Below are 72,089 nucleotides of genomic sequence, written 5' to 3'. Positions count from 1 at the left end.
TTGTATGACCGTTAAGGACCCTACTCAAGATGTCATAGATATCCAGTTACATGCTACTCCCGAAGAAATCAAGAAATGGTCCGAACAAGGAGGGGTCCAGACAGATCAGGGATGGGTGACGAAGGGAAAAGCCACATGGTTTCTCCCCGACTCAATGGTTCAAGTCATTATCAATACCGCACATAGTCCAGCACACTTAGGAGAAAAAGCCATGTTAGACAGTATCCAGAACCTTTGGTTCAACAAGCATTTACGAGCTGCAGCCAAGCAGAAAGTCCGTACCTGTATGATATGTTGCCAGTTCAATCCAGGTAAAAGTGTCCCGGTGGAACAAGGTGGATTCCAGCCCCCTGACCACCCTTTTGAAGTCCTCCAGATGGATTATATTCAGATGGAGCGATGTCGAGGTTTCAAGTATGTCCTTGTAGTTGTATGCGCTTTGTCCAGGTGGACAGAAGCATATCCAGTCCCAGATTATACAGCCGCGACCACTGCCAAGCAGTTGGTTCGTGAGTTCTTCCCCCGCTATGGACTCCCTAGGGTCGTGTATTCTGATAACGGCCAGCCATTCTCATCTGAACTAATGAAGCACGTTTCCCTTTTGTTAGGGTACCAGTGGAAGTTCCATTGTGTACGCCATCCAGAAGCAGCCGGTCTCGTAGAGAGACATAACCAAACCTTGAAAATCCGTATTGCCAAAGTCTGTCAAGAAAAAGGTGTAGACTGGTTAGTAGCTCTGCCAGTCGCTCTGTTCTATATGCGCATGGTCGCACACTCCAGATCAGGTCTGACCCCTTATGAGGTCGTATTCGGCCGCCCCCCAAATATGTGGGGTACACCTAGACCCCGAAGTGTTACAGATGTTTCCAATAATATGCTGACAGATTACCTAGCTTCCTTGATGTCTGCCCTACACTCTTGTCGTTCACAGGTTGCCGCCGCATTTCCCGACAATACTGAAGTCAAGCCACACGAGATCCTTCCCGGCACCCTGGTCCTCGTCCGCAATTTTGATCGTTCAAGTCCGCTGGAGCCTCGTTGGAAGGAGCCGAAGTTAGTCCTCCTGACCACCCGTACTGCCGTCAAGTTGGAAGGCAGGAAGGGGTGGGTGCACCTGTCGCATGTCAAGAAATTTCACGGACTCCGACTAAAAACTGTTTCCAAGAACATTTCCAAGGATTGTCAAGATTTTAAAGACTGCCAAGATACTATTCTTAAGGACTGTCCCGCAAATGACATTGATACCAAGCCCTCCCTGTTAGAGAAAACTCCGCAGCAGGAGTATAAGTTGAAGCTACGGTCTAGTAAAATAAGTCAGCCAGTTTAATTGTCTAAGTCCTCCCCTAGGTGAAACGGTTAGACAGGTATCTGACATGTATGAAATAGACCCCCATAGTGAGAGAGTTAGTCAAAACTCAATCCGATGTATCGTTTTTCTAAGTTTTATATTGTTTTTAAGCTTGATGGTTACCTGCACGAGTTATGCATTTCATTTATGTTTTCCCATTTCTCATGTAAACAAGTTTTCTAATGCTACAGTAGAGCACACGTTTAGTGATCTGCCTCCTCACGAACTATCCTATCGTCTTGCTATGCGCAACAATACATTTATCCGTATGTTACATTATTCACACCAGACCAGCAATGCCACTAATTGTTGGGTGTGTGGTCGACTCCCCCCTTTCCAGACACCGAAGGGAGTTCTGCCACTCTTTCCTTACCCGTTTTCACATAATGGTTCGTGTGGAGCCTGGTCCATGTTAACGTCATCCTCAAATGATATGTCCCTTCTGAACAGTACATGTTTTCCAGACAAGCAAGGTCTTCCCCACAGAACAGGGTTAGATCTAGAAAATGAAGTTTATAATTTGGGTAATTATTCTTCGAATTTTATGGTCCTGAATGTTCAGTCTGATCCTACTCCAGACTTACCTGCTATTTTAGTACTACCAGTCAAAGGCGAATTATGTGTCAGAAATAATGGTTCCATACATGTAGGACATAGTGATTGTACTACTATTGTCGAGTATAGTGACAGTGGGAAATCTATTTTCAAAGCTTCACGTCATTCTTATTTTGTTTGTGGTCAGACCGCATATGTTCGTCTGCCCCTCGATTGGGAGGGAACCTGTTACATTGCCTTCCTACTGCCACCAGTTTTCCTAGCCCCATCTGATTATCATAGAAACACACATCTAGTACATATTAGACATAGAAGGGAGATCGAGTCCCCAATTGTCGATCAAACTGAAACTGCTCTAGAACAGTATACAGATTTCAATAAAGGATTCTTCTTCTTCATAGGACCTGTCCAGAATAGTAAGTTAATACGTAGGTTAACCAGAACCCTTGAAGCGGTAGTGAATGAGACTGCCTCTGCCCTAGGTAATTTAACCGAAGAGCAATCTGCTATGAGATTTGTCGTGCTCCAGAATCGTCTCGTTCTTGACGTCATACTGGCCGATAGAGGAGGAGCATGTAGAGTCATCGGATCTAGTTGCTGCATTTTCATTCCCAATAACGCGCCGTCTGTTTATTCAGCTATAACCAGACTTCATAAAATTGCCCATCAGTTACACCAGAATCCAGGCACCTGGACATGGTCCGGTTGGTTCTGGAGTATAATTTCTGCCTGGGGATGGAAAGTATTGTCATTTCTAGGTATTGCAGTAGCGATCATATTCAGTTGCTGCCTCTGTATACAATGTGGCCCTGCGATTTGCGGCATTTGTGCTACCTCTTGTATTCCTAGTCCCAAGTCCCGTCCTAGATCCCGTTCCAAGAAAATTCGAGACGAGCAAATGATACTGTATGAAATGATAGATGGTATCATGAATATTGATGTTTCCTGATGGAAACGTAGTGACAAGGAGGGAATGTGGAAAAGTAAATTTTGCCATGTTCTGTGTCCCTACGTGTTCCCCATGTTATGTTATTTGTGCATGATTAATATGCATATGTATTCCCCATGATCGATTAAAGACGCAATTACAGTTGTGTCCATCTCTAGTATGCCAGTTCCCAGTTTTCGTGAATACAACGAATATCAGGCCTATGTAAAGTTACGTTGCCACGTTTCACAGTATGCACGTTATTTCATTGTAAAGTCCCCGTTTCTAGGCCTCAAAAGGGCCCAGACTCAGATTTAGCTCCAGTCTTCTGAACCCTCTCCGAGGAGCGATACAGCCCCCACCTGTATCCCTGACCCTTCACTTACTTCCTGCCTCACAGTGCCCGGCTCGGCCTGGCTCTGCCTGCCAGTCTGCCAAGAGTATGTTATGATTCTAGTTATCAGTCCAGCTCTCCTTCCCTGCATTCCTAAGCTACTGAATCGCATAAATAGTTTCCGTCATGGTCTAGCCTTTACGTCTCCATGTAAGAGAAATACTGTATTAATGGTCATTTAATATTCCTCAACACGCACTACATGTAGAATAATGCATGCATCAGTCTTAGAGTCTGTTAGCCTCTACCCTGATAACTTTTGGATTCTATCAACATGTTCTCTAAACATCAGATACTAGATAGTGTTTAGGTACATGTCGCTCTGACTCTCCAGACTTCAGTCTCTTCTTCTAGCGCAGAAGTCATAGCCCCCAGCTTCTCCTAGTAACACGTCATTGTCAGTTTGCGCGCACCGCTAGGTTAGAGGTCCCGGCTCCTTAGGTAGCCCCCTCCATGTTTCCGCCCCGTTTATGACATATTCTGTTACGTTTACATCACATGTCTATGTATACGCCCTGTTCACGCCTCTTGTTACACCTACTTTCTGCCTTATCTTTCGCGACTGCTACAGGCCCTGCCCACTGCTACGCCTATTGTATTGAACATCATGTATTTTGTTTAAGTATATATATGCTTGTGCCCTGTTATTAAGGTGTGCTAGCTAGCCATCCCAGATCTTGCCCGTGCAGGTTGTCCTGTTCCTGTCCTTTATGCTGTATTAAACCTGCAAACTCCGACTACCTCGAATCTTGACTCTTATTTATTGAGCTATCTGTTATTGTATATCTAGTCAAAAATAGAGGTATTATTTATTTATTTACCACAGCTTGAAGAAGGTTGTGAAAAGATGTGCAGTTGGTCAGACCTTTATGGATCATTGCAACACATCTGCGTTCCACCGTGAAAGGTAACACACCATAAGGCCTGCAGCGCCACCGCCTGTAGAAACAAGGCATGCACCTAGACAGATGATTATTGATGCTTTGCATTCAGGCAACAAGCTCTACTGAATGTAAAAACAATGGGTTTGCAGAATCAAGTCAACATGGACTATTGAGCATAGAAAGCAAAGCCCAGGACGTTTTGGTGGCCATTTGGTGCTGTTTGGGCGATTACAGTTGGAAAATATTGCATGCACGCTTAGGGGCCTATTATGATTGCGGAATTTCCGCATCCTCCGGGCCGGCGGAAGCCACCGCCGGCCCGGAGGATGCGGAAAAACCGCAGCGGACCCACCAAAGACCCACCGCCACATTAGGATGGCTGGTGGGTCCTGGTTTCCGTCTGCCGCTTTTCCGCCGCGGTTGGCTTACAACCGCGGCGGAAAAGCTCTAATATGGTGGCGGTGTCTCTCAGACACCATCCGCCATATTAGGATTGCTGCCAAGATATGCTTTTCCGCGGCGGGTTTACCGCCGTTGAAAAGCATACGGATCTTCACTGCAGGGGCCCGTTGCGGGCCCCCTAGGTGAAGGGGGCGGGGGGTGCACATGGGGGGTACCTATGGTACCCCCCTGTATTTGTATGCAGAAAGCGGCAGGCACCGCACGGTGCCTGCCACTTTCTACATACAAATGCAATGCGTGCATTTTTAACATTGCTGCGGGTGCAGCTTGAAGCTGCACCCGCCGCAATGTTAAAAATAGAGGATGTGACCGCCAGGGTGGCGGTCACATCCTAATAGCACAGGAGGGAACGCCGCAGCCCATGCGGACGTTCCCTCATCCTCGGTGATCACGGACGGACTCAAGTCCGTCCGCGATCATAATCGGCCCCTTAATGTAGAAATTTGCATCGCATAATAAAACTGTATTACCCAACGGCCTGCACCTGTTTGGAGACGTTGTTGAGGCGTTCATGGTAATAAGCAACCTGCGGCAACCAGTTTCATCAACAGTGAAAACATTTAGCTGTAGAAAATTTCTGGGGAGCATTTGTGTGGTATTTATATACTCTTATGGGATTTTGGATATCATGAATTAAAGACTAAGTGGTGTAATGTCTTATGAGAAACACATGTATTAGATTTAAGTTCAGTTTAGACAAACACAGAATTTATTGGGTTTACCATTGTATAGGATATTTTTTAAAGGGTATTAATCTTTAGTGGGGTTCATAACTCAGGGGAAATGCAGATCATCACTCCTCCGCCTTTTTTTATTAGTAGCTCTGGGGAAGCTCCTGTGAGGTGGAACAAATGAAAGAAAATATACTCTGCAAGGTTTGTGGTACAAGTTTGAGTGCTGATTGGAAGTACTCTTTGTTGGTGCACTGTCTAGAAGCAAAGGGGAGTACATTTGGAAAATTTACCAGAGTTGAGTGCAGAAGACCAAAGAGAATTAAATGAGTATGAGACCTGTCTATTAAAAATGGATTATCATGGGGAGGCGCTAGAGGGCGCACTGCGGAATGGCTGGCTAGTGTGTCAGCTCCGCCGGACGGTCGTACGATTAGCGGCCTTTGACCCCTGTAATCCTCACCAAATGAAGTGACCAGCGGTGCATTGGGCATCGGAGCTCACGGCCGATATTGATCTGCCTGAAGAAGACGCCGACGAGGCTAACCAAGGCTGATCCAGCCCGGGAAACGGAGATCGCGAGGCGGCACATCAAAATGGCCGCTCATGATGATCGGCGACTCGGCGCTGGAGAGGCGACCAGGCGGCGCGAGGCAGGGTGCTGACCCGGCACACCTACAGATGCAGCAAAAGTTACTCCAAGTAAGGCAATGAGGCGGGACAACACAGCGCAGAACAGACATTAGCGGCAAATCGATGTGCGGTTCACGAGAGCGAAAATGGCGGCACTAATGGAACGCATAGGACCAGTGGCGGAGATCAACTAAGCTGAGCGCCAGTCATTGTGCAGACCCCCGTGATTATCTGGCGGGCTAGTGGAGCGCTGAGACTTGGTGACTGAGCGGGGCTCCCTGCCCTCGCTGCTGCGGAGCTGCACGTCTGTTCCACCACCCACACCCCGAGGGCTGAGACGGCGGCGAGGTAGGAGTGGCGACCCGCGCATAGCTCACACAATACGGCGCGAAGGACTGGCAAACTGTCCTCGCGCAGGACGCAATGATATGAGCTCTGTCAATTACCTTGAACCGCCGACATTGCTTTCAGGATAGTGATTGCGGCTGACACGGCTCCCCGGGAGATACATGCCATACCTTCTCTGCAATACTCATGAGGCGTTACTAAGCTGCAGAAAGATTCCTACCCACACCTGTTATGGCTGGCTAATACCTGCGCGCACGGCGAAATGGGGGGCGGCAGAGTCCGCGCATTGCGCTACATCAACGCCGAATTTACAACGGAACACTGCTGCGACGGCGCTCCAAGAGACACATAAATTGAATTACTAGATACGTTCACAAGGCGCTATTTGGCTGCGGACGGACCCATACCCACACCTATGTAAACTGGCTGCTGACTGCGCGCACGACGAGGTGGGGGGCTGCAGCGACCGCATATCGCGAATAACCGGCGCCACATTGGCAACAGAGCGCTGCGGCTGAGACACCCCAGGAGATCCATAACCTACGTTACCTGCGACATTTCCAAGGCACCACTCAACGGCGGACGGATTCCTACAATCACCTACATTGACCGGCAGATGACTGCACGCACGGCGAGGTGGGGGGCTGCAGCAACCACACATCGCGCCTACCACAAGAAAAGTGCGACGAGCGCTAGCAGCCCCAACTCAAGCGGACAAACTACGCCACAACAACTCCACGACATGGGGAAGCCAGACCGGCAACAAACAAAACTGCAGTTCGAAACGCGGAAACAGGGAAAAAGCACGATATCAGACCCTGAAGCGGAAGGGGGCCAAGACCCACCAGAAGGATCGGGCATGGAATCGGTGCTACGGGCGATCCAGCAGAGCCTACATGAGATGAACGGGAAACTGGACAATGTGGTACAGAGAGTGGACAACATGGCGGCAAAAATTGAACAACATGACGGGCGCATTCTAGAAGCCGAACAGCGCATTTCACAGGTGGAAGACGACCAAAAAACAACGTCCAAAGCCTGCGGGGGCCTAGAAAAGACAGTGGAAAACCTGCGAGCCAAGGTGGAGGACCAAGAAGCCAGGTCCAGGCGCAACAACGTCCGGATTTCGGGTTTGCCGGAATCCACAAACACAGGGAAAATGGAGACCTATATAGAAGGACTGGTGAAAGAGATCTTCGGCTCTGACAAACTGTCCTCAGTGTTTCTGGTGGAGAGAGCACATCGGTCGCTGGCTCCGGTCCCGAAGCCTGGCGCTGCCCCTCGCATGATCATCGCCCGCATGCTGAATTACAGGGACAGGGACACGATCTTGAGGCTGGCAAGAGAAATGGGCAAAATTACGCATCAAGGGAACACGCTGGAATTTTATCCAGATCACACAATGGCGGTGCAACTTGCTCGGAAGGAATTCGCTCCGGTAAAAAAGAAGTTGAGGGAACTTGGCCTGGAATATGCCATGTTATATCCGGCGAAACTCAAAATCATCACTGGTGGGAAACCGGTTATACTTCAGACGGTGCAGGCGGCACACGACTATGTTAAACACCAAGTAAAACGTCGAAAACAGCAAGAAAGGAATGAACCAACGAGCGATGTGGAATGACCGAGATTATCTATGCACAAGCTGATTTGAACTATGATACTCACGTGCAGGACGCAGCTAGCACCAACTGCGCCTGACAGCGGACGCACTTTTGTGGTATGGAGACGTCGATTGTCGCTACTGATAGACTGGCGAGGCACTTGCGAACTAACTGTGAGTACATGCCATGGGACTGTGATGCCGTGGGGAAGACATTTGGCGAACAAGTGACGGCAGTACTGTGTGCTAAGAAGGAAGCTGGGTAGACTAGCGGAGGGGAGAGGGTGGCTGCAAACTGACGGCAGGCACCCTGGCAGGTACTGTCGTCCTAATACTCACCGGCTAGAGTGAAAAGGGTCGGTGCCATGGCTCCACACGTCAGCTGCACCGCCGCATGTATATGCGGGAACTGTAGGGGACAGTTACTGCACTGTTTCATGTATGTGGATTAACTGGAGGGGATTGAGGGTTATTACACTCATGCATGATAACGAATACTATACGTACGACTGTCCACATCCACTATGTGGATGGAGATGTGTGAACCTGGCGACACCCCCATGCGGGTGTACCCCAAAACATGTTCGACACCAAAGTTACAGTTTGTTTGGGGATGGCTTTGGCGAAGTTTGGGAGCTAAAGTGGGAGGGGGGTGGGCGGGAAGTTTGAGATACACCCGAATGCAGCCTCTGTATCTAAGAAGCATGGCGACCTTCTTGGTAATAAATGAACATGTGGATGTTATTAAAGTACGGAATAACTCACTGTCACTTTCGGAAGCAGTAAGATGTCACACGACGCGCACATACTACTCAATGAGGGCTCCATGTCAACATTGCTTAATATTTATACACGAACATGCTAATGGCCAGTATTAGTACCCTCAAATTCCTCACATGGAATGTGCGAGGTCTAGGTAACCCGAAAAAAATCAGGAAACTGTTTGCTTACTTTGACAGATTGCATATTAACATTGTTTTTTTACAGGAAACACATTTGAGTCGAGAGGGCACTTCTACACTGGGTACTAAATGGGCTGAATCAGTGACCTACTCCAATTACTCGTCCTACTCCAGAGGGGTGGGAATACTGATTAAAAAGGGGACGGGCTTTGAGATAACACAGGTACACAAAGATGCAGATGGGAGAAGCGTGGCGATAGCTGGCACGGTCAGGCGACAAAAGCTACTATTAGTGAACACATATGGTCCTAATGTGGATGACCCGGGGTTTTTTAATACAATATGGCACCGCATAGCAGATATGCAGACGACTCATGTGATATGGGGTGGAGATTTCAATGTTACACTGCAGGACACGCTAGATAGAGCAGCGCATACGCTGGAACAACATGGGAATGCCAAAATAATGCTGCAGGACGCAATGGAGGACCTACATATGGTTGATATGTGGAGGGCACGTAACCCAGGGCTGCAAATGGCGACACACATACATGCTGCAAATAATAGTTGGTCTAGGCTAGATTACTGGCTGGGCACACATGAAGTACTGTCGTGGGTTGTAGATATCAAACACTTACCACGTACACTTTCTGATCACAATCCGGTACTGTTAGACATAGCCATCCCATATTACGATCCACCACCATTCACTTGGCGCTTCAACGCAACCGTATTACGGGACCCCACATACGTTGACACAATACAGAGGGCGATTGTAGATTACTTTGAAATTAACAGCCCATCAACAGAGGACCCAGGTTTGCTGTGGGAGGCCTTTAAGGCTACAATTCGGGGTATCTGTATCAGTACGACCTCGGGCATCCTCAGAGATATACGGCAGCAACTCCACGCGCGTGAAAAGGCCATCCAGACACTGGAACACACATATACCCAGACGGGAGACACTGCAGTATTGAGGGACATTCAAACGCTGTTAACGGAACACGATCAATTCGCAAATGACGAACTTAACTATGTGTCCAAGCGAGCCACAGCTAGAAGATATGGGGAAGGCGGTAGGCCCGGTAGGGAACTGGCCGCGAAGATCTGCGAAGGTAAAACACCACAAAATGTAGCGTCCATCAGTACTGACACCGGGGAGACGGTCACGGACATGAAGGGGATTCTGAGGGAATTTATGAACACATACGGCGCACTATATAGGGCACGCCCTTCACCCCCACAGGCAGAACTCTTGAAATACATGGAAGATATAGAAATGGCATGGCTAGCGGACGGCCATAGGAAATATTTAGAACGCCCCATAACGGTGGAGGAGGTTACAGACACCATTAAGCGGTTACCCAATAACAAAGCACCGGGGCCAGATGGCTTTGTAACGGAATTCTATAAAACATACGCAGACTTGCTAGCCCCGCACCTAGTGCGATTATACGGGGCGGCACATGAGGCCCAGACACTACCGGCCTCTCTGAGGGAAGCCCTACTTGTCACGTTGTTGAAACCTGGCAAGGAGGTGGATAAATGCGACTCGTACCGTCCTCTCTCCTTATTAAATGTAGACACTAAAATTATAGCTAGTCTACTGGCGGACAGGCTAAAACCTCTTATGCCATTAGTGATTAGGCCAGATCAGTCTGGATTTATCCCCGATAGGGCCACCTCACATAACACCCGCACACTATTTGCATTGGCACACTATTTGGCCCCGGAGACAAAGGCAGTGGCAGTGTTACTTGACGCTGCCAAGGCATTTGACACTATTAGCTGGCCCTTTCTCCAGGCAGTGCTGGTGCGTATGGGATTCCCTTTAATATTCCTGGGATGGATAGCGATGCTGTACAACAACCTAACGGCACGCATCCGCGTGAACAAGTACGTATCAGAACCCATTCAAATATGCAGAGGAACTCGGCAGGGGTGTCCACTATCGCCGATGCTCTTCGCCTTGGTGTTAGAGCCACTGGCCTGCAAAGTACTCTGCTTAATTCAGAGACTCTGTCCATCACCACCCCTTGTTGTAAATTATTTTGTCCACCCTAAGCGTGGAAGGGTATACTCAGATGTGAGTCCCTTGCTCATTGCACCATCAGGATTCAAGCAAGCCGGGCCGAAGACGCCTGAAATGGCAGAAACCGGTCCCCGGAAGCTTGTTTCCTTCCCAGTGTAAGAATTGGCTTTTGTAGTCTTGTCTGCCCTGTTCCCATGATGCACTGGGCCAGGGACAGACTAATTTGCATACAGCCAGTTTCTGAAACTGGGATGGTGCAATGAGCTAAAAAACGGTGTTGGATCTAGCCCTGATCTCTTGACTGGGTGAGAGTACTCTGCTTAATTCAGAGACTCTGTCCATCACCACCCCTTGTTGTAAATTATTTTGTCCACCCTAAGCGTGGAAGGGTATACTCAGATGTGAGTCCCTTGCTCATTGCACCATCAGGATTCAAGCAAGCCGGGCCGAAGACGCCTGAAATGGCAGAAACCGGTCCCCGGAAGCTTGTTTCCTTCCCAGTGTAAGAATTGGCTTTTGTAGTCTTGTCTGCCCTGTTCCCATGATGCACTGGGCCAGGGACAGACTAATTTGCATACAGCCAGTTTCTGAAACTGGGATGGTGCAATGAGCTAAAAAACGGTGTTGGATCTAGCCCTGATCTCTTGACTGGGTGAGAGTACTCTGCTTAATTCAGAGACTCTGTCCATCACCACCCCTTGTTGTAAATTATTTTGTCCACCCTAAGCGTGGAAGGGTATACTCAGATGTGAGTCCCTTGCTCATTGCACCATCAGGATTCAAGCAAGCCGGGCCGAAGACGCCTGAAATGGCAGAAACCGGTCCCCGGAAGCTTGTTTCCTTCCCAGTGTAAGAATTGGCTTTTGTAGTCTTGTCTGCCCTGTTCCCATGATGCACTGGGCCAGGGACAGACTAATTTGCATACAGCCAGTTTCTGAAACTGGGATGGTGCAATGAGCTAAAAAACGGTGTTGGATCTAGCCCTGATCTCTTGACTGGGTGAGAGTACTCTGCTTAATTCAGAGACTCTGTCCATCACCACCCCTTGTTGTAAATTATTTTGTCCACCCTAAGCGTGGAAGGGTATACTCAGATGTGAGTCCCTTGCTCATTGCACCATCAGGATTCAAGCAAGCCGGGCCGAAGACGCCTGAAATGGCAGAAACCGGTCCCCGGAAGCTTGTTTCCTTCCCAGTGTAAGAATTGGCTTTTGTAGTCTTGTCTGCCCTGTTCCCATGATGCACTGGGCCAGGGACAGACTAATTTGCATACAGCCAGTTTCTGAAACTGGGATGGTGCAATGAGCTAAAAAACGGTGTTGGATCTAGCCCTGATCTCTTGACTGGGTGAGAGTACTCTGCTTAATTCAGAGACTCTGTCCATCACCACCCCTTGTTGTAAATTATTTTGTCCACCCTAAGCGTGGAAGGGTATACTCAGATGTGAGTCCCTTGCTCATTGCACCATCAGGATTCAAGCAAGCCGGGCCGAAGACGCCTGAAATGGCAGAAACCGGTCCCCGGAAGCTTGTTTCCTTCCCAGTGTAAGAATTGGCTTTTGTAGTCTTGTCTGCCCTGTTCCCATGATGCACTGGGCCAGGGACAGACTAATTTGCATACAGCCAGTTTCTGAAACTGGGATGGTGCAATGAGCTAAAAAACGGTGTTGGATCTAGCCCTGATCTCTTGACTGGGTGAGAGTACTCTGCTTAATTCAGAGACTCTGTCCATCACCACCCCTTGTTGTAAATTATTTTGTCCACCCTAAGCGTGGAAGGGTATACTCAGATGTGAGTCCCTTGCTCATTGCACCATCAGGATTCAAGCAAGCCGGGCCGAAGACGCCTGAAATGGCAGAAACCGGTCCCCGGAAGCTTGTTTCCTTCCCAGTGTAAGAATTGGCTTTTGTAGTCTTGTCTGCCCTGTTCCCATGATGCACTGGGCCAGGGACAGACTAATTTGCATACAGCCAGTTTCTGAAACTGGGATGGTGCAATGAGCTAAAAAACGGTGTTGGATCTAGCCCTGATCTCTTGACTGGGTGAGAGTACTCTGCTTAATTCAGAGACTCTGTCCATCACCACCCCTTGTTGTAAATTATTTTGTCCACCCTAAGCGTGGAAGAGTATACTCAGATGTGAGTCCCTTGCTCATTGCACCATCAGGATTCAAGCAAGCCGGGCCGAAGGCGCCTGAAATGGCAGAAACCGGTCCCCGGAAGCTTGTTTCCTTCCCAGTGTAAGAATTGGCTTTTGTAGTCTTGTCTGCCCTGTTCCCATGATGCACTGGGCCAGGGACAGACTAATTTGCATACAGCCAGTTTCTGAAACTGGGATGGTGCAATGAGCTAAAAAACGGTGTTGGATCTAGCCCTGATCTCTTGACTGGGTGAGAGTACTCTGCTTAATTCAGAGACTCTGTCCATCACCACCCCTTGTTGTAAATTATTTTGTCCACCCTAAGCGTGGAAGGGTATACTCAGATGTGAGTCCCTTGCTCATTGCACCATCAGGATTCAAGCAAGCCGGGCCGAAGACGCCTGAAATGGCAGAAACCGGTCCCCGGAAGCTTGTTTCCTTCCCAGTGTAAGAATTGGCTTTTGTAGTCTTGTCTGCCCTGTTCCCATGATGCACTGGGCCAGGGACAGACAAATTTGCATACAGCCAGTTTCTGAAACTGGGATGGTGCAATGAGCTAAAAAACGGTGTTGGATCTAGCCCTGATCTCTTGACTGGGTGAGAGTACTCTGCTTAATTCAGAGACTCTGTCCATCACCACCCCTTGTTGTAAACTGCAAAATCCGGCAACACCACCACTACTCGGCGATTCAACTACCCTCCAGGCCAATCCATATCTCGCTATATGCGGATGACATGGTACTATATGTCAAACAGCCGGAACAACATCTCAACCCGCTGCTACGAGAGTACATAAAATTTGGCCTCCAATCCGGATTGCAGATAAACTGGAATAAATCCCTTGTCATATCCCTGACAGACGGCACAAGTCCGATAAAACTGGACTATCCGCTGGAATGGCAAGAGGACCCCACTAAATACTTAGGAATATGGTTCCACAGAGACCCGGAAGTTGTGATTAGAACGAATTACGGGCGGACCATTTCATCCCTGGAGGAAAAAATTAAAAGATGGAACAAGCTACCTTTATCATTGGCAGACAGGGCGGCCATTGTCAAAATGGTGCTACTGCCAAAATTCCTGTACCTATTTAACAATATTCCGATCAAACCTCCGGCTGCTGTATTCCGAAACATCAGAACGCTAGTACTTAATTTGCTTTGGGCGGGGAAGCAAGCAAGAATGGAACTACATACCATGACGCTGCCATATGCCAGGGGGGGCTTCAAAGTGCCAGACTTATATTTATATTACCTATGCGCACAAGCGCAATACGCACACTACTGGTACCACGAGGTGCCATTTCTGACACATGTGGCCGTGGAAGCCGGCGACGCAGACCCGATCCCACTGGCAAGCATACTGACACATAAGCGCGACAGGCTACACGACCATGACATCAACCCGGTGAACGCCACTTCGGAGGCATGGAGGCTGATGGGTAAGGTAGCACACAACCTGCCATTGTATGCACCAGCACTTCCACTAGCACACCACCCTGCCCTTTCGGTGACGCAGGAGCGGGTAGGCATGGACCTATTTAGAGGGGCGGGAATAGACACTCTGGGGGATCTGTACAAAGATGGAGCATTCCAGACATTAGATCAGTTACACTACATCAGGAACCCATCCCCTTTGTTTAGATTCAACCACTTTCGGCTGCAGAGAGCGCTCCGGGACCACTACCCGACACATCCGGAAGAGCCTCCTACCTTTGCACCCCTGCAACTACTCCTCACCACACCAACGGCGTCCCATCTAGTGTCCAAACTATATGCGGCAATGCAGGAGGCGGTGGGGGAACATACACACAAGGCCAGGGACAAATGGAGCGCTGTACTTGCAGAACCCCTAACAGAAGTAGACTGGGAATCCTCTTGCATGCTCACAGGTATGCTGACAGCGAACGGGAACCTAAAAATTATACATTATAAATATTTACATCAGGTGTACCACACACCTCAGAGACTGTATAAATATGGTTTGAGGGATGATTCTCAATGTTGCAGATGTAAACGGGAGGATGCAGACTTCATGCATCTAGCATGGCATTGCTGTAAAGTGGCCGGTTTTTGGGAACAAGTTGTGAAAATTTTGAATGATATGCTTGGGGTTTCCATGCTGTGTGATCCGAAAATCTGTTTACTGGGTATTGTTCCGCAACTGAGAGCCCTGAAACGCAAATTTTGTGCTATTGCACTACTGCTGGCTAAGAGAAGGGTGTCTCTCCACTGGAACAGCAGAAGGGCGCCAGAAGTGAAGCAATGGATAAGGGATATGGTTTATTGTAGAGACACGCTTGCCACATACGAGGAGGAGTTGCCGGGCGGCTCTAGGCCTAAGGACTATTGGGGGTACCTGCGTGCCTATTTGCTAATACATGATGAGGCAGAATCGGTAACAGGCGTGGAGTGAGGTACGCACCTGGAGGTGACAATAAGATGCACAATATTCTGTACTGCTGGCTTTGAGGAGGGAGGATGCTGTGATGCAGAGTGGCTGTAACAAGGGGAAATCTACATGTTGGGTGTTGCACTGTTATGTTTGTTTAAGTTAAACATATAAAGGTGAAAAAGTAAGATTATTGATGTATACCTAAACAACTACGGCACTGACAAACAAATGGGAGCTAAACAAATATCACGCCGCCGGTCCGCTGGATGTCGGCTGATGGGCCGTGTACAATTGTTGAAAAATTGATTTCGAAAGTGAACATACATAGCCGGCCCATAGCGGTTGTAGGCACTTACACTGTATATGATTTTTGATTTTTGTATATGCTGATCAGTGCATAGATCTTCTTACACCAATAAATAAATTTTAAAAAAAAAATGGATTATCATTTTTGTCCAAGGGTGACCACTATTAGTCTTTTTCTTCTCGGGATGGACACAAAAGTGTGAAATCTAAATCAAATGCATATTTAGATATGGAAGAGTATCATTTTGGGCTATGGAAACAAGGAAAAGAGGAGACTGTGTCAGAATGTATCACTTCTGAGAAAGTGGAGGAAGTAGTATGTGAATTCAAACAGAAACAACTAGTAAAAGCCACATTCATGTAATTCACTGGAGAATAGTTTATATGTGAAAGAAGTGGCCACAGAGCAAATGCTAATGATTGTCTGGCATTCAATGTATATTGCAATGGCTGTAGGAAAATGGGTAATGTTTTTTAAATGTTGCAGAAGTAGAACAAAGAAAGAGCAAAAGGAAGAGATCAGTGATCTTAGAGAACATGATAAGCATCCCAGTGAAATGAGGGAAGTAGATGGGGTAGAGATACGTATGAGGTTTGACTCAGGTTCACACCTTACTATCATTTTAAGAAGAGCTTATGAGAAATATTGTGAAAAACCCATAAGGTGCATACAATGGATGTGGTTAAAGGAGGGTATGGAGGACAGCCCATCAATATGTTGGGGTATTTTGAAACATGCCTTGAGTTGGGTGAGGGATACATACTCTGTAAGAACTATGTTTCCTCGAGCGGGGATGGACTATTAAGTTGGCCACACCAGAGATTGTTAGGTGTAGTTCTGAGCCCCAATGCCAAACCACAGGTACAAATTTAAGTTATTGAACCAAACGTTTGTGATCTTGTGTCTGTATTTCCTGGTTTATTTAATAAAAATTAAGCTGTTTGAAAGGTTATAAACATCACATCAGGCTAATGAAGGGTTACTTCTAAGGTAAGGCATATTCCTTTAGGGCTACAGAAACTGGTAGATAGTCAATTGAGAAGATTGGAAGAGTCAGGCATCATTGAATCTGTGGAAGTCACTGAGTGGTTAGCTCCCATAGTGGTGGCTAAGAAGCCCAGTGGTGATTTGGATTTGAGATTATGTGTGGATCTTAGAGCACTAAATTAATAGATAGTGATGGATTAGTATCCTCTTACAAACATAGAAGAAAATAGTTTAACTTTGGAAGGGTCAAACTTTTGACAATGCTTGATTTCACTTCAGCGTATCACCAAGCTAAATTAGATAGCATGTCACAAGAATTTACAGATAATATAACAACTATGGGAGCTTTTAAGTTTAAAAGAATGCATTTTGGTTTAGTGTCAGCTGCCTCAGTTTACAAACAGATAATGACCAGGGTTTTGAAAGACATAAGTGGAGTAAAGTGCTACCAGGATAATGTTTTAGTTTTTGGTATCACCTTGGAGGAACAGGATACCATATTGCATTTAGTATTGAAAAGATTAATGGAAGCTGAAGAAGGACACACGTTGATTCAGTGTGCAATAGGTCAGTTATGTAGGGCATTTACCATCAGGATGTAGCGGTTAAAGATAAACAAGAACTGATAGACACGATAATAAAACTGAAAGAACCAGAGTCTAAAGAAGAAATCAGTTAATTTCTCGGGATGTTGCAATATCATGAAGATGTGTAAATAATCTAGCAGAAAATACCATAAACTGAAAACCTTTGTTAAAGAAAGGCAAAGAATATGAATGCAACTCCTTATGTCAGTTGGAGTTTGACTTGTTGAAGGTTGAGTTGAGACATGCCACCTATTTACAGGCTTATATCCGAGGCGAGCAGACTGACTTGCATTGTGACAGATGCTAGCTCTAAAGGTTTGGGTGCAGTTTTAACTCAAAGATCTGAGGGCAAAAAAGAAAGATTAATTGCTTGTGATGCCAGGTCTTTCAGTAAGAGGAATTGTTCTGCAATAGAAAGGAAGCTCTTGCTCTTTTTTGGATCTTAAGAAAGTTCTGTATTTTGAGTGGGGCACTGTATTTGGGGTCAACACTGACCATAAGCCTTTAGGGGAGGTTTTCAAGGAGAAAGGAATAGATTTTATATCTGCGAGGATCGAGTGATGGATTATAGCTCTTCAGGAATTTGTTTTCAAGGTCGAGTATGTTCCAGGAGTTGAAAAACAAATTGCTGCAGATTGTCATTCTTGTTTGTTTGATGTCAAGCATAAAGACTGCAATATGGAAGATTTGGTAGAGGAAGAAGAAGAGAATGTATGTGAGATAATGTTGGGTGTAGTAATGGAAGAGGAATGGAGAAAAGCATTGTTCAATGATTCAACTTCAATAGAAGTGATGAAGGCAGTGCAGAGTGGTAATTGGCCTCTATTTAAAGATGAGTTGTCCATAAACAGAAAAATAGGGTTGAGAGGGACTAGAGCAATTCCCCCTACTAGTCTGATGTGTAAACCCATAACGCAGACACATGTAGGACAGTTTTGGAACAGTGAAAAATAAGGAGTGTTAGAGAGCTAATTTGTGGTGGCAAGGGATGGACTTGGAAATTGAGAGAGTTGACAAACAACATGTAGAATGTACATGTGATGACAAAACGTCATAGTCTCATCAAATGCTCATGGTATGTAGAACATTGCCAATCCATCCTTGGGAAGAGGTTGTGAGACCTTTGCTTGGGGAACACCAAACACCTTATTTAGTGGTGCAGATGAACTTGTATTCAAGGTGGGTGGGAGTCATGAATGTACATAACATGTTTTATGCTAGTATAATAAAATGTGTATATGAAATATATTCAAAGGGAGAGTTTTACTAAGTTTATTTTGTTTTACAATGGACTGGACCTCATTTTTGCTCTAAGGAAATAAGCGCTTAACTTTGGTCTTATTGGTACAAAAGGGGGTGGTGATGGACGGAGCATCTGAATCAATCAAACACTCACACCCAGTCAACAGATCTGGGTTTAATCCATCACCGTTCTTTAGCCCACTCTGCCACCTCAGTTCAGAAATGGCCATATGCAAATCAGTCTGACCCTGTGCCTCATGGGAACAGTCCAGCCCGAACTGCCAAGCCATGCCTTCCCTGGGCCGGAAACAAGCTTCAGAGGACCGGTTTCTGGTATTTCAGCCGTCTTCAGCCCGGCTTGCTTGAATCCAGTGGCAAAGTGAGCAAGGGACTCACGTCTGAGCATACCCTGCCAACTTATGGCGAACAAAGTGGTACAAAAGGGGGTGGTGATGGACGGAGCATCTGAACCAATCAAACACTCACACCTAGTCAACAGATCTGGGTTTAATCCATCACCGTTCTTTAGCCCACTCTGCCACCCCAGTTCAGACATGGCCATATGCAAATCAGTCTGACCCTGTGCATCATGGGAACAGTCCAGCCCGAACTGCCAAGCCATGCCGTACCTGGACCGGAAACAAGCTTCCGAGGACCGGTTTCTGGCATTTCAGCCGTCTTCAGCCCGGCTTGCTTGAATCCAGTGGCAAAGTGAGCAAGGGACTCACGTCTGAGCATACCCTGCCAACTTATGGCGAACAAAGTGGTACAAAAGGGGGTGGTGATGGACGGAGCATCTGAATCAATCAAACACTCACACCCAGTCAACAGATCTGGGTTTAATCCATCACCGTTCTTTAGCCCACTCTGCCACCCCAGTTCAGACATGGCCATATGCAAATCAGTCTGACCCTGTGCCTCATGGGAACAGTCCAGCCCGAACTGCCAAGCCATGCCTTCCCTGGACCGGAAACAAGCTTCAAAGGACCGGTTTCTGGCATTTCAGCTGTCTTCAGCCTGGCTTGCTTGAATCCAGTGGCAAAGTGAGCAAGGGACTCACGTCTGAGCATACCCTGCCAACTTATGGCGAACAAAGTGGTACAAAAGGGGGTGCTGATGGACGGAGCATCTGAACCAATCAAACACTCACACCCAGTCAACAGATATGGGTTTAATCCATCACCGTTCTTTAGCCCACTCTGCCACCCCAGTTCAGACATGGCCATATGCAAATCAGTCTGACCCTGTGCCTCATGGGAACAGTCCAGCCGGAACTGCCAAGCCATGCCTTCCCTGGACCGGAAACAAGCTTCCGAGGACCGGTTTCTGGCATTTCAGCCGTCTTCAGCCCAGCTTGCTTGAATCCAGTGGCAAAGTGAGCAAGGGACTCACGTCTGAGCATACCCTACCAACTTATGGCGAACAAAGTGGTACAAAAGGGGGTGGTGATGGACGGAGCATCTGAACCAATCAAACACTCACACCCAGTCAACAGATGGCATATGTCATTAAAGGAGTTCAGTATATCATCCCGAAACCAACGGAGTTATTGAGAGAGTTATTACAACTGTTAAAGAAAGCATTCAGTTGACCAGGACAAATTCTCTTGATTAGAGGTTAGACCTTTAACGAGCATTAACAGCATATCGCTTATCTCCTCACTCACACATTAGTTGAAGCCCTTCTGAACTATTTAAAGGTAGATCTCCAACACCATTTTATATACTGGATGGATTGGGCCAATGGTGTGAAGTTTAATGGAATTGGAAATTGGAGAGATCGGGCGATAAAGATTCAAAATCTACGAAAGAGAAATTTTGATGGGAGGAGAAATGTAAAGGATATTGAAGTTAAAATTGGTGGCTGGATTACAATTAGAGCCGCTGTTGGTTGTGCAAGTGGCCAAAGTTTACAAAAGCTCAAAATGTTGCCAAGATAATCCGTAATGCTGTAAAAACAGCAGATGAAGAATATAATATGAATAACAACTAAAGAAATGCCTAACAGCCAAATTGGACCCACAACGAAACATTGACTTCGAACGATATACATTTACCGTTGCGTGTCAACAAGTCGGCGAAACACTAGATGACTTCGCGACAAGGCTGAGAAAATTGGTGACACATTGTGAGTTCGACAAATTCGATAACGAGCAAGCAATAAGGCTAAGGATCATAGAAGGCTGTCGCGACACAGGATTCAGGGCGAAAATACTCAAGGAACCAACCTCATTGGAGAACATCCTGTCACTAGCGAGAGCAGAGGCGAGAGCAACGGAACATGCCAAGGAAATGGAAAGAGGGAAGAGCGTTGAAATCGAAAACGCACACTTTACGACAAACAGATATCGCACAGACCGATGGAAGAATGACTGGAGGGAACAAAAAGAGAGGAGACAACCTGAAGGAACATGCTACAAGTGCGGAATGGGATTTCCACACAGCGGCACATGCCCAGCGTTTGGCCAGACGTGCAGAAGATGTGGTGGAAGAAATCACTACGCCAGTATGTGCGAAGGTGCACAATTCAGAGACGACAGGGAAAGAACAGGAAGACAACAGGAGTCGACAACAAGATACGAAAGGAGAAGTTTGTCACGAGGGTCAGGCGAAGAAGAGGAAGAAGAGAAAGTAGAAAGACTATACCACATGTCGGAGGTGCACACAGAGCGGAGCGAGGAAGACGAAGCAGGAGAAACAACACAGCCAGCAGACAGAAGCACCCGAGGAAAGACGGACTATGCAAAGATAAGAGTAGGAGCGCATGAAGCAGACTTTGTACTGGACAGTGGTGCAACATGCAACGTCATGTGTGTATCAGAGTACGAGAGAATGGAAGTAAAGCCGACACTGAGAGCATCCAAGGTAAAGATTTTTACCTGGGGGGCAAAGAAACAGGTAACCAACTTGGGAAAGTTCACAGAGGAACTAAGGTACAAGGACAACATAAACAAGGAGGACATTCATGTTCTAAAAGGCGATGTCCCAGGACCATGCCTGATGAGCAACAGCACCGCTCAAACGATGGGCCTTATAACGATGACATATGAAAAAGACAAAAGACATACTGAGAGCAAGCAAAGAGAAGATGCAGGGACCAGAGAAAGAGGAAGAGAACAAAAAAGAATCATTGAGGGAACAAACATAACAAAGGGCGGCCGTAGAAAGAGAGGAGCAAGAAGCAAAATGGAGGACGGGGAACAACAATCAAGACGAAGAGAGGCTGGAAAAAAGGGAGCAGACGGAGGACAACTGAAGAACAGAAACAAGGCTAAGAGGAGAGAGCAACGACAAAGAGGAAGAGAGGCTGGCAAACGGAGAGCAGACGGAGGACAACTAAAAAGCAGAAGCAAAGATGATGGCAGAAAACGACGACCAAGGAAGGGATGCAAGGGGTCAAAGAGACTACGTAGAAAAACTTAGGAGGCAGAGACTGGGGAGAAGGGTCGACAAGACTGACAGTCTCTCTCTCTCTCTCTCTCTCTCTCTCTCTCTCTCTCTCTCTCTCTCTCTCTCTCTCCATCTCTCTTTTCTTTTCTCATCACAACAATAGGCAAATGAGGTCAAGAGTTGAAGGGGCGGAAATGATCAGGAAAACAGCATCATGAACATTTGTTTGCAACAAAAGGGGAGATGTAGTGACCTGACAAGTAGGGACCGAGGACACTAGGACCCTGTGGGTCATGAGGGAGGTGACCAGGTCACCGGACACCACATCCGGTCAGGGGACAGGAGATTGACCAGGACGAACACGGGGACGGACGTGTGTGTAACCAGCTGCACCGAAAACAAGAATAAAGAATTGTGAATGCACCCACCTGTGTCCTGCGTGTGATTGTACTGCAGGGTGCCCACTGCGTGGACACGACAGGGAACAAAAGTCAAGTTGCTCTGCTTGGAGGGCATGGCTTGTGCGCCGAGGATGGCGGCCAGCTAGTACTGCTCTGGGACGGTATTGAGGGGGCCAGTAAAAGCGGACCGATGGAAAGACTCTTCGGAGGTTTTCAATTACAGAATTGACTGTCGGAATCTCCACTGAGTTCAATGTAATATTTATTTTGCTGCAGTAAGCTCACATTCCTGCCTAAATCTGCCTCTGATATACGGCGCATTATGTGAGGCACTCACGACTGCCATCTTGTGCCCGTGGTATCGTCCTTACAGAGCGGTCTTCACTTCAAAGAAATGCAGCCTCACTCGGAATGCTTCAACTGCTGAAATGCGCATCTAAATGTGCTTTCCTCCTATTTTCTATTTTTGTTTCATAACACGCTCTGTGAATGGACTGTGACCTCTTTTCTTCAGTTTTCCTCACTGAATGTAGTGCTTTCATACTGCACTATGACAAAAGAAATGTTAACTACAAAGTATCGGTGCCTCCTATTTTATAAATCGATCTTTACAGCATTTTGACACTTGCTGTAAAATGCAGTGAGCTTCTGACTGATCTGTGATTGCCATCTTGTGGTTTCTTTTGATATTTACTGACTACTGCAATTACATTGCCATTTTCCATGGAAAGACTTTAAATTGGATATCTTAAAAGTGAGTGTTTGACATCTTGTGGTTCTTTATAACAATTACACACTGTTGCAATTTAATCTCACTCAAATGCTTTTTTTTAATGGACATACTTTACCTTTGACATCATAACAAATTTGCATGCCAGTCTTTTCAGTTCATGGTTTGTTTTTATTATCGCTCAATATCTCTGCTGTGGTCATTTTGAAACGTTACGCTTTTTCATTTGGAACTTTCTAAATTTTGCTCTGCAAATACCTATCTGATGGTTTTTTTTTTCTCATCTATGGGACGACCCAGAGGAGGTCGAGGCAGCATTTCATCCAATTTGTCTAGCTTTTGTTCAAAATCTGCCATGATGTCTACCTCTAACCCCCTTTCTGTCCTACAAGATGACGTGGAAGACCCTGCGCAAACAAGTATACCTCTTCTAACCGGAACTTCCCCTACCATATCCGCTTCGATACCTGTTTTGGGATCTTCTTCCAAACCAGTCAATATTAAAATTTATATTAAATTGTTCTCCGTTAAAAGAGTCAAAATGAACCACCCTACACATACTGTATCTCCTCCACCTACTTCCATAGAATTGCTTCTGCATGAAATATGTGCACTTAAACCGTATATGGAAAAAACAAACACTCGCCTAAAAAGCTTAGAGGATAATTGGTTCTCACTGCAGAATACGCTTACACTTGTGAAGACAAAATCGGGTCACTGCAGGTCTCTTCATGACAAATCCCTCCTATGAAAGCTGAAATCTTACAACTTCAGAAACAGGTTGAAAACCTTGAAATTCGAAGTAGATGTAATAACCTATATATTTATGGCTTATCCGAGAGTTTGGAAGGATCTAATCCTTTGGCCTTCTTTCAGTCCTTCATTCCACAAGTGTTGGACATACAACATACAAAGAGCACATAGATTGGGTCGTCCTCCCTCAGCTTCTTCATCTCAATTGAAACCAAGAGGTGTTATACTTTATTTCTTAGAATATACTGATTTACTGAAAGTTTTGCAGGCATCCAAAATTAAACGCCATATCTCCTGGCAAGGTTCACAACTACATATCACAAAAAAAGAGAGGGGGGGACCAAGGAGCTAATTCAGGTCCAGTGTCCATGCTCCTTACAACTACACATGAATCCCCAAGAGAACACAGTTCCTATTGCAGGGTGCAAAATTGTCACCCATGCATTCAAAGAAAAAAGAAAGGTGAAGAAAAAAGGGGTAATCCTAGGTATATGGGCCCCACACGGGAGAGGAAAAATCACTCTTTGTCCACTGTTGCCCTCACACACCATGATAGGTGTCATGCTTCATCATCGGGCAGTTGCTCCTCCTAGGGCCGGCGCTGCAATTCCCTACGGTCCCCCCCCCGAAGGGTCACTTTATCGGATATCTTTTCAAGGACTGCCGGATGGTGCATGTGGGTGTGTGGGGTGTGTGGGTCCTAAAAACAGGGGTAAAAAAAGGTCAGTTTAAAAAAAATGTGTATGATAATAAAGGGTCATCATGCAGCAAAAATATAGAAAGATGTACGCTTGGCAGATAAATACTGCAGAATAAAAAAATGTAACTCTAAAGGCACATAATGCCTAGGTTAAAACGGTCAAAAGGTCAACATGTTTCACGCCTCTGTCGCCATAAAGGTCGGTGGCACTTCATCAGGACCAAAGCAATATTGATGATAGTTCACGTGAAACCAAATGTGAATTAAAATACCCACTAAATCAGGGTGGAGCAGAAACCTGTGTAGCCTCAAACAGGTTACCACTAGATGGTGGAAAACACTCCTGATCCAAAACCTAGGAAAGGGAAACAGACAGGATAGAAAACATGTATGCGCATTAGTACCACTTAATGCATCATAGTGTGCCACCTCTGTGTGCACAACAATCACATAAAAAAGGAACAGCATACACAAGACATTTAAGGACTCATTTTGTACTAATTAAAGTGGTAACTCAGTAAGGCATAACATGAGGCCAGGGAGGCATGTAAATAACACTAACTGTGGTCCCACCCTATAAACCACTCTGTGTCCACAAAACGTCTCTAACGCCTGCAGAAAGTTAGTCAAAGTGAACCATAAGAAAAGGGGCAAATTATCTGCTCAAAAGGGCACATATATTAATTGCATATCAAAACCTTACAAACGAGTGTGAAGTCCCACGGATGGGGGAACAAGATTTTAACTGTACCTTGGAACATTAGGCTCACAATAGACACCATGCAGAAATAATAAAGCTGCTGATGTCTAAAAATAACGGTGGCAAGCTGGTTGGTTAAAACTGGCGGAATCCTTACCTCACAATGGTAAGGAAAGTACCTCCACTGACTTGAAGCACTGGAAACCCGCGTATTATGGGGCTAAAAAGGATAGTAGAAGAGGGTTGGCATTTGGCAACAACTATTCTTCTCACAGGATTACGCCAAAACCACTGCAGATAAGAGGAAAAGTTTTCTTGCGAAGCGACCAGCACTACTAGATTTAAATGATAGATTTGGATTGATACAGCCTTGCCTCTTCAAAGTAACTTATAAAAATAAAACAACCACATATGACGATCCAGCCTTACTTCAACGTTTTCTTGAAAATTGCAGAGTGGAGTCTATGGATTGTGCAGGAGCCTCTTCTTCCTGAGAACTTTATTTATTGATTTATTTCTTTATTGTCAAGTTCTTTCCATATCTTATGTCTTCCTTGTCTATGATAAACGAGTTAATGTTTTCCTTTTCCATATCTCTAATTTCTGATGCTATTTTCCTCTTTACAATCTAAAATTATTTCACTTTATTTTTCTTGAAAACATTTCTTCCATACTCAAGTTATGTTTGTAATTATGTATTTATCTTGTATTCCTTTTTCTATGAATAATGTGTCACATTTTTTTCTTCTTCTTTTCTCTCTTATCCTCCCTCTTAGGTGTTATCTCCCTCCGGTTGTTATCTCCAACTTTTTCATATTGTTTAGAATAGTCCCCTCCTCGTGGTCTCCCCCAAAGTTGTTAAGCTGATTCGGCCTCTTGTCCTGTTGCCTCAACACCCTCCACCCATGTTTGAGTGTTTGGTATGTTTTCATGTTCTTCTTTTATTTTTATTCCATAGTTTTTTTTTCTCTCTTCTATTTTTCCTCTTCTCTTTCCTCCTTTTTCCTTGCTTTCCTTTTCTTTTGTCTTTCTTGGTTCTGTCTCAACATTACTCTCCTCTCTTCTCTTATATTCCATCTCATTCTATATCTCCTCATCATTTTTTCCTCTTCCTTCATACTCCAATTCAATTATATAGTTCTTTCTTCAAATGTTTCTGTATTATGTTACACTTATATGCATCGTAGGTTATTTTCTATCATGATTACTCTTTTATCTGGTCTTATCTTGCTTGTTCTCTTAATGTTTTTTAGATGACATTAACTGTTGTTACTTGGAATGTCCGGGGTTTACATTCTCCAATTAAAAGGCTGTGTATACTATCACATTTGTCCAAATTGAACGCCCATATAGCCATGATTCAAGAAAGTCACCTCACTGAATCTGAATCCCTGAAGTTAAAGAGAGATTGGGTTGGTGAAGTTTTTATTTCTCCAGGTGATGGCAAACGTAATGGCCCTTGCCCATAAATCTCTCCAAGCTACACTTGTTTCTCAGGAAAATGATGACATTGGCCGTTGGTTATTTACGAACCTACTGAATGAGAAAACTTTCCTTACTTTTTTTAATATATATGCCCCAACTACTGGTGATTGCCTTTTTTGGTCCCATAATGGAGAAAAATGTATGCAAATCCCTCATGATAATTTGATTTTAGCTGGTGACTATAACCAAATTGTTGATCCCTTTATCGACCGTAACTCCATGTCCTCTTTTATTTCCTCCAAGCCTCACAAATCATTTTTACGTTCTTTTCAGCAAAGACATTTAATTGATGTCTGGAGATTATGCAATCTCTCGTTGAGGGAATACACTTTTTTCCCCAATGCATCATACACAGTCACGTAGTGATTATATTTTCATGTCTCATGTCCTTTCTCAATCTGTAAATTCTGCAGATATTGGCTCTATCCTATTCTCCGACCATGCCCCAGTTTCTGTTTCCTTAGACATTCGCCACAAATCTTCTGCACCTAGATGTTGGCGTTTCAATAACTCTCTCTTATTGGACTCTGTCTGTACTTCTTTCTTTTCTTCTTTTTTACGGAATATTTTTCTCTTAACGAATCAGATACCCTTTGTTTTTCTGTTGTTTGGGAAGCCTTCAATGCAGCTGCTCGAGATTTTATTATTAATGATGTTTCCAAGAAAAGTCATAAAGCTCGAAAATCAGCTACAGATCTTTTTGCTAAAATAAAATCTTTAGAGCATGCCTATTACATATCTTAATCAAAAGACTGCTTAGAAGCTCTAATATCTGCCAAACTTAAATTTAATAAAGAATGTACGGATGATGCTTCCTTGTATCGGCTTAAGTGTAGTGCCAAATTCTATGGCAGTAATAACAAATAACAAATCAGGCAAATTATTGGCAAATTACCTTAAAGTAAAAAAAAAACAAATTTAATATTGAATCAATTCTTGATGTTCATCAGAACCCCAAATTTAAAGATTCAGAAATGTTACAAGAATTTCATCCATTCTATAATTCTTTATATATGCCTGAAACTAACCCTACATACGAATCCATCATAGATTATCTTTCTTCCATTATTAAACCTCCTGATCTTAATTTAGATTTTCAATCCTTGGAGTTGGATGTTTCAGCAAAGGAATTACACAATGCTTAATGTACTCCTAAGAAGGATAAAGCCCCAGGCCCTGATGGTTTCACTGTCAAATTTTTCTTACATTTTTCACATCTTCTCCTCCCTAAGTTACACAAACTTGTGTCCTCTTTTATTGCAAATTGGCACCGCTTGTGGGTCCTTTTTAGAAGCTTTAATTAGCCTCACTCCTAAAGATAATAAAGACCCACGTTTCTGCAAAAATTATAGACCAATATTTTTGGTAGATATTGATTACAAAATGTTCTCAAAATCCTTGGCCCTAAGATTAGAATCCTTTCTTCCAGATCTTCTAGGTAAGGAGCAGTCAGGCTTTGTAAAAGGTCATTTTCTTGCTGATAATACACGTCTTTTCTTTGATATTCTTTCAAAGGCCTCTCACTTTTCTTACTCTTTAGCTGCCGTAGCATTAGATGCGAAAAAGCCTTCGACAGAGTTTATTGGCCTTTTATTTTTTCTTCTCTCACATGGTTTGGTTTTGGTCCTAAAATGAATTCTTAAATTTTCTTCTGTGTTCAAATCCTAAAGCTGATATATTTGTTAACGGTCTCACTTCTTCCTATTTTAACCTGGACAGAGGTGTCTGTCAAGGTTGTCCTTTTGTTTAATTTAGCTTTGGAACCCTTTGTATGTAAACTTCGTCAGGATTTTGATTTTCAGGGTTTCCAACATGGTAACATGCACATCAGATTGGCAGCTTATGCTATCCCACCTCTTCTCTGCCTGCATTTTTACTTGAAGTTCAGTCCTACTCTTTTGTTTCTGGCTACAAATTAAACAATGCCAAGTGCGAAATCCTACCCTTAACCAAGTTTACTTTTAAAGAAGATTTTAAAATCACTAACTTTACTTGGCATACCAACCACATAAAGTAATTTGGAATATATTTTTCTTCTTCTATTCAATCATCAGTTTCTATCATTTTGGATAAATGTTGTGCAAAGATTTCTTCCCTTATTGACAGGTGGCACCCTTTATACTTCTCTTGGTGGGGGAGGTTAGATACCATCAAGATGATGTTATCCCTGATTGTCTTATTCACTATTTCTAATATACCAACTACCATACCCCAGAAGTACTTACAAAAATTAACTCTTTGTTGTTTTCTTTTCTTTGGAATGAGAAAAAAGTGTGTATGTCATTAGCAAAACTTAGTCACCCTAAACGAGAAGTGGGGGGGTCAACTTTCCTGATTTCTCTGCTTACCATAAAGCTTTCAATCTACGTCAGTCGTCTCATTGGCTTAATACCCACTCCTCTGATTCTCCCCTTTGGGTATCACTTGAACAATTGTTTATAGCTTCTTTCTATTTTCTAGAGTACCTTTCTTTCACCCAGAAACCTCAGAAGTTATCTACCCCTATTGTTAAACTCACACATAAATTACTAGATTTACTTTTATTGGATGGATCTTCCAAGGACTCTCTTCTTCGATCATCAGTCTGGCATAATCACCGTATAATGGTTAATAACAAACCCATTTTTTGGAAATCATGGAGGCAAAAAGGCCTTATTTGGGGTCACCAGCTTTTTCAGAATGATAAAACAATACCCTTTTCTCAGGCACAACTTACATTTAATTTTCCCACTTCATTTTCTAATAAATCTCTTTTATTACAGCAAGCTTTAGATTTAGCAATTCAGAAATCCGTCACATCCTTAAGTCAAATGAGTGTCACTTCTACTACTTCTCAAATTGTTTTAAGTACTGGTCCTAAAGCCGCAGCCATTTATAATCACTTACGGAACCAAACTCTTGTTAAAGACAAAACTAAAGTAGAACTGGATTGGGAGGGTGACCTTCAGGTTGAATGGTCCGTTCAAGTATGGAATAATATTTGGCTTAAAATCAGGAAAACATCTAGGGCAGCTAACACCTCACAGACACTTTTTAGAATATATAACAGACTACTCCTTTCCCCTTCACGTCTGCATAAGATTCATGCTGACCTCTCTGATACTTGTTGGTCCTGTTCCTCCCCAAATGCTGATTTAAAACATTGACTTTTTTGTTTTGCCCTTTCGTATAAGACTTCTGGAAGAGGATTTGGAAACAAATTACTCACATTTTTCTTCATATAGTCCCCTTCTCATTTGTTAACATTTTTTTAGGCTCTCTTTCTGAAGATTGGTTGGGATCAATGTTCCCTCTAATTTTTTTCCTCTGTGTGCGGCAGTGGAGGGTCTCTGTGCGCTGCAACCATGGCTATGTGCGCTAGGAGCCAGACCGCGCGCGTGCAGCGCCAAATGTCACCCCAAACGTTTACTTAAAAAAGTGAAAAGATGGTGCATTTTTCACACATACAGCGCCACGTTAAGGGTTTTAAGGCCGGTTTGCAAATTGGAAATACATGCCATAACATGAACTGGTTACACAGGCAAGTACAATTAATGGTTAGAAAAGCACAAGACTCCAACAATGGTATCATCATAAGATTTTACTAAATATTCTTAACTGGAGCACTGTTCATTGGGTGGGGAAGCGTTGAGAGCCTATAAAATATCACATATACACAATAGGTTACAAAAATTACATAACATATTTACAATTTGAAGTGAAATCTACTGAGTAATGTTGGGCTATCCCGCCATATACTGAGTAATGTTGGGCTATCCCCCCACACATAGTTTGTAAAAGTCTGACATCCAGGCAAACATGGACTGTGGGAGAGGGCCGTTCAAACATGTCAAGTGGCATCACTAGATGGGTGACAGGGTTGCTTCTCACGGCGATCCTTACAATTTTTCCAGTGCTGATAAACACTATCAAGGTCAACTTTCCCATTCAGGAGGTAGGCCTTTGTCCTCATCAGCATATCCAAATGATTCTGCTCTAGTCTATTCCTCGCTTTGCTCTTGATAGTATTCATGAGGCTGAATCCTCTTTCACAATCAGCACTAGAAGCTTGAAATGTTGCGCAGACATCAACAAGCTGAGACACCACACTATACTGAGCAGCATTGCGTACAGTGAAATTCACCATGTCTTGAAAGGTAGTAAATAACCCACCCTTTACATGTTCTGCCACCACATATTTATAGTCTCTGTATTGTCGTACAACATCTTCTGGTGTCTCACAATCACCCAGGACCAAGACATTCTTATACTTTTTAACAAGTCTTTGTATATTTTCAGTCCCAAAATCAAAATGGGATTGTGTTGCTATTGCCTGGATTTTAAAACTTGCCCATTCTTTCAGTTCATCTTCAGGGAACCTTTTTTGTATGTGCTCACAAAGAAGGGAAACAAAAGACAAAATAGGCCCACTGTCAAACTCTTGCCTTTCCTTGTTCAACACCATCAGATCTTTTACATTGCTGCTCCAAAAGACAGTGTCCCCCAAATACTGTTCTTTAATTTGGCCAATCTTTGCTCTTGCATACTGTACAGCTTCTACAGTAGTCAAAGAACTTTTTTGGAACAGTTTGCACAAAGATGCAAATTCACTCAGAATATCATTAAGTACTGCAAGGGAAATATGGTAGTTTGAGTCAGATAGCTTTTTGTGACAATATTTAGCAACTGGATCATTCTCTTCAACTTTATCATGCTCAAAGTACTTAAGAACAACCTCGTAATTCCGAATTAGTGCACCAACTGCAAAATGCCGTGAAAGCCACCGGACTTCATTCAATGGTCGAAAAGAGACCACTTCACAATCAGTGACCGATGCCATTTCATCCAGCTTGGACTTCCGTGCAGGAGATCTGGAGAACACAGTGTAGACAGTCCTCAATAATGTCTCCATCTCTTTAATCATTGGAACCCTCTTCCAGGCATCATCAACTTCCAAATCTTCACGATGAGCGACACAATGCTGCTCAACTAGATGGGGAATGGATTGTTTAAGGCGAGTAGCAACACCATTATTTTTACCCAGCATCACAGACGCACCATCGGATGTGAACATGACCATTTTCATGAGGTCCAGTTCATTGGCAGTGTAGAATTCTTTCACAGCAATAGTGATAGCCTCAGCATTACAACTAGTCAGCTTCACTATGCCCCCAAACAGTGTTTTGTGCTCTGTTGAGGTTACAGGTCGGAACTTGAAGTACAGGATGAGCATTTTTGTAACAGAAATATCTGTGCTTTCATCAATTATCAGTGTGTGATATAAAGCGTTACGAAGTTCTGCCATACCTTCACAGTGTATCACACTATTGATGGCCTCAAGGAACTCAAAGGCATAGTTCTTGCTCCGCCAGCTGTCTGGTATCTTCACATACAAAGCTAGGTGGTCATGGATGTCTTGTACAGATAACATTGAAGTGTTCATCTTGACTGCCAGCAACACGTTGATGAGAATCTTTATTTCATCAGGCAGGGATCTTTGTCATTCAACTACTTCTATTCTATTTGCTTTGTCAGTGGCAGTTTCTGTCAGCATTGCCCGCACTCCAAAACCAAACCTGGCAGCAGCACTTCTGTTTCTCAATATCACAATGGCAGACTCATGAACTTTGCTAATTAGATGGCGTTTCAGGTAATCCAGTTTCCAGCCATCACTCCATTTCTTCCCTGTAGAAAAGTCCCCAACAATCTTGGCTTCGGCACATGTTTTACAAATCAATCCCACGTCTGGACTGTATTGAAAAAGTTCCCCAAGTTGGACGCGAACCTTGCTTCGTGATTTCTGTGTCTCAGCCTCCACAATTTCTTTCATCCACTCTTCCTTGAATACAAGGCAACATTTCTTCCTTTGTGGTGAAGCATCGCACTCTGCAGAAGGTACAGCTTTGCGCTTGAACATATTTGTGAGAACTGGGTTTAGCCTGCTATGCCACAAAGCCTGCAAAATAAAGGAACATGGCTAAAGTTGATGCCTATGCTCATGATTGCAATGTTTCACATAGTACTGAGGCTTTGCCGGCAAAACGTAGAGTGCAATTACCTGGATTTTTCTGTTCACTACCCTGCCCTGCCAAACTTAAATGTAGCACTGTCCGTAGAGCCTACAATAGAAGTAAAGATTATTTCAGTACATTGCGAATTTGTGATACAGTGATATGCCATGTGCACCATAAGGGAACTCTACCAAACAATTACCTGTTCTGCTTGTGCTCAAGTATGCCCATTCAAATGTGTGGGGTACTGTCTGCGAAACCAGCAACTGATGAAAACAAAGGTAAGGTATGTTGTTATACTACAATGTTCAAGACGCACCACAGTTTAACTCGACCAAACAATTACCTGTTGTGCTTGTACTCACGTATGCCCGTTCAAATGTGTGGGGTACAGTCTGCGGAACCTGCAACGGAAGAAAACATAGGTAAGGTATGTTGTTAAGCTACAATGTACAAGCTGCACCACAGTTTAACTCTACCAAACAATTACCTGTTGTGCTTGTACTCACGTATGCCCGTTCAAATATGTGGGGTACAGTCTGCGGAACCTGCAACGGAAGAAAACATAGGTAAGGTATGTTGTTAAGCTACAATGTACAAGCTGCACCATAGTTTAACTCTACCAAACAATTACCTGTTTGTTCTGCCTCTACTCACGTCTGCCTCTACAACTGTATTTGTAGCACGGTCTCACAAACCTGCAAAAGAAATGGGGTGCAGATTATGAATCTATTTACCCAGCACCCCCCAATACCAAATGTGGAACATAAACAGAATTACCTTGTCTTTGTGGGTACTCACGCCTGACCATTCAAATCCAAATACCTTGCAGACTGCAAACCTGCAATTTAAAACAAGATGGTTAGCAAAGGCTCTACGAGTTACAAACAATGAATGGGACTGGCCAAATACTCCAATAGGAAAAACGACCAAATAGTTACCTGGGATTCCAGTTTAGGCAAATAGGCATGTGCCCATGTGCTTCATTATTAGCATTCATTACGTTAAACTGGTCTACAAATCTGCATTATGTGTTACACCTTCTGTGATGTGTAAATCGAGCTCCAAGGAGTCACCCACAATTTTGATTGGGCTGGAGTTTGGTGCTCTGATGAGCTTTATATCCTGATTGAAAGGATCCTTGAATGTGGTTGTTCTTGTTTCTTGTTGTACTGATCAGGGGCAGCTCTTCCTCTATGGCAGTGGAGCATCCCCCACTGCTTTTAAGCAGTGTATAGAAAAGAAACATAATATGATAATAACTTTTAAGTTATTATCATTTTATGCTTCCTGACGTGTCCGGCTGCTTTGCGGCTGGTGGGTGGACTGGGCTGCTCTCCGATGAGGGGAGGAGTGGTTTGCCCACACCAAAGTGCCCAATGACTGTTTGGTCGGCCCTCTCGGGCTGTCTGTGTGTGTGTCTGTGTGTCTGTCTGTCTGTGGCTGTCTGTGTGTCTGTCTCTCTGTCTGTCTGTGTGTGTGTCTGTCTGTCTGTCTCTCTGTCTGTGTGTGTCTGTCTGTGTGTGTCTGTCTGTGTGTGTCTGTCTGTGTGTGTCTGTCTGTCTGTGTGTGTGTGTGTGTCTGTGTGTGTGTGTCTGTCTGTGTCTGTCTGTCTGTGTGTATTTCTGCCTGTGTGTGTGTATGTCTGTCTGTGTGTGTCTGTCTGTAACCATGCAGCACAACTCACATTTTGGTGGTACTCAATGTGCTCACTCTCCCCCCCCCCCTTTCACTTTGGGCATTGCTGCACCACAAAGACCACCTCACTGCTAATTTCTAGGTTACTTAAACTTCCAGGCAAGTTACAGATTAAGCAATAGGCAGTGGATGGCAGGTTTGGATTTGGGAAGTAATGTTATAAATCCAAAAGATATCTAGATGGGTTTCACCTTCCACTGTGAACACGTTTACAAACAGCACTGCCAAAAAATCAACCGTCTTTTAATCCCACTTAAAAAGCCTGTTTGGATCAGCCAAGTTGCAGCATTTTGCACCTCCTGTAATCTTGCTGTCATACTGTGAGGAACGCCCTGGTACAGAGAGAGTCTGTAGTCCAATGGGAGATTATGACGGCCTCCTGCAATATTTTCTGACAATGTGAAGTCATTGGATGATCGAACAATGTACACTGCTGTGTTTGCAGCGTAAAGCATGACTGCATTCATTTAGGGAGTTACAAAGGGAGAAAGATTGGTTGTGAGGATATGAAATGGCAAAGGCCTGGTAGTCACCATGTGAAAAACCATAAGGAACAGAAGCCTGGAAGCGACATGACTTGCCATCAATCCTTGTTCTTTTGAAGTTTTATATAGCGCGAACTTGACCCGAAATCGGGTATCAGAGTGCTTAAATGAGCACCAGTTGCGTTTCATGAGGACACATTCATTTTTGTGAGGCACGGGGAGATTAAGTGATTTGCCCAGAATCACAGGATGTTGAGCGTCATTGCAGAGACTTGAACCTTGTTCTCCAGATTTGAAGTTGCCCGCCCTAACCGTTTGGCTACATCCTCTCCCCAAATATACATCTCTCCCTTAAATATCTTTTGTTACCATGCTGCTGAACAATTGTCCTGTGGGAGACAATACAGTGCAAATTAGGACTGTACAGAAATAGGCAAAATAAGCAATTTCTTACAGCAGATGGGAGAAGGGAGAAGCTACATAATAAAAACTTAGTAAATAAATCCAGTTGCGTTATGAATGTTACACCGATTAAATCAATTACTGTTCACAGCAAATCACTTGATCATTTTTTGCTGTTTTCGGGATGTTTATTGGTCGTAAATTATGATTTAATGAAACTAGTTGTAAATGGATAGGTGAAAAACCAGTCAAACAAACTTGGGTCAAACTAATTCATATAAAAACCTTAAACTAACCCAGATTGCCTTTGAACCAGATGTGGACCTTTCCCAGTGTAACCTGACAAAAATATTAAATAAAAAAAATAAGATAATTTGGCTTTTTTGGTCTACCAGTGATGTACACATTGTATTTGAAGTAAATTCCAATTAGTTGCTTAATAAGAAAACATTCACCTGTTTGGAAAATATCAATATTTCTACTCCCTAAAAATGTCACTTTGTGCACTTTTTTCGATTTTGGACTCTGGACACTTACATAAGTGCATGAAGATTACTCTGGATTTTGTTTCGTAGTATATGCAAAATAACAAACTAAAGTTTGATAAAGTTTAACACAAACATCTTGGCATAAAAATGAACAAGTGGGCCGTCTGCTTTTACATAACAAATGTGCTTGTGTTCAAATCTTTCAAATAAAAAGTCCCCTTTACCACTTTTATAGAGCTGCTGTATTCCTTAATATAAATTCGGGATAAAAAGGTAAGCATGTTACCAATATGTAGTAAATGTAAAGCTGTCATACTGCTTCTTCATCTCTTTGTAGAGCACTATGCCATCAGGGTCCTCCAAACGGCAGTCTACATCATAGTGGCCTCCAGTGATCCCCTGAAACTCCAGAGTGCACTTGGTGTCCTGAGCGATATCTTAATAGAAACACTGCTTGGCGTTGTCAGGCAGCTCAAACGTAATCTCCGAGGCAACAGCGTAACCCAGAAAAAGAAGGAAAGAGCAAACGAATCTCCACATGGGCGCGATCCTCAACAGCATCATAGTTATCACGTTTAATGCCTTGATATGAAGAGCCCTTGCAGCGGTACCAGCATATGAGACGGAAAACGGAAGGCTTCCGGAAGCGCTCCCTCATGTATCCCTCCTCGTTGCCGTTGCTTTCTTTTCATTGAAATCTTTGTCATTTCTCACACTTTGGTTATATATATTATATTGGGTGTGCTTCTAAAGCGCTCGAATTCCAAAAAAGGCTTCTTGGCGCTAGCGGAGATAGCAGGAAGCAACGAGATCCCATATGTGGCAGTTTAGCAGGAAGAGAAAAAGCCATGCCTGATGGGGTAAGGAAAAGTACCCCCTCTGCCTCCCCCCAAAACCCCCCGCACCACCCGCCGCTGTCCCGTGTCCTCCTGCATGCCTGCCAGTAATGAGTGCTAAAAGCCCTCAGCCTGCTCGGCGCTATTTAACTCGTCACCATTCACGGCCGCTGGACTTTGATTTATATAAATTAAATGTTGTCATAAATGACAAGACCACTATATGTAATTAGCAAAATGCTATATAGACAACATATGTATTTTGCAACGTGGGCTACCAAATGCATGACACTGTGCAGCAGCTGGTTAGAGCAAGGAAATGAACAACGTAAACGGGGCTCGGCGGCGAAAGAAATTACAAGTGTACACTGAGCTCGGCTGCGGCGTCACCTCTTAGATGGAGATTGTAGTATATTTCATAAGAATAAAATGATGAAGTCAATGTAAGTTGGGAGTACAGTTTATTCGCCTCATCCACAACCAGCTTCAGGTCCCAACTGACCTGGAATATTCAGTACATTCTTATTCCTAGAACATTACCAGTGTTCCTATTCTAACCCAGTGACATAAGCCCCACATAAGAGAGATGTAAGCCAACATAACACATCTCCCTTCTTTACAATAAGCAATAACATAAATAATGAACCTAGAAGAGATATAAGAAAGTTAGTAACTTAGAAGAAGAATTGAACATTATTTACACATAATCCTTCATGTACATTGGAGCACTGCGTAACCTTTGACTCCTCACACGAGTGTTGAGAGAAGAGTCAACACTTGGGCGAGAAGGATTTCTTATACTAAAGAGATTAGATTTGATATCAGAGTCAGACTGAGTAATGTTTTTTGATTTAACAACTACCACACGACTCTTATTCCAAATCCTCCCGTCTTGTGTCTTGATGGCATTCCCAAAAACTTTAATGACAGGCCTAACATTGGTATATTTTGACCAAGGCCTTCTCCCTACAGGTGCCTTTATTCTTATAAGGTCACCTACCTTTATCTCCTGAAATTTAACACACTTAACTTTGTCAAAATATGTTTTCCTACAAGCCTGTTTTTCCAATTCTCTCTCTCTCCAAGCACCAACATGATTGTCCACAAACCCTTTCTTTAAGTTCATCCAACCCGGACACCACATCGTGTTTGGAACTCTACCTCTGAATAACTCAAAGGGAGATTTTCCAGTGGTTGAGTGAGGAGAGCAACGATACGCATCTATTCTTTCCCTTAATGTATCTTTCCAACTTAAACCACTAGCTCTTGCAAGTTGTATGCTTTCTTTCAATGTGCGATTGACCCTCTCAACAGCACCATTCGTTTCAGGGTGATATAAAGATGCTTTTTTGTGTACTATTCCACATTTTTTAAGATAATCCTCAAAGAAACTAGAACAGAATTGTGGACCGTTATCTGATAATAAGCTATTCGGGAAACTCTCCCTCACAAATATTTCAGATAAAAACTTGATGACAGAGGTTGAAGTAATCTCACTAACAGCACAAACCTCAATCCATCGTGAATATAAATCAATTAAAACTATCAGATAGGGAGTGTCAGCAACTCCAGGAAGAGGCCCTAAGATATCAATGGCTATTTCATCCCAAGGGTGATTGGGTAACTCTCTACACACCATCGGCATTTGCCTGACTTTTAGGATCTTGTCACTTGCACAGCATTCAACACATTCTCTAACCATGCGTTCTATTTCTAAGTCCATTCCTGGCCACCAAAACTGGGTACGAACCATCTCTTTGGTCTTTACTATTCCCAAATGTCCAGCATGTGCATGTGCCAATAACTTTTTCCTTAAAGAGAAAGGAGGTACAAGCCTCAACCCACGAGTTAGCATGTCATCAGAAATTGATAGCTCCTGAGAAACTAAGGACCAAGGTTTGTCCAGACTTTTGTTGTCTTTTAATAACGACATTATCTTAACTAACTCCTCATCTTTTGACAATTCTTCTTTCCACTCTTCTTTACCTACTACACCCTCTGTAACCTCACAAACATTGAGATAATCATCTTCATCAACATAATCATCTTCACACCCTATATCATCACTTTTTACTAATCTAGAAAAACAATCAGCTGCCTTGTTAGATACGCCAGGTAAATATTGTACCTCAAAGTCAAATTCCTGTAGGGATATGATCCATCTTCTAATCCGAGAGGAGATAGAATCCAACCCCTTCTTACAAAAAACTTCCTTTAATGGTTTATGATCGGATTTGACAACAAACTTAGTTCCCCAAACTAAATTTTTGAACTTTTTTAGAGCCCAATATATCGCTAATGACTCTTTTTCAATTACCGAGTAGTTTAATTCAGGACCACGAAGACACCTGGATGCACATGCAATTAAAGAGTCATGGTCATGTTTATTTTGCACTAACACTGCTCCTAAGCCTTTATCACTTGCATCAGTGAATATAAAAGTTGGTAAGCCAGGAACAAATGCTTGTAGACACGGAGCTTTCTTCAATTCCTCTTTTATACTCTCGAATTCCTTTTTACAGTCTTCTGACCAGACAAAAGTGACACTTTTCCCAGTGAGTCTCCTCATATTCTTTGTCTTGTCCGCAAAATGTATGATAAATTTCCCATAAAATTCTACCATCCCAAGAAAGGATAACAACTCTTCCCTATTAACAGGTTCAGCAACTTTACCAATGGAAGCAACTAGATCAGATTTTGGAAACACCCCTTGGCTCTTGATACAATGACCCAGGTAGTTTACTTCCTCTAAGCCAAATTTACACTTTTCCCTTTTAAGAGTCAAACCAGAATCAGTCAATCTTCTCAAAACATGACACACACGTTCATTGTGTTCTTGTAAGTCTGACCCATATATTAGAAGATCGTCCTGGTAACATTTTACCCCTTGAAGACCTTTCAGTATATGTGTCATGATACGCTGAAACACCGAAGCAGCCGATATCAAACCAAAGGGCATTCTTCGGAATTTAAACGTACCCATTGGAGTGACAAAAGCAGTCAGGTCTTGACAAGAACTATCTAGCTCAACCTGGTGGTAGGCAGATGCAAGATCTAATGTGGTAAAGTACTTTGCTCCCTCTAATGTACCTACAATTTCATCTATGTTGGGTAACGGAAATCTGTCTACCACAACCTCTTTGTTTAATGCTCTTAGATCAATGCATAAACGAATCTCTCCAGTTGGCTTTTTCGCTACTACAATTGGAGCTAACCATTCTGTGGCTTCTACGGGTTCTATTACTTTATTTGTAATCAATTTCTCTATTTCTTCTTGTACCTTTACTTGTTCTGCAAGTGGTATCCTTCTAACTTTTGCCACTGTGGGAATTGCATTTTTCTTAAGCTTAATACAGTGTTTATATCCAATCAAACATCCTAACTTATCTTTAAACACAGAGGGAAACTTTTCTGCAAACATATCAGACAGGTTTTCTACCTCATGAATTCTCACCTGAGGTGTGGCATTCGGATCAAGTGTAACTCCTAAATCACGTTGATCCCTCCAACTAATTAGAGCATCCCCAAAATTAGTAACATAAATTTTGCCTGGAATAATTCTGCATCCCAATTCCATGCTGGCCATAAAATAACCTAAAATCTTAATAGGTTTACTGCCATATCCTAAGGGTAATATATCACTCTTAAACAATTTTACATTTTTCCCAAAAGTTTTGTGTAACAACCCTTCATCTATCATGGTGATTTGAGAACATGAATCAAATTTAAATTCTATCATGGCGTCATCTACCTTAACCAGGTGTGTGGGATGTTCTAACAACCCACTACTAATCTGAAACGTAACTGTCTTTACTTGTGGTTGTGTCCACTTTTTGTACATATTGTCTCTTTTATTACCTTTTGTCTTACAACATTTCGAAAAGTGACCCCTCCTCCCACACTCATTGCAAATAGATTTCAGTGCAGGACAATTTGAAGAATTTGCTAAATGACCGGGGTTGCCACATCTGAAACAAACAAATCTGTTTGACATATTAAAGCTCGGATTAAATCTATTTATCCCCGTATCATTTCTTTCATTGTCTTCCTTTCTCTCTTTTTGAACTTGACAAACAACTTCCTCTACTTTGGGCTCAGATTTCTTCTCAGGTTCCACCATCTTCTCTTTTTCACTTTTCAGTTCATCTACACATTTAGTCATGTGTTCCACTTGTTTCGCTATTACTAGTACTTCCTCTAAGGGTGGTTCATCTTTTAGCCATAACTCTTTTCGAATGCTATCATGAGCACATTTTAAAACAAATTGATCTCTTATTCTTTCCTCTAATGTTTGTCCAAATTTACACGAAGAAGCCAGTTTTCTTAGAGCAGATACATAGTCTTCGACAGACTCATCTCTCTTCTGTCCTCTTAGCCCAAAATGATATCTCTCCATTATTGTGCTCAATCTTGGGAGATAATGTCGATCTAACTGTTCTATGGCTATATCATACTCATTTAGGTTCCTTTGTTCTGCCGCTGTGAGCTCTGGTAAATGTTCCAATACATCTTGTCCTTCTCCTCCCAAACAGTGTAATAATAAAGAATGTTTTCTCTCTGCACTTAAGTTCGTGCCGCAAACTCTCGCATAATTTGCGAAAATTTTCTTCCATTTCTGCCATTTCACACTTGGTTCTCCTGGGCTTATCAAAAAAAATGCTGGCTGGGTCACGTTCTGCATGTTTATTATCTTTGTTATTTTAGTCTTCTTCTTTTTTTTTTTTTTTTTTTTTATAATATTCACACTGTGTCAACCTTTCTTTTTTTTTGTTTTTTTTTTTGAAAACTTTAGCTTCAGAAAGAATTATTTCATATTATGAGCTCAATTCTCCTTTGGTTTTGTTTACAAAGATCCTTTCTAGAATATTCACTCTCCTTATATTCCTTTTTTACTTGTGACCCCAAACAATGGGCTCTCTGAGTCTCAATGGAATGCGCTTTATTTCTGCTGCGCAGCGAGTCTTGGAACGCAGTGGAACTCCTTGTTTTCACCACGTGACGTACACAAAGCCTCTAATGACACGCGCTGTTATGCGTGAGCGTCTTCCAATGATACGCGCTGTTAGGCGCGAGCGTCCTCCAATGACACGCGCTGTTTAGTGCGAGCTCCTTTCCATGACGCGCGCTGTTTACTGATGACTCGCGAGCAGTGCGAGTGCATTTACTGGCTCTCTGCCTAACGCGCCGCGATGTCCATATATTTTCACTTGAAACCCCTTCCTTAATTTAAATAGCCTCCCGCCGTACTCCTCACCGCTCTACAGAGTTTCCTTCCTTCATGTGGAGTCGAGGACATCAGCCGCTGGGAAGACTTCGCTTCCTTCCTTTTGAAGCGCAGCCGCTGGGGAGGCAGAAAGAGTTGAGGATAGCTGTGTGTTGAGGCTTCTTGAGGTAGGATCGTCGCCAAATAAATGTAGTATATTTCATAAGAATAAAATGATGAAGTCAATGTAAGTTGGGAGTACAGTTTATTCGCCTCATCCACAACCAGCTTCAGGTCCCAACTGACCTGGAATATTCAGTACATTCTTATTCCTAGAACATTACCAGTGTTCCTATTCTAACCCAGTGACATAAGCCCCACATAAGAGAGATGTAAGCCAACATAACAGAGATGGCTTCCTAGTTCCTACTACTACTACTGTTATTTTCATGCTCCTACCAGACCCGGTTCTGCCTGCGCTCAAATGTAATGCAGAAAGCAGGCCGTCAATAAAAAAACCGAAAATGCATTATACAGTGTTTTTTTGTTTGTTTTTAGTGCTGCTCGGGTACAGCGCTAGCGCTCCAATACCTTCTGGTCGATTTCGCGCTATATAACTGGGAAAAATAAATAAATCAAGGCTCTCCTCAGAGCCACATGTAAGAATTCTCAAGAAGTGCCTTCAACCGCACGGCTGGCACCCTGTCCGCAAAAGTTGCAATTAATCAAAACAATACAGTGCGTGCGCTTCAGCCGAATCCAAAAGCGCCGGCGGCAGGTCTCGCTGCTGGGGGGAGCAACAAAAGCAAGTGCCCAGATAGTAAAACTTACCTGCCGCTTCAAGGTGATCACTTTCGCCGTCTTCCGTCCACTGCAATCAGGAAAGTCTTCCGTCCACCGCAATCAGGAAATGCCCGTTTTTCGCGCCGCTCGCCTTTTAAAAGCGGCGGCGCGAAAACTCTCGCGGGATGTACGGTGTGTGCGCGCTCCACACATGGCACTGTGCGCTCGGGGCTACAGAAGCGCGCGGCTTAGTGGGAACATAGGTTGGGATGTCCCTTGTTTTTACAAATGTTGGACTTGCTTTTGGGGGAAGCATTTCAGCAGATCACCACACATTGAAAAAATCTATCTGACCTTTCCTTCCAGGCTTGGTGTTACGATGTGTGTTATAATCACAGATTAGATACAGTTTATGTATTCCCAGTTTCTTTAGCTCTTAAACTCTCTCTTTTATGGTTTCCAGTTACAAATGTTATTGATTGTCATGCTAAGCTTTCTTATGTACGAGTTGTAATGTTGTCGGGCGCTAGGCCCACATATTAACATAAAGGATCACGCAGACACATCTAGTTATGGTGCAGACCTTGGCCGGAGCACGTCGCTCGGCCCCTTTTATTCTCAGGGTCACCTGGCTGGTGATGCCTGTGGTGGGTGGGTGTAAGGTGTGTATTACATCACTGGTGGAACACTAGAGAGTGCCTAGCTAGACACTACACCCCCCCACCTTTAATAAAAGAAAGAATAAGAGTCCAACTGGAAGAAGAATAAACAAACAACGGATAGTACTAAATCAGTTTCTTTAGGCCGTCAGCTAGGCAGTGCTGGAGCCTTGAACGGCATGGTCATGATGTTTTCATTGACCTTGGCAAAGTGTTTTAGGCCGGCCTGGTCTTGCAGTGTCGAAGTCCATGTATGAAGGTCCAGCATCAGTGAATTGAGAGCTGCAGTGAGGTCCACTCTGGAAGATCTCTGTATGTGAATCCTTTGCCTGGAGGCTGCATGGTTGATGATCTTCCTTGCTTCTGACTGCCGAGCTACTTCCGATTTGCCTCTTTCACTCAGACTCTTTCCCATTGGAGCCTCCTGGAGAGTCTTCCCACTGGGCTGCCATGAAACCGTGTGGACCGTGGGTGTGCTCTACTTCGGTATGCTGCAGGTTGACATGGGCACACAGACGGGTCCTGGGTGGCTCGTCTCGTGGAACTTTGATGATTGTTCTACAGTTGGGCAGCAGGCGGCGGTCTGATCTTGTGGAGCGAGGACTGGACGGGCTTCGCAGTTTGCCTTTGTCTTGCTGAGGTTGTCAGTCACCTGTGGCATCTGCGGTGAGATGCAAGGATGTCATCTGACTGGAACTGCTGATGCTTGGAACTGACCAGTCGCGCGGGGAGGTGTTGGAGATACTCTCTTCGCGCTGTTTGTAGCTTGCATTTGGTTCTTCTCCGTGGGCTGTCTGGTATCTTGAGGTGTGCTCATATTGTGGTGATAGGAGCCCTCTGCCCTGTCGCTCTGTTCCTTTACTCCTGCACGCCTGTGATGGTTATCCGTCGCGCTGTTCCTTCTCCCTTCTTCGAGTGGTGTTATGCCACTCTCTTCTCCATTCGATCAGGATCCCACTTGGAGGTGACATCCTGCCACATGTCTCATGTTGATGTCACATGTTATGTTATGTTATGTTATGTTATGTTATGTTATGTTATGTTATGTTAAATTATATTTATATAGCGCACGGCTACTCCGACAGAGTGTCCCGGCGCTTTCCACAAATAAATCAGTGTGTAATAACATAACACGAAACAATACAGAAAAGAAAAACCCCCCAGAAAACAACTAAGCATTAAAAAGCCATGTCTTCAAGCTCTTCCTAAATTGAAGCAAGTTAGGAGTACTGCGTAACGCCAGTGGTAAGGAGTTCCACAACTGAGGTGCCTTAAAGCCAAAGGAGCGGCCCCCAGTGCGGGCCTTATGCACGCGAGGAACCACGGCAGTGAAAAGAGCTGCAGAGCGCAGTAGGCGAGCAGGGCGATAGAAAATCAACCTGCGCCGTAAATATCCGGCCCCAGAGCCAAACAGTGCCTTGTGCATCAACGTAAGGGATTTGAACATAATCCGCTTACGGATAGGCAGCCAGTGGAGCTTCTGAAGCAGCCCCGAGGCTCGCGATCGCCTATGCAGGCCGAAAATCGCGCGGGCAGCAGAGTTTTGTGCAACCTGTAGACGCTGGACCAGGTGGTCTGGGAGGCCAAGGAAAAGGGCATTGGCATAGTCCAGCCTTGATCCAATGAGCGCCTGCACGGTGATCCGCCTATGCTCCGCAGAAAGCAATGGAAGAAACTTGCGGAGCATCCTCAGAACACCAAAGCAGGCGCCCACCAGACCAAGTACATGGGCTCTCAATGACAATTTATTGTCAAGTTTAACCCCGAGATTTTTGGCAACCAACGATGACTGTGCCGGGGGATCCATTTCAACCGGCCACCATTGTCGCCACTCAGGGTCAGTGGCACATCCAAAAAAGAGAACCTCAGATTTGCTGGAATTGGCCTTCAAGTTGTTATGCTGGAACCAATCAAATACCATGGCCAAACAGGCCCGAATACCCTCTCCATCAAATGGCTGGTCTTTGCCACATGTGAAGAGGAGTTGCGTATCGTCGGCATAGGACACGATCTGGGCCCCATACGCCTCCACCGCCGCCGCCAAAGGGGTCATAAAGATGTTAAATAATGATGGGCTCAACACAGAGCCCTGTGGAACCCCAACCCCCAAAGGCGGCATCTCGGCGGAGCGCTGCGAGACCCAGATCGTCTGGCGGCGGTCTTCCAAAAAAGATGTAAACCATTTGAACACCGTCCCCCTAATGCCGATGTCATGAAGCCTGGCGAGGAGCGCCGCATGAGGGACGGTGTCAAAGGCCGCCGACAGGTCCAACATGACTAACATGGCCTTGCCACCAACATCCAGAGTCTCCCTGATGATCTCAGAGACCTCCAACAGTGCCGTTTCCGTACTAAAATTAGGACGGAATCCGGATTGGGAAGGATGGAGCAGATGGTTCGTTTCTAAGAAGCTCGACAAGACGCCATGAACATGTTTCTCGGTGATCTTAGCCAACGCCGGCAAGAGTGAAATTGGCCTATAATTGGCCAAGACCTCAGCATCAAGACCTGGCTTTTTCAAGAGGGGAATGACCATCGCCCTCTTCCAGGTACAAGGCACCTTCCCTTCCCTCAAGGAGGCGTTGAGGATAGGATTAACCAGAGGATTCACCACCGCCGCCATCTCAGCCAAAAATCTGGCAGGGCAGGGGTCAAGTGGCGAACCCGATTTAAGGCTGGCAAGCAGCGCCCGCGACGCCTCGCTCGAGACAGCAGGAAAATCTGTCAGAACAGCGACAGGCCACCATGGACACCTTGCTGGCCGCGTCATCGTCCAGACAGCCTCACTTTTCCTGCGGACCTGTCTCAGGTCTTGTACCTCCTCTTGTGAACTTTTGTTGGCACCATCTCTCTGAGAAGGTCTTGCTCTTCTGCCCCCTTCGGGGTCTTCTTCGATTCTGCCCTCTTCGGGGTCTTCTTCGAATCTGCCCTCGTCAGGGTCTTCTTCGACTCTGCCCTCTTCGGGGTCTTCTTCGAGTCTGCCCTCTTCGGGGTCTTCTCCTGTTTTGCGCGCTTCTGACTGTGCCTTCCGTTTGCTTCACTAAACGCGCTTGCTGCGCACTTGCTTGTTGCTGTATTTCCTTGTCAACATCTATCCATGGAATGGCCTCTCCTTTAGCAGTCTCTGTATGTCCAGGCAGTCTTTACTGTGTCCTCACAGTTCCCTTCTTGCCGATGGCCTGTTCACTGTCAATGTGTCTACAGTCACTGTTCCTGCGCTGCCTTTTCACCTTAAACTTCCTTCAAGGTTCACTTGGCACCATCCTCTTGCTCATGGTGCTATACCACCTATGAATATTCATCTTGCTCTTCTTCTGGATAAGAATCAGCTGCTTCTCCCCACCAGCTCTGGCACTGACCTCAGGCAGGCTGCAGTAATAGGTTTCCTTGTTGCAGTGCTTTAATCTATACTGTCTTTTCGTTTCGAGCTGCAGTGGTGCTAAATGGCCACTAAATGGCACTGCAGCTTTTGATCTTCTTTCTTTTAGGTTTGCCGGTGCCGATTTCCTCGGCTGTTCCAACCAGCTACCCTTCGTCACCTTTCTCTTTCAGCATAGACACACTGACCCAGTTAGGTGCTTTCCTTAGTGTTACTCTATTTTATATATATACATATATATCTATATATATATCTTTTTTTTTTGTGTTATTCCTACTTTAGCACACACGACCTGGGGCACTTCTCTCCTGCCATCATTTTCTCGCCCTGCCGGCCTCGTACATCTCGGCTCTTTGCATATGAAGGCTGCCTGGGCCGCGATTGCACTTGCCTTGCTCCTATCAGCCTCAGTAGCTTCCCACTGCCGCCCCCGGGGAAAGCAGGTCGACAGACCAGTCTTTTTCCCGGGGTGTTCCCGCAAGAGGATGGCAGGCAGAGGGTTAGGTCAGGGGGTGGGTTTATGGGGTGGGGGATAGGAGGCTACTTAAGGGGACAGGAGGGGAAGTAATTCCTCTTCCTGTCCCCAGTGCCTCAGGGAATAGGTTTAGTTTTGTGGTCGCGTGCTTTAGTTAGGCGGGCTGTGAATTAGTTTTGTGTGGTCGCCACTGGTGCCCCGGTGTGCGGTACGGTCCCCAGGTAGCGGAGGCAATTTTGAAGGACGCGACGATCGACGGTTGGCCAGCATGGACACGCCCGATGAAGCGGTGGTGCGTGCGGCATTGGCGGTGCTCAGCCGGGCTGGGAGAGCCGACCTCCTGCAGCCCGGCGTGTTGGAGCAGGCGTGGGTCGGAATGACCCGCACTCCTAGGCCCCCTTCGGCGCAGGTTGCTGCGGTCGTCATGGCCTGCATGGACAAGCCCTCTGGGGCTCGTGGAGGTACGTCTAGGGGGGAGGGGGAAAAATCCACAAGATGCCTCCAAGCGCGGCGGGAAGCGGTCGAGCACCCCGTGCCGCCAGAGGACGAGGTGGTGGCCCCGGGCAGAGTGTGAGGCCTTATGGGGGGGATGGGCCCGCGCAGCAACAGGCGGAGGACCCCGGGCAGGTTTTGGTGGTGTCTGGCTCACCGGCTGGGGAGCCAGGCAGTGAATGCCCCTTGGTAGATTATGGGGTTAGCAGCGAGGGCGTAGGCAGTGGGGGGGAGGACCTGGGTGAGTGGGAGGTGTCAGCTGGGGATGAGTTTGCCCTCATGCTGTCGGAAAGAGTCTGGGGGGGAGGAGGGGGCCCCCTTACATGAGCAGCCAATGGACCTGTCTAGTTGCAGGAAGGGTGTGGTCAGGGCACAGGGGTCCAAGGGCAAGGGCCCCCTGAAAGCTTTGCAGCAGGTGGGGCAGGGAACTGAGGCGGTGAGCCCCCCTGGCACCCCCGCTGGGGAAAGGGACCATGGGGGATATGGAAGGTAGGGGTACATGCTATGCCAGGTGGGAACTCATGTTAGAGGAGGAGAGGGCCCACGACCAGCGTCGCATCATCGAGGAGACGGAACAGGAGTGGCTGCGCCTTTGTGCCGCCAGGGAGGCGAAGGCAGGTGGGGTGCACAGGGGCAAAGGGGCCTCGGCACCTGCGCGTGGCAGGGGTGTGGTTGGGGCTCGGGGTAGGGGCGCTCCGGGGGCCCAAGGGGAGTGGGTCTGGGTAGAGGGGTCAGGGACTACCTTGGCGGCACAGAGACCTGGTGGCACTGGGGCCTCCCCGAGCGCATACGGCTCGGGGGTGTGGGTGCAGGCCAGCAGGGACAGTTGGCAGAGGCCGGGGTGGGCCGGCGGGGCGCAAAACGGCCTCCAAACGCCAGGACGAAGCAGTAGGGGGGTCCGCGGCGGCCTGCCCTCCATCGAGGGAGCGGGCACCGGCGATGTTGGAATGTGAGTTTATGCCTGGAGTGAAAGGGAAAGGTGCAAAGAGAGTGGTGACTGAAGTGCGCGAGTGGGTGACGCCGGTTGTGGAGGATGAGATGTTGGATTACGAGGATGAGGAGGATGAGTTGGAGGAGGGTGAAGTGCGTGAGGTTGTGAGCTGGGGTAAGGGCAGAGCGGCAACAAGCAGGTTTGGTGTTTTCCAGGAGACACGAGATGGCGCCGGTCGGGCCATTCCTGGGAGTGTGAAGCCGGCGGAGACGTGGCGAACGGAGCGGGACGCCCCGGCAACTTTATCAGTTGAGGGCGCCTGGTGGGACGCCTGGGGGGACGGGACTAAAGGGGGCAGGAAGAAGGCCTACAGGTCGGTTGGTGTGGGGGACGGGTCTGTGAGGGAGGCTGGGCACTCAAGTGAGGTGGGGCCTTGTCCGCTGGAAGGGAAAAAGCAGTTGGTGGCGGCAAGGGCGTAGACTGACAAGTCTGAGGACCAAGTGGGTAAAGAGGATGGTGTTGAGAAACTGAGGAAGAAACTGCCGTACATGGGTCTGGCGATGCCTCTCGGGTCGCATTTGTCTGAAAAAACGAGGGCGAGGATTTGGCGGCATGAGTACGTGGATGTGTTTAAACTCCTGCACAGGGAGATTCAGGCGAAGGAAGGGTCGAAGGAGGAGGAGTGGGAGTTGACCAGGCGGCCGAGAGTGCCGGTGACGATGGAGAATTGGACGTCGGCCTTTCTGATCTATGCGAGTATCTATTGTGAGAAACATGCGGATCGGGCGATTGCGCTGTTTAAGTATATGGATGTGATCAGGAAGGCGCAATTGCACTTCGGGAGTTTTGCCTGGTTGAGCTACGACGAGGAGTTTAGGGCGCGGATCAGTGTTAACCCAGACAAGCCGTGGGGGGATGTGGACCAGGAGCTCTGGGTCCAATGGATGTCTTCGACGCAGGCGGCGGCGTCTACGCATACGGCGAGTGGTCTTCCGGTCACCTATCGGTCTTTTCAGTCGCGTCCCACCCAGTCTGGGGCGGGTGGTCAGGGCATTGCCGGAGGGCAGGGAACGCAAGCAGTGTGGACTGAGACAGCGGGACAGCAGTACAAACCAGGACCCTCTGGGGCATGCTGGGGTTTCAACAAGGGTTTCTGCAATCGACCTTCCTGTAAGTTTAAACATGAGTGTTCCAAGTGTGGGGGACGTCATGCGGTCCTGCAATGTCTCACGCTGGCTACGCCCTCAGAACAGTGGAAGTTTGCACGAGGCAGGGGACAGGCTGGGCCGAAGGGCCCATACTCTGGTTAGGGTGGAGGCCATGGGTCCATGGCTCTCCCGGTACCCTGATAGAAAGGCGGCGTCGAGGTTGTACTGGGGCTTTGTGGAAGGTTTTCGGATTGGCTATCAGGGACCAAGGGTGAGGCGTTGGGCTGAGAACTTGCGATCTGCAAAGGCACTGCTGGAGGTGGTGGCGCGCAAATTGGAGAAGGAGGTTTTGGAAGGCAGGATCGCGGGACCGTTCGAGGAGTGGCCGTTGTCAGATCTCATTGTCTCTCCTCTGGGGGTGGTGCCCAAGAAGGAGCCGGGCAAGTTCAGGTTGATCCATCATCTGTCTTGGCCGGAGGGAGGTTCGGTGAATGATTTCATCGCGGAGGAGGACTCCAGGGTCTTGTATGCGTCGGTGGATGATGCTGTGGGTCTGGTCCGGGCATGCGGGAGGAGGGCTGAGCTGGCCAAATGTGATATCAAGTCGGCCTTTCGCCTCCTCCCCATTCATCCAGCAGATTTTTCCTTCCTGGGTATGCAGTTTGATGGGACCATCTTCGTCGACATGGTGTTGCCGATGGGTTGCGCGATCTCTTTTGCACTCTTCGAGACTTTCAGTTCCTTTTTGCAGTGGGCCTTTGTGGATCGCAGTGGGCACCGGCTGGTGTCGCACTATTTGGATGATTTTCTGTTTGTTGGAGTGGGTCAGTCGGGTGAATGTGGCGAAGCTTTGGGCCAGTTTCAGCTGTTAGCGCAGGAGTTTGGGGTGCCGCTGGCGCCTGAGAAGACGGAAGGGCCTAGTTGCTGTCTGACCTTCTTGGGAATCGAGTTGGATTCGGTGGCTTGGCAGGCGCGCTTACCGCTCCAGAAGGTGGCTGAGATGCAGGAGGTTTTGAGGCAGGTGCTTGGTGTCCGCAAGATTGAGTTGAGATCTGTGCAGCGCTTGCTGGGTTTGTTGCACTTTGCATGCAGGGTGGTGAGGGCCGGGAGGACGTTTTGTAGGCGCCTCGGCATGGCCATGTCGGGGGTGGTTCTCCCTCATCACAGGGTCAGGGTCACGTTGGGAGTGCGGGCTGACTTACGGGTCTGGCTGGCGTTTCTGGAAGACTTCAATGGTGTCTCACTGGATTTCGCCCGGGACAGGATGGTGTGGCAGGTGCAGCTCTACTCCGATGCGGTGAGAGCGGCAGGTTTCGGGGTTTTCTGGGACGGCCGTTGGTGCGCGGAACAGTGGCCGGCTCATTGGTTGCACCAGGGCAGGAGCATCGCGTTTCTGGAGTTCTTTACCCTGTTGGTAGCATTCTTGGTGTGGGGCCCGGAATTCCGGAACAGGTCAGTGCTTTTCCACGTTGATAACATGACAGTGGTGGACCGGGTGAACAATCAGAAGGCAAAGGACCTGCGAGTGCTGCGCTTGCTGCAAAGTTTCATGCTGCTGTGTCTGCGACTTAATGTGCTGTTTCGCGCGCAACATGTGCCTGCCGCAAGTAATGAAAGTGCGGATGCGTTATCTCGTTCGCAGTGGCAGCGCTTCAGGAAGCTGGCGCCGGATCGGAGGCTTGCAAGACCAAGGTGCCGGAGGGTATCTGGGCCTGGGGGAAGTGAGAGTGGTGGGTCTTGTTGAAAGTTCAATAGCTGAGTCTACTAGGCGGGCATACAGGTTGGCGTGGTCTGAGTTCGGAGCCTTTTTGGGTTGGAAGAAAGGTGCGTGGCGGATGCCCAGGGAAGCGTGTGAGCAGGGGGTGGTGCGTTTTGTGCTGGACTGCATGGACAGAGGTTTGTCTCAGACGACGATTGCGGGCAAGTTGGCAGGTGTTTCATTTTACAGCATGGTATATTTGGGTTTGATCCGGCCAGGACGGATCTGCTGAGTCGTATGTTGAAAGGTTGGGGGTGGTTGAGGGCGGAGGGGGGAGGGGGGAGATGCCTTGCGAGGCGATTACTTTCGAATTGTTGATACAGGTTGGGGGAGTTACCTTTTTGCTGTTCTGATGCGGACGAGGTGGCGCTGTTTCGTCTATGCATGGTGTGGATGTTTTTTGGGGCTTTCCGGGTGTCTGAGTTGTTGGGGGCTCGTGGGGCGCCAGGGAGGACGTTTGCGGATGTGCGGTTGGATGGGTCACGTCTGGGAATATGGTTGGGACGTTCCAAGACGGACCGGGTTGGTCGTGGCAAGTGGGTATGGCTGTCGGAGAGCGGTTGTGTGGGAGCGTGCCCGGTGCGTGAGTGGAAGGGTTTCTGTGGACGAGTGCGGAGGTCGGCTGGTGAGGTCTTCGTGCATGTTTCCTTGAGACGTTTGACGCCTTTTCAGCTGCTGGCGGTGTTGCGGTTGGCTTTGCGGAGGATTGGCAGGGATCCGGCGCGTTTTGGCACGCACTCGTTTAGGATCGGGGCAGACACGGCAGCGGCGGGGCTAGGTTGGTCGTGCGAGGAGATTCGGCGGATTGGTCGCTGGCGGTCTCGCTGCTGTGAACGCTATGTGTGCAAGTGAAGCAGGGGGCGCGGGCTAGCCTTGGCGGCTGAGGTTGTGGTTACACTTTTGTCTTTGCCGTGGTACTAATCTCTTTCTGTTCGTAGGATGTGTCCGGGGGCCAGGCGCCAAGATGGTCACCTGGATTGTGGGACATTCGTTTGTACATTGGGGCTCGTTGTATGCGGACAGGCAGGTGTACGGTCGTAGCCTGGGCCTGAGGAGCAGTCATCATGAGGTCCAATGGTGGGGTAATAGCGGAATGCGTTGGGGCGAATTGCTGCCATGGCTTACGAAGAAGGTGTCACAGCTGGGCTGCCCTGACATGCTTGTGATCCATTTAGGGGAAAATGACTTGGTGAAACAATCGGGGGTGTCCTTGTTACACCTGATGCAGCGGGACTTGGAGGCAATGAAGCACAATCTGGCTGGCGCCTGTATTTTGTGGACTGAGTTCATACCACGACGGATCTGGAGAGGGGCTCTTAAGCCCGCGGCCATTGAAAGGGCCCGTAGAAAATTGAACAGGGCGATGAGACTCTTTTGTGCTGATCATGGACTTAAAGTGCTGGCTCATGGCGGGCTCAGGCTGGAGGAGCCACTTCTCTTTCGAGATGATGGCGTGCACCTTTCGCACATGGGAAATGCGTACTACCTTATGAAGCTGCGGGATCTGATCAGTTTTCTATGGAATGAGTCGATATGGTGTAGGCGGGACTGAGTGCGAAAGGTGCACGATTGGTGGGGCAGGTAACCGCCCTCCGGGGGTTCCCTGGGTGGCGTCCATGACGGGCAGAATCACCCTTCCAGGGAGGGGGTTACAGGTGCAGGATGGGGGTGTGGTAGATGGGAGTGCGATGGATGGAGATGCTGGAAGAGTTTGGAAGTGAAGGGGGATGTGAATGGTATACGTGGAGAGGTCGTGGTGTGAATTGGGAGGGCCCAGTGGAATACGTGAGTGGATGATGGTTGAAAGGCAGGATGTTGGGGAGGATTGTTAACTGTTAAAGATGTTATGTTTGATTATGGTCTGTCATGCCTGTCCTAATAAATGGCCTTTTACGCTAAACTGATGCGTGGAGTGGTTATTGCGCGATGCGGTCCCCGGGGAAAGCAGGTCGACAGACCAGTCTTTTCCCCGGGGTGTTCGCACGAGAGGACGGCAGGCAGAGGGTTAGGTCAGGGGGTGGGTTTAGGGGGTGGGGGGATAGGAGGTTACTTAAGGGGACAGGAGGGGAAGTACTTCCTCTTCCTGTCCCCAGTGCCTCAGGGAATAGGTTTATATTTGTCCGCCCGCCCACCCTACAAAATGGTTCAGGAGTGAGGTGCGGGTGTTTGTTGGACAAGTGTTCGGAGTGCCAGTTTAGGACAGGTTGACACATGTGGGGTTTGCGGGACCGGGGAGGGGTGGGGCGTCCATGACGGGCAGAATCACCCTTCCGGGGAGGGGGTTACAGGTGCAGGCTGGGGGTGTGGTAGATGGGAGTGCGATGGATGGAGATGCTGGCAGAGTTTGGAAGTGAAGGGGATGTGAATGGTATACGTGGAGAGGTCGTGGTGTGAATTGGGAGTGCCCAGTGGAATACGTGAGTGGATGATGGTTGAAAGGCAGGATGTTGGGGGGGATTGTTAACTGTTAAAGATGTTATGTTTGATTATGGTCTGTCATGCCTGTCCTAATAAATGGCCTTTTACGCTAAACTGATGCGTGGAGTGGTTATTGCGCGAACGCTGTGGAGCTCGGTTCACTCCTGCTTTATTCTTGCAGCCGCTCCTGCAGCCTCATTGCTCCGGGCTGCACTGGAACCTCGCAGCATGCTAGCACTTGACGGTTTCTGCTGATGCGGGGTGGGCACCCGCTCTGCTTTTCTTTTCTTGCAGGGCATGGGCAGGTCGATGGCACGGGTCACGCCAGGGCTTCACACACTGCCTCCACTTTCGCTCACGCACGAGGCAGTCGACGCAGCCTCTTTCGCTTCGCTCGCTGTGGGCATGAGCTGGCACCACAGGCTGCTGGCTGTATAACAAGCACAGTTACTGTTCGACACCGGGCGGGGGAGTGGGTAGGTACTCCACTCTCCGTCCTCCCTCATTCATTTCTCTGCGTTGCCCCTTAAGTTCCGCCGTCTGGGCTCACCATGGCCCGATGGCAGATAAGGCCTGCAATCACAACACTCTCCCTCCTCGAGGCAGTCTGTGGCGATGGCCGGCTCCGTAGCAGTCCGGCCGCGCTCGCCTTTCGCCTCGGCCACCACGGGGCTCACTCCTTGCAGGGTGGGACCGCAGCAGACTCTTCACCAAGGGGTGGACTCCCGCTCAGCTCCTTCACCCCCGGGGCTCTTCACACGCCCCGTGGGCCATCGGGCGCGTCTGGCGCCTCTTCTCAGGGGGTGCTTTCAGGACGGGCAACACACTTTCCCCAGGCGGCTGTACACGGGTGATTATCCCACCCTCGTCGCCAGTGTAACGTTGTCGGGCTCTAGGCCCACATATTAACATAAAGGATCACGCAGACACATCTAGTTATGGTGCAGAACTGGCCTTGAGCACGTGCGCTCGGCCACTTTTATTCTCAGGGTTACCTGACTGGTGATGCCTGTGGTGGGTGGGTGTAAGGTGTGTATTACATCACTGGTGGAACACTAGAGAGTGCCTAGCTAGACACTACACGAGTGTCGAAACCTCCTTGACATTCCAGTTTGTTATTGTTATTATTTTTATTACTGTTATACACTTTCACTGTATTTTTACATTTTTAGATTTTTCACCAGATTTGCATTCTATTTATGTACCCTCTTTACATTGTTATAAGATTTCTTATTTCTACATTTTTAAGGTTTCATAGATGTAATATGTATGCATTTTTGCTATATCTTCCCCTTCCTTTACCACCTCTTCTTCTTCATTTTGTTTCAATAAAATTTCTATTTTCAAAACTAAAGTTGCTCCGCTTGATTCTCAGAAGTATGAAGCTTCTGTGGAGGGTGTGAGATGTAATCAGGATGAAGGAATAAACTTGCCCATAAGCAAAGATATAAACATGAGAGTGAGTCGAAAACAATGTCAGCCAGGCTATCTCAAACGCTATGTTTTAAATTAAAAAAAGGAAAATGAAATAGGATTGTGCGTTGTATGTTATGCTGGTTTAGCTTTCATACATTCTGTATATTTAATTTTAATAAATTTACTGAAGTATTACTTTATGTTATTAGAAAGGGAGGGGTGTGATGTGTATTATGTCTAAATTCCTGAATGGAATAGGATTGTGTGGGATATGAGGCATGGAATGTTTAAGGCTTTCTTTGAGGCTGTTGCTCGCACACAGTTAATGGATGAGATTAGGTGTTCACCAATAAACCTGTTCAATTACCGTATCGCTTGGTTTTCTCTGGAGTTTCTTCTTGGATTCTACAGGTTTGTTCTGACAGTTGATTGAGAGTGAACTTGTCACTTGTATGCTGAATAAAGTTTATATTTCATTTGGCCTGCGTGAGAACTTTGGCTGGTTCTGACAATGTACTAATCAAAGAAGCTAAGTCCACGGACACTCAAAGAGGGCAAGAAACAGCAGTAGAACAGCCAGCAGCAGTACAAGGGTTGCAATGCGTCAGGTAAGCATCAGAAATGTGAGCTGCAGCCGTTTCTCCTTTTTAACTCTTCATTGTTAATTTCTAGTCGAAAACACGATCAGAAATGAGAAGTGGCAATCCAGTTAACATAAAAAAAACGCATATGAACCTTGCAGAAGGATCACTTATCTATTTTCCTTGAAATTATATTGTTTTCTGTGCTGCAGCCTGCAGCTTTGGTAATGATGATGATAAACAGCACATCATGAGCCCACCTCCTACATGCTCGGAAATAACCGTACAATCATAGAGAGAAACACACAAACATGATTTCTCATTAGTATCCTCCCTCGACTTGGATGCCCTTTGCATCTTCGCTCATCCTTCATCCGCTGCTGAAGTACTGTTGGTGCCATGGCCTGGCAAATATATCTAATCCCTCATTCTTCTCTTTAGGAACAAGACAGCCAGACCCAAAAAACCTGCTATCTCATGAAGAGTGACGGTGGAGTATGAAGATTCTACAATCTGAAAGGAGTGCCTTGCAGACCAATTCCAGTGGCAATCAAATCTGCTATAAATCTCATTTAGTTCCTCTCTTCTACAGTGATTAAGAAAACTGTTTGAAAAACTTTCCAGATAAATCTCTTACTAAGTAGTGTTCCAAACATTGTAACAATGTATTGCATGTAGTACTGCTTTGTATATTTGGTATAATCATTTTTTAGCCATATAGAGGCCCCAAAGGACATTCAGGGAGGTCGATTACGTAGCTACTCCGCCTATGCCAGGTTTGAAGAGAGTTGCTTGAGGTGTAGGCTGCCCATAGTATGTTTTGCTGTTGTGCTTGAGTGGCATTATGATTAATACAACATTGTTATATGAAGTATTTCCTGGCATAGATGCACAGTCTCTCACCAAAACCACAGCACAGTGTACTGCAGTTCCCACCTCCAGTCATATAATGCAAATAATTTCTCATCTGGAGCCAGTGCTCAGATTACTCGATCTAGAAATGGGATTCGCTAATAGGTGAGTAAAAGTGATTTATAGGTTTTCTTGCATTTGCATTATATCACCGACTGAAATATCTGCCAAGTCTGCATTTTCTCAGTGCATAGCAACATTTTTATGAACTTGAGTTATTTTATTAGAAATATGTTATCTGAGGGACTGTTCTTCCTTTTTAAAGTCTGTTTTTTTAACTTTACCCCTTGTTAGGGCTAGATTATTGGACCCATGTGCCACAATGATAGTGGCACATAGACTGATTTAGGGGGTGCTCCTTTCATTTTAATGTTATTGCAAATGTTTCTCGTAGTGCAGAAAAGGCCAAAAGGGTTGAATGTGTTCTATGATAAAGACAGGTGTACATCTAAATATACAAACAACATATACACGCTTAGAACTCAAATAGTCATTAAAACATAGCATAATTCGGACCAACGCTGAATCAGATAAGAAACACAGGCACATATTTTTAAAGGATTAGTGTTGGGTTACTGTTACTTTTGTATCACTAAACTGAGGCTAAACCTTTTTTTGGGAGTCACAAACCAATGCGACTTGGGATTTGCGTTGTTTGTATGGAAAAGTAACGCGAAGCCGCGCGAAAAGCTGCTTTGCATGACTTTGCTTCAAGGGGGCGTTGCATGGGTGGTACATGGGCAAACCCGTACTACCACCCATGCTTTTTGACATTAAACCCTTTTCTCAAAAATCAGTAAAAAAGAGTTTAGTGCCAAAAATCAACGCTACTGAAAAGCAGGCGTTAAACAGTGAAATGTATTTTTTTCTCTGTGCTTTCCGACTTTGCATGCATGCTGCACTGTGCAGCACACATACAAGGTAGGAAAATGCTTTTCATTTGTCTAAGCATAGTATTTTGTATAGGAAGGATACCCTTTCTGTATAAAAACCTATGCTAGATTCATACACACACCCTAGCGCTACGGCGCTAAGATGTTTCCGTGGCACTCAACAGCTAAAACCACCGCTGGAGCTAGGGAGAGGGGAGGAGAGAGCGATATCTTTGTGGATATGTTGCTCTCCTGCTCGCTTCCTGTCACACAATGCAGCACAGCCTTTTTGGCACAAGATAATAAAAGACAGAAGATATTTTAGGTGAGAGTAAAGGAGGGAAGGTTATGAAACCTTTGTTATTTGTATAGTGTTTATCCTGACATGGACACCTTTAAGTGTCTAATGGGAAAAAAAAGTCGAGGCTATGAGTTGCTAAAGGAAATGGGAAAGATGGTTCATGTGGTAACATAATATTGTGTCCGTTTGATTAATATATTCACGATGCCCAAATGCCTCAGCTACTTGAGAAACACAACAGAGAAGGAAAGAGTGCACATAAAGGAAGAATGAAGGCAGAAATAAGAGTGTGACAGCAAAAAAATTGAAAAAGTAAAAAGGGGGAAATTGTGAGGTAGCAACATTTCTTTCTTAGTGAAGTGGAAACCTCCCAATAGACAAGGAAGAGTTGTAAATGCTGTTTCAATGATGCAGAGAGGCTGTATTCAATTTCTCATACTTTACTTTTAAAGTGGACCCTTCCATGAGCATGCTGTTTGCGACCTTTTTAGGTTTCGACCTGGCGAAAAGCTGCGCAAGCAGCGGTTCGCGCAGGCGAACACTTTTGTAACAGTATGGATGTTTCGTCCCGCCTCTGTTTCCCATTGGCTAGCTCCATAAATGGACGCTAGCCATTGGGAAACAGAGGCGTCCGTCATTCTCCGAAGCGACTCGTGGGCGTTTCTGAGAATTTTTCTCATCCGGCCCCTTTGGGCACGTCAGTGCGGCGGTGGGCGGGGTTTATTTTTTTTTTCTTTCCATGTTGTTTTCGTATTTTCAGGAGTGCCTCCAGCCGGATTGGTGTTGTTTTTATTTGCGTTCAGGTAAGATGCATTTTGTTTAATTTTTTTTAATTGTTTGTTTCTGTTTGTTTCTCCACTTTGTGTGTCTCGTTGCTGCCCCGTGTTGTGAATGTTTTGCTTTGCACGGTATGCTTGTTACTTGTTGCTGATTTCCGTTCTGGCAGATTAGCAACATCCGTCCGAGCACAGTTCTAAAGGCTCTCGAGTGACTGATTCGGGCATTAGATATGATCGTGTTAGACTGAGCTCCCCGATGCCAGCCGTCAGATGAGTGTGCGCCCTTTTCAGGTTGTCTCACTCTAGCGCTTTCTACAGGCTAGGGCGGACGGAGGGTGTCCCTTCATAAATTTTCCTCTAGCGCGTCTCACTCGAGCGCTTGTTTTTTAAGCTCAGGAAAAAAACACAGTCGGCTCCTTCTGATCTGGCAGTCGGTGGCCGTACTAATGTGATTGCAGCTTCCTTGTTTGTGAGGAAAAGGTGCAAACGTTGTTGCTCCGTCCTTTTACCTTCCAACGAGGAGCCTGTCGTTTTCCACTCCCTGTTGTTTCTTCCGGTTTGAAGGTTATGAAACCCTGCGCTAAAAGGCAGCAAAGCAGAGCTTGTGCTTTATACCTACCGTAATTGCGCCAATAAGGAAAGGGGCATGAAAGACATTGGATTGTGAACTAAAGCCATCCATATCTCTCCCAAAGTTCAAGTCGACCGGTGCATTGTTTAGTCATTTAAATGAAAACAAATGTTGTGTTTTATTTTTCCGTTTTTAACTTCTCAAATGTATTTTTCCGATTTGGTTCACTGAGGTGGGTCAATAGATACCAGCTGCAGGCTCCGCAACATTTTAGATTTAATTCTGTCATTTCTACCTGCAGTGGCACAGCTTAAAATGACAGATCCTTTGCGAAATATACCGAGGTGTCCCTAAGATTCCCGTATGTCACTTACTTAGGTCTTGCGAACACACAACATTTGAAAGCAGGGAACATGAATATTTTGAATACAATTGACTTGTTTTTTAAATCTCTACCTCTAGTGAACCATTCACTCTCCCCCAGCACCCTCCCCTTCCTCACAGACACACACACCAAGGTGCATGGAGGCAGAGTGCGGGCTATAGGCAAAACGCAGAGCCTGATAAAAATGTATGAAATGGGACCACTTTCCGACAAGAAACTTCGGCCTCGAAGCTGAGGAACGGGGTTCGAGTCTCTGCACGGACACCCAACAACCTCACCTGTGATTCTGGGCAAATCATTTAATCTCACCGTGCATAACACAATGTCCCTCTTTAACGCAACGGGTGCTCATATAAAGTGCTCTGATACCTTCGAGTTGAGTTCACGCTGTATAAAACTCCCTCCATCCCCAAGAAAGACGGACATAATGGGTGGGAATAGAAGGAGTGGTTGCGAGAAAGATGGAAGAAGGGGCGAAGGTAAGGTTTGAGAGGGCAAGGGATGAGAGAGTGAGGGGCAAGAAAATAGGAAAGACTGGAAGGGGAGAGATGTAGGAGGGGGAGGAGAAAGGAAAGGAGATACGGTGAAGTGACAGGCAATGGGGGGTGAGAGCGTGTCTGTGTGCACACACTGGGGAAGTGATTGAACAGCTATTGGTGTATTTACTTAACAGTCGTATATAGCGCCTATGCACCAACAGTTGCTAGGATGCTTTACATATAACCCTGGAGTTACACACAATTACAAAAGACATGCCTGGAAACAAGCAAGCAAGTTGGGAGGTGGAACACAGACCAGGTCGTGGCTTCTGAGTGGGGAGAACATTTGTTGAACAATGGCAGTACCTACACAACTACTACTAATTAGCACACTGCAAGTGCGACAATTCAGTCGATTCCAGGCCCCCAAAGATATAAAAACAGCTTGGGCAGCAGGTATTTGTTGTTTTTAAAGCGTACTGAATTAATAAACATTTGCTGTTTGCTCATCTCTAATTTATACAAACAGCATCATAATGTGGTGGCTGTCATAAGTGCCAGTGTCGGCAATTACATGTCGGTGCAGACAATTAAATGCTGGTGCCAAACATTAAGTGCCGTTGCCGAGCACCAGAAACCACTGGCTCAAATTACGCACTGGGGAACAGATGTGCTTCTAGGTGCTCCCCCGAAGCAGAGAAGGTGGGCTCAATTCTGGAGCCGAGAGGTGAAGTGTCCAAGCAACAGTAGGGCTGCACAGCGTCCCTCGAGTATACCAAGACACCCTCACCGCAGCACAGCACAGAGTGACAGTCATTGTTACTGCACTGGAGAGACCTCACTGCAGAACTGTAGAGCCTGACCCTCACTGCTGGGCTGAACAGCATCCCTCCAGTATACCAAGACACCCCCACAGCAGCACTGCACAGAGGGACCGCCATTATTACTGCACTGGAGAGACCTCACTGTAGAGCGTGACCCTCACTGCAGGGCTGCACAGAACAGCCCTCCGTGCAGTACTACACAAAGAAGCGCTTAATGGAGAAATGCACAGAATAATCCTCATTACCACACTACAAACAGTACCCCCCTCAGCAGCACTGCACTAGAGGGCAACACTGCAAGGTGATAATCATTACATCACTGCCCAGACCGACTCTAATTACAGCACTGCACACTGTCTCCTCCTCTGCAGCACTGCACACTGTGGCCTCCTCTGCAGCACTGCACACTGTCTCCTCCTCTGCAGCACTGCACACTGTGGCCTCCTCTGCAGCACTGCACACTGTCTCCTCCTCTGCAGCACTGCACACTGTGGCCTCCTCTGCAGCACTGCACATGGTCTCCTCCTCTGCAGCACTGCACACTGTGGCCTCCTCTGCAGCACTGCACATTGTCTTTTCCTCTGCAGCACTGCACACTGTGGCCTCCTCTGGAGCACTGCATATTCACCCTCACTGCAGATATGTGTGTGTGGCTGGTTCTGTGTGTGTGTGTGTGTGGCTGGCTCTGGGTGTGTGTGTGTGTGTGTGTGGCTGGCTCTGGGTGTGTGTGTGTGTGCTAGTAATTGCTGTCTGCTGAGCTCGTCCGTAGGGTACAATAGGTCTCACATTTGCGAGAGATTAAGCTAATGGCAATGTAAATGACAATGCCATTTATTTATCTGTTTTCAAAACCAACACATAAATACAAATTTTGTCATTTACATTTACAATGCCAATAGCTCAAACTTTTCCAAAGGCGAAACCATTGCATTGTAAATGCTTGTTTAAAGTAGACTTTACTTTTCTGATTAATATTCTTTTCCGCTGGAGGTGCATGCAGGTGATAATTTGGCTCGATTGCTATGGTCTGGCAATATTGGGAAGCGTGGGATGCGTGGTTCTTGTGCTGAAAGTATGCAGCTATCCATCCACAGAATATTGTAGTACCATTATTAACTGCTCGAAAGTGGGCTCCATATGTGTCCACCAGGCATTATCTATTGCAGGACCAGCTAGAAAGCTAGGGTGCGCACTAATGAAGTCATAACATGTTATTGCATTCTCCACTCGGATAGGTGGTGAATGCAAGCTGCTACACAAGCTTACAGTGCACTGTGAATGGGGAGCTCTCCACCTTATATTTTTCCTTATCTTTTAGCACCGATGTCCATGTTTTAAAGTGAGTCATGTTTTGGAAGCAGTGGAAACTGTGACAGTGGTACTGAATTATTGCACTTCATATGTTCCTGTGTGCAATTAACCCATTCAATCTGATCCGGCGGAACACTGCAAAAGGGGTACATCACCAAACTCAGTAACGAGGCATCCAATCACAGAAATAAAATGATCAACATACATGAGGTACCGACCAAGTCCGAATCTGTAATGATCTCAGGTCCTCTCTTTTGTCTAAGAATGTCATATAAACCTTCCATTTAAACTCCTCCCACACCACATCTAGTCTTCCTTCTCTTCCTTCAAACAAAAGGAAAGAGTAATAAATGTGTTCCAGACCAAAGGAAACATGCCATCGCTAACGACTCCTGAAGAAACACATTAAAAATGTCTAACTCACCATATCTCAGAAAAATCATGGATAAAGAGTAACTAGCCAACTAAAATGATACATCAAATGTGTCCGTCCGCCACCGTCAAAGCCAGGAGTAGGCAGGGCAGGGCCACCCCCCTTTAATATGGACTTCCAGCACTTTCAAGGACTCGGTTAGTGGCATTTTTGGACTTTAATTGTAATTATTCTCTGTTGATATTCACTTAGTAATCTGTGATTCCTGATTGTTTAATTCTGTGTTTACTAATTGCCGCTAAACGTAAAATTACCGGGCAGAGGGTGGGGAGTGGGGGGTGGTGTGGTAGGTACGCTGGACGCATTCCTATTAAAGGGCTGAATCTGTCCTTCAGCATGAAATCCAGCTAACAGAGAAAAGACTCTCTCTGGGATCATATGAGGGACAAAAAAGATCATCCTTGGGGGCTATTAGAACAGCTAAATCACCAGTAGTTGTCCCGCAACCTATGATTAACCAAAGCACAGAGTCAATTGAAGCAGGCGTGGTTAGTCCCCTTGGTACGGATCCAACTCCTGAAATAGGAACCATAGAGGTGGCGAATCTGAGTGCTGCGGTTACTACTCATTCCCCAAGGCTGAGTGCTCATAGGGTTACGGTGGGTTCTCCCCAAGTGCTTGACTTAGATTCCCCCGTTGCCCTGGTGACTGAGTTACTAGATCTAAAAGATCTGTCAAAGATAATGAAGGGGTGGGAAGTGCATCTAAACTGGGGTTAGGCATCAATAATGAGGGAGGAACTGGAGAACTACCCGCAAAGCGCACAAGGGGCGGAGTAGCTTTGAGGTCTAAAGCCAAAGCCAAAGATAAACTTAAACATCAAACCTTAGTGGCAAGTGGGAAGTCGTCTTTGAGTTCTGAAAATGGTGCGTCTTTCACTGGTAATGCTGATATGCCCATGTTAGTGGACCATGGAGGGAATCCGGATTTTTGGAAGCGTATGGAGACCCTAATTACTGTGCTTTTAGCACCCTTTTTGAATAAACTAGGGGCGATTGAGGAAAAATTATCTCTCCTCATACAGAGTACACAATCGATGGCTAGCTCAGAGGTGACCAGGGTCCATAGCAATGCTGTAGGGGGGTGTGGGTTCCGCGGCGTTTGACCGGATAAGCACCGGTTGTCTTATTGAAACTCGAAACAGGGATATGGCCCATGGAGCGGTGAAAAATTGTGCTGGTAACGTGTGCACAGATAGTTTGCAAGTGCTGCATGCTCCGTCAGGTTTAGGAGGTGTCTACCCCGCAATTGAGCACAGGTTCCCAAGGGACGGGTGGGCTGGTTAATGTGGTGCAATCATGTGTTCAGATTTTGCCTTTATCAGAGGCCCCACAAAGGGTACTAACACGCGAACCAGCCCAACATAGAGATGGCTCTAGACCTATACATCATGTGATTACCAAGCCAGCATATGATATTTTAGATCTGCCACCGGCGGCTTGTCCCCTCGTTGTGGTCCTGGCTGGCGTTCCCTCGTCAAGGCCCGATCAAATTGAATCTTGGACACAACTGAGGAACAAAACTGCTGACTGGCTAACTAGATATAAAGTTTTTAGGGTAGCCATGATCAATAACATCATAATGGTGCGCAGAGTTGCGTGGGTGGGGCAGTCCCCAAAGTATATAAGGGGGGGATTGTGTGGTTGTTAACTTTCGAAGCCCAGCGGTTGCCCAAATGATCCTAAAGGCCGAGGATCACTTCTGATTATCTTCCACTTTTATCTGGGCCTTGCCACTCGGCTATTTCTATAAACCCCCATTGAGAACCAAGAATGAGATAGTATCATTCACTCTGGTCATAAACAGGTTCGAGGCATTGTCCGGCCTAGACACCCAAGACTGACTAACTGCCACCAATACAGCTTCAGTGGATACATTAAATGCAGGGGTAAAGGAAGAGGAAGTAACATCTATTCCTGTGCCTAGTTTTTCAACTGTAGCTACCCCTCCGGCTGTAGAACCTAGTGCCACTTTACTTGGCCCCCCAATCCTAATCCCACCGGGTGATTATCCAAGGGAGATTCTTTAAAAGTTTGATCATGGAATATAGCAGGCCTTAGGACCAAAAGGGGAGATAGTAATTGGGAGCAGTTCCTTGTTAGTTTTCATATTATAGCCCTCCAGGAAACATGGGCTTCTAAAGAATCCTACTTGTTGGACAGATTTTCAACGTTCTGCAAACATGCCATTCCATCCTGTATGGGGAGAGCTAGTGGGGGGCTCCCGTTGTTATTTAATCTTAAACTAACATATAAAGCCAAGCAAATAAACACATGCTCACCCAACATCTTGGCAGTTGAATTAACAGGGAAGAATGTACCAACCCTATTAGTGGTTAATTTTTATTATTCTTTTACGAGAGGTGACAACTTAGAGCACCTAAGATCCCTCACAGCCTTTTTGGCTGATTATGAGGCCAAGGTTGATATGCATTAACACATATTAGTCCTGGGAGATTTTAATACCCATGTTTGTCCTACTAATTGTTTATTAAAATTAGATGAGGAGTATGGTCCGCAGGGGCTAATGCACTTTGAACATACCCCCTCGGGGAACTTTCTAGAGAGTCTTTTATCAGACCATAACTTGATCTGCCCAACTCAGCCGCACACGCCATCTCCCATTACCACATATGTAGGCCAGGCCCGGCACAGCACCATTGACTATATTTTAGTCTCTGGCTCTATGGTGGACTTGTTAGGCATATTTGGTGTAACATATAATTGCCTAAGTGATCATAACCCACTGACACTGGACATTAATATTTGTGCTATTGATAAAACTAGACCCATGGCTCACACAACTAATACTAATATTGGCCCAAAAGACCAAGGGGCAGATTTATGATAACTGGCGCATCCCCAGGGATGCGCCAGTTATTTTGCGCCGCTGCTCCGCCACCCTTGGTGAGCCGCATTTACAATGCGGCGCACCATGGGGCAAAAACGGCACAGATGCGTGTCGCAGCTCCAGCAAGGCTCGGGGGTGCCCCATCTTTACAATACTACGTCAACACCTACGCCTGCTTCAAGCAGGTGTAGGGTTTTGACGCAGCATTGGCCTGAAAGTGACTGAGTGAAATCTTATAGATTTCACTCAGCCACTTTTGCGAGGCGCACCTGCCCCGGAACGCCCACCCTGCGCCGGAACGCCCACAAGTGGCTCAGGGCTTTACAACGTGACGCATCTGCCTAGATCGTCACGTTGTAAATGGGTCGTAGGGATGCGCCACGTTTATGCCACAATTGCGTGACGCAAACGTGGCGCATTCCCAACATAAATCTGCCCCCAAGCACGTAGGTTAAGATGGGAATTAATTACCCCGGATAGTTTTATTGAAAACGTAATTGGTGCGTGTCCAGAGGAGTTTGGCATTTGTACAGATCAGGACTTAGTTCTAGGTGCATTTGACCGAATCACAAGGCAAGTGGTGGCTAACCTGACAGTGCCCTGCAAATCTAGGCCTCCAAAACATAAAAAATTGTTTGACAACACCTGCATGAGTGCCTATAAAGCGCTCATGGACGAGCTCAATGGGAAACCAAGATCTGCTGACAGGGTTAAGGAGGCCAGGAAGGCACACAAAGCCGCTATGAGGAGTAGGAAGAAACACTTAAGAGAGATGGCATGGGAAGAGCTTAGCCAAGCAAGTGTCCTATCAAACAGCACTAGATTTTGGAGCATGGTGAACAGCCCCACTTTTGATGAATCATCCAACTCCGTCAAAGATTGTCTCATTTCTCCTGAGAAATGGGTTCAACATTTTGGGGACGTTTATAGCGATGTGAGTCACGATCTTCGCTATGGACAGCTGACAGTGGCTGTGTCTTGAATCCTCTGTCCTTTACCACGGACGAAGTTATAAAGGCGATTGGGTCAACATCAAGGGGGAAAGCCCTGGGCCCCGATGGTGTTCTGGCTGATCTTTATAGAGCAGATCCTATCTTATGGTCAAAGATCTTAACCCACGTTTTTAACGCTGCTGCCCAGATTGGCTTTCCCCTGTCATGGGCCAAAGCAGTTATCATTCCAATCTTTAAAAAGGGAGCCAGAGATGATCCGGCCTTTTATAGGCCAATTTCACTCTTGGACTCCGCAGCCAAAATTATGGGGAAAGTTGTTCTTGCCCGCCAAACGGACTGGTTAGATCAAAATAGTATTATTTCAGATCTCCAATATGGCTTCAGGCAGGGTAAAGGTACCTTGGGTCAATGTCTTAATATTCACTTAGTAATTGGAATGTACACGGTCGCAAAGCATGGGGATCTCCATCTGGCCTTTATGGACCTAACCTCAGCTTTCGATCTTGTCAATCGATCAAAGCTATGGGCGACCCTGCATAGTATTGGTTTAGATGTAGATTTGATTTCCTTCCAGTCGGCCATTCATGAGAACTCCACAGCCGCAGTGCGGTATAATAAAGATGGTAGTCTCACAGATTCCTGGGCTGTCAAAAGAGGGGTGAGACAGGGGTGCATTTTAGCACCGCTGTTGTTTATACTCTACATTAACAAACTAGGGGCCGCCTTGATTTCCAGCTGTAAAGACATCCCAAGAACGGGCACAAAAATGATTCCCGCGTTGCTCTACCCAGATGATGCGGTTTTGGTGGCAAGGACTTCGAGAGGGCTGCAAACCCTTTTAGATTGTTTTATTGATTTTATGAACTCTCTGGATTTGGTTACGAATTTTAAAAAGTCACATTCTATGTCTATTGGTTCAGGCAGAGCAAGGAAGGCCAAATTCTATTGTAAGAACATGGAATTAACTAAGGTCCCCGCTTTCCCTTACTTAGGGGTTCTTTTTGATGATAGATGCTCGTGGGTCATGCAGCGTGTACAAAAGAGGAACACTTTAGCTCGAGTATCGGGGGCCATTGTAGAATTCGCGAAAAGAATTGGCTCCAAACAACTCCCGGCACTTATGAAAATTTATAACGCCAAGTGTCTCCCAATGGTGACCTACGGGAGTGACATATGGGGATATATAGAGACGGGTGAAATCCAGGCGGTCGAAAACAGCTTCTTTCGTAGACTGCTGTCGGTCCTGGCCTCTACCCCGTTTTTAATATTCATGAGGATCTTGGAGCTGGTTTTATTTCGGACCAGATTGCAGTTGCCCCTTTAATGTGCTGGCTGAGAATTTGGGCCCAACCGTCCCCCAACTTAACTCAGCTGATCATACAAGACTGCATTTCGCTAGATAAGGGACTAGATATACCATGGGTACACTACATCAAGTCTCAGATGGAATCTCTTGGCTGTCCTGACTTATTTTCGAGCCCTAGAGCTCTGGGTAAATCAACCATTAGAGACCTGAAGCGGCAGTTTTTGGATAGATCAATGTTGATTAGGGAGGAAAGGGAACTAGTAAAACCTACAGTGAGGAGTTTTGTCACGTTGAGCTCAGGTAGAAAGTTGCAATTGTATTTATCTTATATAAATAATTCTTATCACTTATTTGCTTTAATCAGATTCAAGCATAATATGGTTCCCTGGCTACTAGCTTTACCGAAAGGTTTTTTTAAAGAAGGGTCGTTAACTCCCTGTCCTTGTGACAACTTCTCTGAACAGAACATTTTCCACATGATATTTTTCTGTGATTTTTATGTCCCGCTACGTAGGACATTTATTATCCCCCTCCTAAAAGGTCAAACTTTTGAACAAGTTAGGCCAGCACTGGCATACTTACAAATGTTGGCATCACCTCTGGTGTGTTTTGGGGTTGCAAGTTATATAATAGGCGCAATCAGGTGTAGGAATAGGCTTATGGAACCGTAGAGCGGACTGTGTATTTAACCCCTTGCATGCTGATTACGGCCCCCGTCCGTCATGCATCACAGTGCTCGTGTGCTGATGACGGCTGGGGGCCATCATGAATCCGCCCACTCTTCATAACGGCCACACAGGCGCAGAATCGCGACCGCGCCCAAGGGGTTAAACGAAGTTATATATTTACTATTATGTGTTTTTTAATATAATGCTATGTAAATAGTAAGCTTTTGATCAGTCTAGATTTATATTTTTTATATTTATTTAATCCCTGAGGACATATTGTGTTGGGTAGAAGTGCTTAACACATGATGGTGTAGCCAATATTTTGCTGAGGTGTGAGAATCTGACTAAATTAAATTATGTAGTAATGCATTGTTTTGAATTATAATACTCTGTGTCATGCTCTTTGATGGTTTTAATCTAACCAAATAAAGTTAAACTTGAACTTGAACTTGAATGTGTCTGTCTCTTTCTTTGCTTTGGCAAAGTTATGGATGAGACATCCATTCTCCTAGCATCAACCACACTCCTCCCCACCAATGATGACACTATCAGGCTTTCATCACTTCTGTGAGCAGATTGGGGATCATACCCTCAATCTGAAAAATTCATTGGGACATAAACTATAACTAAAAGACGATTTCTGAAAAAGGAAACTCAAATGGATAAATAGAGTGGATTTATTGGGCTGCCCTTCCCATTCCGTACACCCAGGGCACCATAAACTTTTCTGCACCCATAGGCTTACTTTTACTTTGCCCACCCCAGGGAGTAAAACGCACCACTAGATACCAGGGATATCAAAAGTGAATCTGAAGTTGATAAATGTGAACTCTTGCACCTCCAGCTATCTGGCCACACACCCCCAGCATGATGGATAATGCCAAGCTTCTACTCCAATATGAGAAAGCAGCTAGGGTTTCACCCCAATCTGCCCTTAACATAGGAGCGCTTATCAACACCCACCCCTATATGTCAGAATTTTTGAAAAAGGAAGACAACTTGAAGAATGAGTTAAAGGCTTCCTATTCCTGGCATCTGATGGAGCCCAATGTTGTTTGGAAAATTGTAGGGGTGCATCATAATGGCCCGTAGTCAGCACCCGCATATTTAGAGGACACTACTAATGTTTGATTTTAGAAATGTAGGACAAGCCGAGAGTGTTGCCACACATATAGAATGATGCTCATATCATCTACTGACTAATGTAGTGCTTAATCGAGTGGATAATGCTTTAAGTAACTTAGGATTAATTGCTCTGTGTATGCAATGTGCTTTGAGATTAACGTTCCATATTAAAGTTGCACGTGTAGGCTGTTTAATGAGACATGTAATGCTTTATTTAACATGAGAATAATGTTCAATAACATAGAGCAGTGGTTCCCAAACTTTTTTGACCTGCGGCTCCCTTGACCGTTTGGTTGTTGGCCATGGCTCCCCATCATGTTACGTTTTTGGGTGGGTGAGGGGATGTAAGCCCGGACTTGGGAGTACTTAATTTTTCTCCCTGAAAGTAATCACAATACATTTATTATAATCAAAGATGTATCCTAAGTGATTGACCATGTTGTCTCTGGGTTCCTTAGACCATGGTAGTTACAAAGAAAGCTGTGCACATAGGAGGAATTCATGAACAAACTCAACATTAACAATTCACTATATAAGGAATTCCATAATTAACACCAAATGCACATTACATACCATGCATTGCTGCCATGTTCTGCCATGCTGGTGTGATACTTTACTGAGTGATGTCCTCTTGTGTGAGAAATGCGTTCCTGAGAACTCCCTCACTGCCAACTGAAACCGTTTTACTTTACTAATGATCTTAATCTTAAGGCTATTATCACTCACTCAAATAGTGTGCTTTAGTAGACTAAAATAAACTTGGTTGCATGTGTGCAAATACAGAGTTCACATGAAATACAAAGTATTGAACACCACCTCACAGAAGAATCTTTAATAAAGACTTGGTTACGCTACACACCCTGGCAGGGCCTGTTAAAGGCACAAAAAAGGTGTCAAAAAAGTGAAACATGAAACGTGTGGATTTATTTTACAGGGGGTAAATAATATCTGCTCTGGATGTTAGCACCTGTGACATTATTTTGCAAATTAAATATTGTAAAAACTTGAAGTCACTTTGAGCTGGACTTTATAAATAACCGCCCCTGGGAATAAGGCGCCTGCTATACTAAGAGTACAACTCTAGTTAAAATGGTTTGGTGCATGTAAAGAGTCCAGCGGAGGCAGTTGGGTTTTGAGCTCTATGAACAACCTAGCCCAGAATAATAGGCGGGGAATCGCTCATTGGAAAGAAGGACTATTGGACAGGTGACGATGCCCTTATGAACTACAAAACTTACCAGCAGCTGTTTATCTGTTGTTACGCTTTCACTCCTTCAGACGCAAGAACTTGGGCCCACTTCTTTGCCTTCTGCCATGTAATGGCTGATTCTCTGCTAGATTTATTTGGAAAGCAACCACTAGATGGCAGCACACTCCAAGAATTTAATGAAAATTGACGTGTAGACTCTCAACTGGAAATGCAATTTATTATAAAATGCAGAAGCATTTAGCGGACCAAGAATGTGTTGTCCCGAAACTGTGTGCTTGTTGCGCGGCACCCCTAGCTGGATTTCATGGCGCACTGGGGTGCCGCGGCGCACAGATTGGGAACCACTGACTTAGAGTGCAATGTTAGGATTTTAATGTAATGCTTATGTTGCCGTATTAGAAATACATTTTAAAAGAATAAAGGCCTGAGAGAAGAAACGCTAGCAGAGGCCTAATTGTGGCTTTCTTAGCATGACTAGATATGTTGGGTTGGGAAATGTGCTTTGGGAAAGAAGCTTGTGGTTGCAGTTGAATTTCGAATTGAAACTTAAAGCGTACAAGGGAGTCGTTCTCATGCATTTATTTTGCAGGTGCAAGGCCACGGAACTCGTTAGGTAGAATGAGCCATTGTTTAGATTAGGAGTGCACACGAGAGGAGTCTACAGGAATGCGCACTCGCAACATTAGGCGGAGAAGGTGCCTGGAATCCAAGGACACAGCAACGGTATTTGGAAGAAGAAGGTTCGACACTGGAAAAGTACAAGGGGCTGTACCTGCTGAAGGGGAAGTGCCATGGGCGCACCCCTTGTTTTGGGGATTTTGTATTAGGGAAAGTGCCCCGAGGGTGGAGAGTCAGTTCCTATTGAAGCTAGGGTTAGGGCCAGTTGGGTTTGAACTGAATCCTGTCTAAGGGAGTCCGGTTGGATGTGCAGTTAGACATGGGTCTTAGTTGGAACTAGGCAGTAGAAATTAATGACCATCTTGGAACGAGCTCAGTAGCTAGGGCTATTTACCTGGAAAAGGTGAATGTGCTTTTTAGGGAGCCTTCACAGCTGACACCTTCTTCTCTTGCCTGGGAGGTATGTTAAGTAGGAATGTCACTTTAAAATTATGTAGGGACAGACTAATCTTTTTCTTCCCCATTGGAACTGATGCAGTCGAGTTTACCAGTTGGGACAGTGATCGAATGTCTAATGCTTCTTGAATTAACTCTGCTTTTTATTCTGAGTCGCTTGAGACTCTTGCGTAGGATTATGTTTGTATTAGTGCCATTTATTTTTTGAACCTCTTGCTGAGGTGCTTGTATGTCCAGTTATGTTTCGCTTTGAAATAAATTCTTAAACTTTCTTCAGAGTCAGTGGTCCTTTAGATTAAAATGTATTGATTTTGATGATTT

General features: G+C 45.7%; 1 protein-coding gene and 1 pseudogene across 1 annotated transcript; one reads left to right on the top strand and one right to left on the bottom strand.

Moving 5' to 3' along the window:
• Positions 1-24,667: 24,667 nt before the first annotated feature.
• On the bottom strand, positions 24,668-32,468 carry LOC144762646 (zinc finger protein 862-like; annotated as a pseudogene).
• A 15,933-nt stretch (positions 32,469-48,401) lies between these two features.
• Positions 48,402-52,852, top strand: LOC144762645 (uncharacterized). The gene is made up of 2 exons (XM_078647876.1): positions 48,402-48,567; positions 52,239-52,852. Exons 1-2 carry the CDS (start codon positions 48,402-48,404, stop codon positions 52,850-52,852), a joined length of 780 nt encoding a protein of 259 aa, XP_078504002.1.
• The last annotated feature ends 19,237 nt before the right edge of the window (positions 52,853-72,089 follow it).

The sequence above is a fragment of the Lissotriton helveticus genome, chromosome 6 (genome assembly GCF_964261635.1).
Source record: "Lissotriton helveticus chromosome 6, aLisHel1.1, whole genome shotgun sequence".
Lineage (NCBI taxonomy): Eukaryota > Metazoa > Chordata > Amphibia > Caudata > Salamandridae > Lissotriton > Lissotriton helveticus.
The sequence above is the reverse complement of the archived record's forward strand: the minus strand, read 5'-3'. Positions and strand labels throughout refer to the sequence as shown.

What these genes read in the sequence shown, in the direction of transcription:
- LOC144762645 (XM_078647876.1), top strand. Translation starts at nt 48,402, where the DNA reads ATGTTGGAATGTGAGTTTATGCCTGGAGTGAAAGGGAAAGGTGCAAAG. An exon ending in GCGTGAGGTTGTGAGCTGGG is followed by an intron (nt 48,568 to 52,238) that starts GTAAGGGCAGAG and finishes TTCTGTTCGTAG; the next exon opens with GATGTGTCCGGGGGCCAGGC.